Source organism: Tetrao urogallus, assembly GCF_951394365.1.
Source record: "Tetrao urogallus genome assembly, chromosome: 15".
Lineage (NCBI taxonomy): Eukaryota > Metazoa > Chordata > Aves > Galliformes > Phasianidae > Tetrao > Tetrao urogallus.
In genome coordinates, this window is record NC_136828.1 from 10,194,845 (window position 1) to 10,258,189 (window position 63,345).

Consider the following 63,345-nt stretch of genomic DNA (forward strand, 5'->3'; position numbering starts at 1 on the left):
TCTCCCAGCTGCTTTGGTGGGGGCAAGCAGCAGGAGGCGAGGCCATTTCTGTGTCCAAAGGAGCCCTAATGAGAGGGACCGATGCTGACATTCATCAGGCAGTCACCTCTTCAAGTGCAGATAACTCAGCAAAAACCATTTGCATGCATTGAGGTGGCAAGCTGCGTCCCACTGTGCAATGCTCTGATGTCCCTTCTGAATCGGGTCCTGTGAGCTGGGGGCATGGCCGTGACCCTCCTCCTCCTCCTCAGCAGGCGATGGGAGGAAGAAAAGAAGGGGAAGGAGGAGGCAGCAGCACCGAGGAGCAAAATATGCTGTGCTCCGTCCCCGCTGTGTGGCCGAGCAGCTGCCTGCAGGGCTGCAGGGGAAACCCGGAGGAGTGGAAGGGGACAGAGGCGTGGGGACAGCGGAGGCCCCTTGGGTTCCGGAGGCTGCGGTGCGTTGTGGGGATGAAAGCGGCCCCGGGGCCCCTCCCAGCGCTGCGAGCCGGCTGAAGGCATCGCGCTCGGAGCCTTGCCACTTCCTTCTTGCACCGAAAATGGTACGGAGATTGAAAAAGGAAAAGAAAAAAAAAAAAAAAAAAAGCAAGACCGACAACAACACAAAATACAGCCTTCCCCCTCCCCCGTCTCCACCACACAGCACCAACCAAGAAAGGCAAGATCTTGCCTAAGCCCGGAAGATGTCACCATAGAAACAGAAATCAGAGCCACTCTAAGGATGCTGCCGCCTGGGAAGGCGATAAAATGTTTTCTATCGATTGCTGTCGGGAAAGTCACTGCTGATAAGGCAGCCGGGGAGAAATGGAGCGGGGCTGCGGGGCCGTGGGAGCTCTCCGAACGAGCTTCCCGATGGTCCCTGGGCTCCTGCTGTGCAGCATTTGGAGCACACGGGGTCCCAGGGTGGTGAGCAGGAAGGCCGGGCAGCGTGGTGCCCCCAGCCCCATGTCCATGCAGGATTTGGCCCCCGGTCCCCATTTGGGCAGGGGGACCCTGTGAGCCCCCCCAGCATCACCAGCACAGCTCAAAGCATCCTCACAGCTGCAGAGCAGGATCGGCCCCGTAGCTCTTCCCAGGGCGCAGCTCAGCGCCAGGGCTGCCTTGCGTGCCCTTTGAAGAGATGGAAAATCCTATTATCTGCTCATTCTTCTCGCAGCGTGAAATCTCAGAGCATTCAGCAGCAGCTGAGTGTGGTCCGCCGCCCGCAGCCTCCACTCCCACCCACACGGGTAGGGCTCCAGGTCGCTGCAGACACATCCCCACTGCATCCCAACCCGTGCGTCCCCACTGCATCCCAACACATGCATCCCCCAATGTATCTTAACTCATGTGTCCCCAGTGTATCCAACCCATCTGTCCCCAGTGCGTCCCAACCCATGCCAGGAGGAGGCAGTTCTCCGTAAATTGCTTTTTGCAATGGGTTCCAGCAAACCTCCAGCATTGGGTGCAAAGGATGGGGGTGCAGGAAAGCAGAGTGAGGGCTGAGCCTCCCCTTACAGCCCTTAAGGAGCTGCGGCTGCACAAAACCTCACATCATTAGGGTCGGGAAGGTGCTCGCATCCTCCAGCCCTGCGGCAGCTTTCCTGCCAGTAATTGGCAGCAATAAAAGAGGCAGTTAATCCTGGGCAGCGTGGGATGCAGGCACACGGATGTCTGCGGTAAAAGGCACCCTGGCAAGGAGGAGCTGGGGAAGAATCTGCTCCCAGGCACAATTTGCAGCCCCGAAGAGCTGGTTGGGTGCCACGGGGAGCGTTTGCTGGGGATTTGGTTAATGATGCAGGCACAGCCCTACAACTTGGCCCTTGCTCAGCCCTGGCTGGCGCGAGCTGGGACTGTTTGGCTTGAATGTAGCCCAGCTGCTTTTCTCTGGCCGTGGGTTTCTGCTGTGCAATAGGAACAAAGGAGCCTTTAGTGGGGGATTTTACCTTGGGGTTGTTGGGTTTTTTTTTTGGAGGGGGGAAGCAAGGGTTAACTCAGGTCTTGTTACCCAGTTATTTTGGGATGGTAGTGCCGAATGGTCTGCAAGAGGATTTCTGTGCACATGGGAAGATGGAGTTTAATCGATATTGACAAGAGCCATTCACCAAAGCATGCTCTGTCGCTAATGAAAGCCAGAGCTGGTGGCTCCCTAGGGAAGGACGGTGTTGGGAAATGGGGGAAGGAGCACTGGGAAAGTCAGGGCTCCCTCCTTCATGCTGCTATGATGAAATCAGGCTGCATTTGGCTCCAGTTGTCTTGGTCTGGAAAGTCTTTGCTTTGGAGGTGCAGGATGCCCAGGGCTGGAAATGGGGTGGCTGTGATGCACAGACCCCCCATCTGCCCGGGGACACAGCATGTGGGGAAGAAGCTCCTGGGGGCCAGGAGCTGCTCCTGGAGCAGGGAGAGCTGAGCGGGACGTGGTTGGAAGGAAGGAAGGTTTGATCCCCTGCCAAAGCCCACACCATCCGTCCAAGTTCACGCCGGCAGATAATGAGCTTTAATGAGCAGGGCCACACTAATTGGTAAGCGAGCCCAGAGCTGTCTGTGGCAGAGGTGAAGGAGGAGCAGCAGCAGCAGCGGGTGAGGTGGTGGTTTGGGAGCAGAGGCTCTGCCTGCCTGCATGGGGTTGTGAGTGGGATGTGCAAGCAGGAATCACAAGCAGGGTTTGCAGGTGGGATCACAAGCGGGGTTTGCAAGAGTGCCTGCCCAGCTTTACAAGCATCCCCACTGTAAGAAGGGTAGGAAAAAGCAGCATTGGGAATAGCCCTGCCTCCTGCTCCTGAGGTCTTTAGCAAGCACAAACTATGACACAAGGAGTTTTGAGGCTTTTGCATGATGAGAGGATGTCAGTTTGTGCCCATGGTCTGTGAGCTGGAGCAGGGCAGGGTTGCAGACTATGGCACTGACAAGGCAGCCCTAATCAGAGATCATTGTAAATTCTCCTCTCAAATGGAGTGGAAAAATGCTATTAAGCTAATATAGCATCATGGGGGAAGGATGGACCGCCACCACAGTCTCTGGGAATCATGGCCATAACAAGGAGAAGGAGCAGGAGGTGAGGAGTGGGAGGGCAGAGCAGAGCCAGGCTGCCCCCTGCCTCAGTTTCCCCAAAGGGCTGTGGGATGGAGAGCTCTTCCCCAGCAGCTGGGAGCCCCCTGGGCAAGGGGTTGGCTAGAATGGGACAGGGTTCACTGTTGGGTGAAGGGGACTTTCCTTATGGCCTTGTGTCTTTTAATCCTCTGCCACCAGCATGGCAATGCCATTCCTAAACCTCAGCCTGCTGCTTCCTCCTGCTGACCTGCTCCATCTGCTCTCCTGCTTGCCTACAGCTATTCTGGCTATTTGATGTGCAGTGCATCTCTCTGTGTCTCCATCTCGCAGTGCAGCTGGGGCAGTCCCTTGTCTCCATGACCCCACCTGCTTGAGGCACTCAGAGACAGACAACAAGTGAAGCCAATGGGCTGAGATCTGCTCTGAACCCCAAAGACTACAGCTGGAGAACTGTGAGCTTCACGACTAGCAATTAGCAGGTCTGTTATTAATTGTGATGCTCAGGGCAGGCTGGGTGCTGCCTGTGGACATCACAGCCCCTGGGGTGATGCAGGTCCCCAGGCTGAAGTGCTGTGCCTGCAGCATAGGGTGCAGCAGCAGCCGTGCTCCCTTCCCAACACTAAGTGGCAGCCTCTGCCCGGCTTTGGGGCAGCCCCTGGCAGCACCCAGGGCAGAGATGCAGCGAGCTCTGGGGCTGCAGCACGGCACTGGGCCTAGGAATGCAATCTGGCTGTAAGTGCACGGGTACAGAGCACATCAGGGAGGATGCTGGATGTTATCCTCACTGGCATGGCCATGGGTGCCAGGGTGAACCCTGCTTGGGGTCGCTTCGGGGCAATACTGGAGCTCAGGCTGCAATAAGCAGCACACAGGGCTGGCAGCTCTCAGTACTGTGCTGAATTGGGGCTCACCTTTCACTGGGCAGTGCCTTGGGATGGGAGTATCCTGCTTGCAGCAGTTAGGTAACACTTGCTGAAAGTATTTTTATGACCTGGTGTCCCAGTGTGGTGACTGGCAGCACTATAAAGATGTGCAGGGATGCGGATGAGTGCTGGGAGCTGCATCTTGACCATGCTGTGTGCAACACAGATGGTGGGCTCGTGCTGACACTTGGAGGTAACACTGCTGCTGAATTTCTGCAGCACAGGATGGGGAAAAAACAATTCCATGTCCAATATGGGGGCTTGATGGAAGCCATCAGCTCAGCAGCATGACCCAGGGGCAGCCCCTGCTCCCTCCCAGCATCACCTTTGGTGCAATACCAAACCTTATCCTTGGGAACTGCACCATGCCTGCCAGGAAAGCCATGTGCAAGGTTCTCTGAGCCCATAGCATAGCACACCTCAACTCCAAGAGGAGGAAATGTCACCTGCAGCCTGCAGAAAGCTTTCCCCAGGCTTGGGCAAGCAGCACCCAAGGACATGGTTGCTCCCACAGTTTGGCCTTGCTGCTGGTTTGCAGATGTGAGCATTGATATTGGATAGCAGCAGCCAACCCTCCCAAATCCTGGAGAAAGCCAGTCTCCAGCAGAGCTTGGGAGCTGGAGGCCAGTGAAGTTTTAAACTCCCACCAACCCAGCCTTGTTTGGCTTCATCTCCCTTCATCTTCCCCTGCCAGAGCTGCTGGGTTATCCCCGCTGTCTCAAGACAAAATGCAGCCACTTGGCACTGCTCAGGGACCAGGGATGCTGTGACACCTGGATGCTGAGGGGACCCAGGGATGCTCCCACAGAGGACCCAGCATCTCTCTGGTGTAACTTAGCACAAGGCAGATGATTCCAGAGCAGGGCTGATTTACGCCCATGGGAGGACACTTCAAAGCACCTCCATGATTTAGCCCTCCCATTAGGGCTCTGCCACTTCTGCACAATAGGAGCAGCAAGTCAGTTTGTCTTCTCCTTGTGCAGAGAGAAGCACAGTGCCAAGTAGTGACAGCCGGCTGCAGCCCTCAGCCACACTCTGCATGGCTGTGGCAGGATCTGAGCTCCAGGAGCATGGGAATGTAAAACCTCCACTGTGCTTTACAGCAGGAGCCAGGACCATCTGCTGCCCCAGGCATGAAAGCTGATTGCAAGAAGTGACAGAACTGCTGGGGATGTGTCTTTCATGGACACGCTTCTCATGGAGGCTAAAAGCTGCGAGGCAGCGGGAGTGGGATATGCCTCTGTGGGAACACCGTGGAGAAAAGGAGGATCCAAGCATCACCTTACAGAAGGGAGAGTGATGCAGAAAGCCAAAACGTCACCCAGAGAAAGGAAGAAATCCTCATCTCCCTGGGTCCTTCCTCCAGTCCCACTCACACCAAGGGCACACTGCCCTGTGCTGCTCTGCAACCCGTTCCCCAGCTTCACATGCAGAGCACAGCCATGCAGACAGCAAAACCCACCCCTGCGCCGGGCTAACAAATGGCCAAACAACTGCACAGGCACTTTGCAGCATCATTTTTCCAACAGATTTAGCAGCAGACTGGCTTTTACAGTGCAGCTCTCCCTTCCATTGCTTTATTCATCCTCCGTAATGCACCACCCCCTTAAGAAAAGAGGAAAGCTGTTAAAACCAGCCCATTTCAGAGAAACAGCACTTAACAGCACCCCCAGCACAAAATGGCTCCTGGAGGGCTGCTGCAGCCCTTCATGCTCTGATTTAAAGGCCAAGCAATTAGCAGCACAAGCTGGGAATGCGCTCACAGCAGCAGTGCGCAGGTGGGAGGCTGGCTGCTATTTCAGGGCACTGTTATTTCAGGAGTGAGGTTGAGCAGCCCCAGTTCTGCTCCCCAAGGTTATGGGGGAGGTTTGCAGTGCTGATGGATAGCTGGATAGCACAGGTGGCGAGCGCCAGTGACAGCTCTTGGGCTGGGGGCTGTGTGGTTGAAGGAGCACCCGTGTGCAGGCTGGCTGTGCCTGACACAGATAGCACCAACCCAGCCAACAGGATGGTGTTAAGCTTCCTATGGGCAACGCCTGTCTCTCATCTGGCTCAGCAGGCTTTGCTCATCTCAGCGGCAGTCTCAACACTGTGGGCTGCTCCGTGTGGTTTTGGGGGAATATTCCTGCTGCATCACCCCAGCAAAGAACTGGGTCCCATTGAGCACAGTCTTTCCCGTCACATCCCTGCAGGCGAGGGCTGAATTATTTTCCAGTGGAACCACTGTCACAGGGAGCATCACACCTTATGCATCTTCCTTTGCTCACTGGCTTGGGCATCATGCAGGCTTCCTGTCCTTACCCGTGGGGCTGCCCCCCACCACTTCTCACCTTGCAGCTGAATGAGAGCTGTTTGGGTGCAGCTGATAGGGAAGATGAGGTTTTAACCTAAGATTGACCACAGGGAAAAGGGCTTTTAAGTCTGAGTGCTAACTGAGATCGATTACAGCCATGGGGAAATGACTCGCAGACCCCCACTGCTCGTTTCTCCAGATGCATTTTGTTTGAAATCATTGCTTGAGTTAGGGGCACGTGTTCAGCACCAGGCTTTCTTGGTTCTGTAGCCCAGCATGTGCTCTCATTTCCTTTTCTGAGAACTTTCACCCCTTCCCCCCACCATATAGACCCCACTTGGAAGGAGAGGAGCACAACAATCCTCTCTGCTAACACACAGTGGTTTGCTTCTGTCCTTTGTATCTCACAGCTTTGGATTCCCGTTTATTCTTGCTCTCCCATCCCTTCTGCCCTCAGGAATGGGGAATTAGATTCTAAAACACGGCCAGAGCATTGCACGGCCAGATGTCCCCATTCCTCACCTTACCTTTTCCTTCCCTTCCTCCTGCAGGAAAACAGGACCACTGGCAGCAGTGTGCACACAGAGCTGAGCTGCAATGCCATGCAACCATACAGTGCCACAGCCTTGGCTGCATCTCACACCCCAGAGACGGAGATGCTGTTGGGGATTTGGGTGAAATAACAGCCTGCTGAGGGCTGGGGCTGCATGCTTTGGCGGAGTGCTGCAGGCATGTAATGGTGCTTCTCCCTCACCATCTCTGGTATTAGCTTAATAGCACAGGGAAATAACAGGATGAAAAATTTGCTCCCCTCCAAGCACTAAAAGCCAAGTTTCAAGGTTAATTGTCTGCCCTGTAGGAACAGCTTTAGCGCGCTGTGAGGGGCTTAATTAGTGTCATTTTAGCCAAGCAGAGAGAGCACGCCCCAAACCCGTACTGCGTGCCCCCGAGCCCATTTTGCTCTCACTGTGCTGCTGGGAGAGGTGATAGATTGCAGGCTGCTCCCTGCACTGGCACCAAGTGGGTTGGATTTGGGGCTGATCAGGAAACCTCAGCCAGGCAGCTGCAGCGTCGTGTCCTGCACCCATGGGTGCTGCGCCCATGGGGTCAGTGCCTGTGTTTTCTGAGCCATTGTGCTGCAGCTCAATGCAGAGGAGGGAGAGCATCCCGATGTGAATGCATGGGGAACAGCCAGTATGGGGCTGTGGGGAATGCTGGTGTGGTCTTGCAGCAGATGCAGGCATGCAGCAGGTCAGGCAGCTGCCTTGTTTCCAATCCCTACTGCAACAATGCCGTTGGGGAAACAGCCCAGAAATGGGCTCTGTTGCTGCTCCCTTTGACCCTTGCTGTTTTTTTTTTCTGCCACCGGAGCAGCTGCTTTCAGCCCAAATTTGGAAACCAAGGCAGTGCCAGCAGTGGGGCACTGTCGGATGGTCCCCAGCTGTGACCCAGGGCTTTCCCATGGCAGCACCCCTGGCAGGTGGGCAGCAGGACTGCGGTGCCCTGAGCACAGCTTCCTGGCGCCCAGCATCATTCCTCGCCGGCTCCATCCCATGGAGATGGCCATGACCTGCTGCGCAATCCCAGCCAGGAGGCTGCCCTGGATGCCTGCCTGTCTGTGCTGGAAGAGACCTTGGGAAAGAACAGTGCAATGGGACTTAAAAGTTTTCTCTGTGCTGAGGAATTCCCTGCAGCCTCCGCTAAGCCCATCCACTGGCACATGCCATGTTTCACCGTGCCATGTCTGCCTGGCACGGGTTGCACCGGGTCTGTCCTGCTCTGCAGAAAGGCTCCAGCTCTCCTCCTTCCCCCTCTGCCCTTTGCACTTCAATGTCTCACCCATGTCCAAGTGGGACCCATGGGGCATGGCAGTTCCCCTCCAGCACTAACAAACCACAGCAGCAAACATTTACCCCGACGGCCAGGGCTGCCTCACACCAAGGCATCTGCCCTCTTTGCAGGGATCTGCCAAAAAATAAGTTCTAAACATTGTGCAGATGACGGGTACTGCATCCTCCAAAGGGGACCTTGGGATTGTGGTGCTGCCTGGCAATGTCTGGTTCTCTGGGTGCAGGAAGGAGGGACGTGCAGTGCAGCACAGGGAACAGGGACAGCCCAAGGTGCATCTTGGCTTTAGCAACAAGGGGATTAAACACCTTAAACCTCAAACAAGGTTTTGTTTCAGGCCCTGCTTTCTCCAAAACAGATCGCTTTGTGCTCGGCTATCCTTCACCTTGCCAAAAAGGTTGTGGAAGAGAATCACAAAGTTGGCTCCCACAGCTTCTTTGTGCTGGAGCCACCTGAGCTGGCACCTCGCAGGATCCCACCCCAGGATGCACACATCAGGTGGTGGCAGGGGGGGATCCTGGGGCAGGACTTGGGCAAGGAGGAGCACGATGGTGGTGCTCACTGCTCTCCCTGTGCCCCTGCTGCTGGCTCTCCAGGCTTTGGGCTCGTGGCAGTGAGGTGATGTATTTTTAATTCATTTAAAGGAATTAAGCTCATCTTCGTCCGTCTGCTGACAGTTTTTTCACTTTCATTAATTTCTGAACTGTTCACATGGTTTTCCTGGGGCCTGGCAGGACCTTGGCCTTACAGAGATACCTATTTCCTGCAGACTGAACAATGCAGGAGGCTGGGCAGTGGCAGGATACTCCTACAGCTGTGTCCCCATGAGCAGGAACAGTCCTAGTCGCTGCCACATTGTCTGGCAGGGATCAGCTAATTGGGGGATGTCCGAGGGAGCAATGCTCTGTACCAATCTGTGACCATGAGGGGGTTGATGTGTTCCAGTCAAGCAAAGCTTCAGGCCAAAGTTTGGAGGGAAGAGGAATAAAAAGCTCCTGGATGCACCAGGGAGAAGGCAGGAATGCTTTGCTGGGCTGGCATAAATCAAGGCAGGAGCAGGCAGCAACAGGGCAGCTGCAGAGACACCTACCTCAGCAAGGATAAATCCTTTTCCAAGTGTGCCCTTGCTCCTAATGGCCCCTGCAGCCCCTCTGCAATTCGAGTTGTGTAATTGCTGCTAGCCACTCTGTCCAGAGGGCTGCTCGCTCCTAATTGCATTTCCTGTGTCTGGCCACCACGAATCCTGCCAGCATTTCCTGAACGTGTTTGGATCAGTTTGGATGTGAGTGAGTGCTGAAACCAGGGATAGCATAAACCAGGGCTGGTGTGCAGAAGTGGGGTGAGATTGCTGGGATGTGAGACCACAGCAATTCCTGCAGGCTGAGCCCAACCAGCCATGGGTGCAGGGTTTCTGCTCTGACCTCAGCTCAGCCCCTGAGGGATGCTGCAGGGATCACATCCAGGGGCACTGCTCTCATCCTTGGCTGGGTGGTGGCAGGGATCTGGCTGGAGTCTGGCTGTCCCGTGCCCCCAAGCTTTTTCATGCCTCCCTTCTGAGTTGTTTCTGCAGTGCAGCCTGTAAACAACCATGAAACGGGGGAAGAAGAGAAGATAAAAATAACAACAGCAGTAGTGGATTTGAAGTAAATAACAGCACCACATCAAAGGGGAGGTGGAGCGATGCTCCAAGGAGGTATTTATAGGCAGCTTTGTAGTTCCTGGGGTTAAAGCTGCATGCTCCTGTGGAAGCCTCAGCCCTTCTTCTCTGTGTCCCAGAACTGCACATTGCCCTTCCCCTGGGGCCTGGGGTGTTCTGAGCCCCACCACATGGCTTTGAGAGATCATATGGAGGATGTGCTGTCCCCAGCAGGCTCTGTGGCACAGAGTGGTGCTGGGTGCTGCTGCGGGGGCCATCACACGTGGCACAAAGCCCCACCACTGATGTTGTCCTCCTGCTGAGCCCTGGAGGAATTTTTCCCCTCTGCAGCCCCCCTACATGCCGCATCTAAGAGCAAGGCTGAATGCCCAGGGTGAGGAATAGGAGGTGATGCAGGATGTGGTGACTCAGCCCCTCCATCCCTCCTGCTGTGGTGAGCATTAGGTGGCTCTTCTGCTAATGGAGACACCCTAATAATGTGCCATGTGGGTCTGGAGCAATGCAGTGCACTTACAGGATAGTGATGCACGGTGAAAAGGTGCTGGAGTGCATGGAGTAGCTTTGTAGTCACAGGGAAAGCTGCCTATTTGGGATGGAACTATAAGGCAATGGGGTGCCTGTGGTGTGGGGTGGGCTCATGACAGGGTGAGGTGGTAGCAGCGACCTTTGCAGCTGCCTCCTGCTTTGGGAAGCCAACTTCTCTTCAAGCGTTTGTCCCCACAGAGAGGACATCTGGAGGGATTCAAATGGTTTGGGGGATTTAGGGATTTAGGGCTTTAGGGGAGAGTGGAGCAGCAATAAACCCTGTAGCCGGCTCTGTAGGATCAGTGCACTGAGAACAAGAGAGAGCTCAGGGGACTTCCACCCTCCTAGAGCCCTGAAATATCCTCCTTGCTCCTGCTGCTGCTCCCTGGGCTGTGGCAGCACGGGCTCTGCATGCTGGTGCTGCTGCTCTCTAATCAGACACGGGATTTGCAATTAAGCGACATGGAGTGCCTTGGGGACACAGCCTGCTGTTTGAGCCGAGCTCAGACGAGTTCGGGGAGGGAGAGACCTGATTTCCCACTTAGCAGACAGGTCACGATCAGTGGATTCATTGATCCCAGAAAGCAAAGCCTCTGCTTCATTAGAGACATGCCGGTGATGAACGCAGCCTCAGGGAGCGGGGAAGCTGCTGTGAATCGTTCCCCAAATGCCGGCTCTGACCGCTGTGCAGAGGGAGCTGCTCCATCCTGCTTCACACATCACGCACTTGGTTCTAAGGGCACAGAAATATGCTGAGCCTGGAGGGATGCTATTCCCCTTTGCCTGCAGGAAGGACGGATCCTGCTCTGCCCTCTGCTGCCTTTCCAATTTGCTCTGCCCGGCTCAGCTATCCCCGCAGGGAGGTCTCCTCGCTGGCTCCTGCCAAAAGTTCCTGGCAATAACTTCCCGGTGCCCTTCAGTGCAGCTGCTCAAGACAGCAGATGGGGCCGTGGGTTGTAGCTGTGCCAGACTGGTTGCTCTGCAAACCTGGTTTGTGATAAGCTGTGCTTATGCAAGCAGCTCCAGCTACACCCGACGTTCCCAATTCCTCACGTAAAAACCTACCGAGATGCTCAGAGCACAGCAGGAACCAGCTCTGAAGGTGAGCACTGCCCAGGAGCCGTGCTGTCTCTCCTCCCTGCATCACGACATGCACCCACTGGGCACCGCAACGAGCCAGCATGATAAAAACACCCACGGGTAAAAACGGAAGACAGTAACTGGGAGAGGACTGTGAGCCCTCAACGTGGAGATTTTGTAGGTTTTCCTCCATTTTCTGTGTGAGGACAGCCACACAGGGGATGCTGTTTTTTAAGATTTCTGCTCCAGAGAATCGTGTTACGCTGTTGGCTTGGGGCAGGGATGTGTCATTCTGCTCCTAGAGGCTTTGGGACTTCTTGCTGCTAATTCCTTCTTTCAAGAAAGCATCTCCCGTGGGCAATCATCGCTCCGTGGCATCGCTGTGTTCCTTCCCAGCACGATTGCCCAGCGGTGACTGTGCTGGCTTCTGCCAAGGAGAAGATGCCTGGCAGGCAGCCCTGATGCCAGCACGAGCATCTTCAGCTTTCAGCATCAACAAGCCCCCGTACCACGACACATTCCCCTTCGCAGGAGCTCTCCTCCTGGGGCCATTGTTCAACAACTGCTCTAGGAGCAGATCTCGAGCTCCCAAGCCCTCGGCTCTGATTTCTGGCTCAAAGGAGCAGGAAGCACAGCACGCTCAGCCCAGCTCGACTTTCAGCCTGAGAGCATCTCAGGCTTTTGGAGAATTTGGGTATGTGTAGCTGAGCTGGGTCGCTGCATCCCTCGCAATCACGTGAAAGCATGCATGGAGGCAAAGGTGCAGCTACCTCTGCAGATGTACAGGGATCATCAGGATCCATGCGAGTCCCCAGCACTAACTGGGGTGTCAGTGGGAGCAGAGTCTGATTCGCACACCGTATGTTCCCAATCCACCACGTTCAATCAAGCCTAATAAAATTAATAGGGCAGCATTGAAAATCTCGTGATTAATTCTTTATGATCTGTAATAGGGGAGCTGTGTGCCAATTACTCGAGTAAATCATTCATCAGAATATAAATAGAGCTAACCTCCAGCACAAACACTAGAGGATTTCCACTAGGATTGCAGGTCTGGATTGCAGCATTGCACGGCTGGTGACAACACGTTATCAGATGGAGAACAGAAGAGTATCTGGAATTTCAGTGCTGTCTGAACAGCCCAAGGTTTCAGCCTTGTGTTTCAGTGTAATTTGCTTCTGTTTGCAATGCAGTCTTGTTTGTTTACGGTGTTTTGATGCTGTCTTTGATCTGTGCAGCTTGTCAGTCCAAACTGCTGAAGGTTTGCAGGGGGGTCAGCTTCATTTCGTGAAAGGTTTCAAACGACGAGCTGTGACACTGCCCTTGGGGAAGGGACATGAAGTGTTGGTGAAAAAGGCCCCAGACCTATGTGCTGAAATTAACCTGTGCTCTTGGCTGGAGCTTTCCAGCCATATTTGCAGTATCTCATTTCCAAGGGAAACCCCCAGCAGTACTCCTTGCCCTGCACTGTTGGGAGTCCCTCAGGTCTCCTTGCATTCAGGGACATTGAAATGTTTCTGAGCAAGCTGCAGCTTGCTGAGCCATGGCATCCTGCTAAATCTGACAGCCAGCATCCTCCACTGGGCTGCTGCATGCATGCATGCCTGACCCACATGCAATGAGCATGCAATGCTCAGAAACCCTCTACAGCAGATGCACCATTGGTCCTCCCTCTGTCAGGACTGTTCTTCGTCCCTCATACCAAGAATGACTTTGTTTAAGTGATCTCTGCCCACACAGGCATTTTGCAATTGCATACTCATCAGCGACCCCTCAGGATCACGATGGTATTTAGGAGGCTGTTGGGAGGCTTCAAGCTGAGAAGAGACTTGGGAACACTGAGGGAAATGTTGTTCCTTAGCTCAGTGCTTGGAAATTGAAAGCTGAGTAAAAGGCATGCCATGGGGAGAAGGAAAGGGATGGGAACACAGAGAGAGACCCACCCTGCAGAAAGTCCTCCTTGTCTCCTTCCCAGCTGCTGGGATGTTTCCCAGAGGCACAATAGAGGTGTATGGAGGGACTCCACCATTGTAAATCCCCCAACTCAGTGTCCCCTCAACTGGGGAATTGGCAGTGGAAGTGACATGGGAGCTCTGGGACTGTTTCCCATGCAGCTTGTGACATCCTCCTCCCCTGAAGCGCATGCCCTTGCAGGGTGATCCTCAGTGCGGGGGTGACAGGATGGACATGTCTGTGACATCCCAGCCCCGCTGGCCTTTATTCTCTCAGCCCACCATGACGTCCTTGTCCTCTCCCCACCAGCCACACTGACAGCACAGGGACATCTTCCTCTTGCAGCACAGAGGCTGATCTGGAGACAATTTCTCCCTGCTAATTCCCTCCCCTGGGGGACATTTCCTCCTCTCTGAACATTGCCATCATTGCTCTTCCCATTGCATTCCCTTCGCCCTCCCCTCTGCCCCAAGGACCCAGCTGGTGGGACTTGCAAAACAAACATCCTCCCATCTGCTCCTGCGCTCCAGCCTGGGAGATGGCAGAGGCGATAATTACACACTCAGCGCAGCAAAATTATCCAGCACAAGGGAGAAGAGGCCGGAAGCAGCTGGAGATAATTCGTTTGGGGAACGTTGTTCCCACCCACAGTGCTTTCATCTCACCCCAAACCAGCCAGCTTTGCAAATTCTACTATGAATGTGTTCAGAGAGCCCAGACAGGATGGGGTCCAGCCTTGTGCAAGCACCCACAGCACAGAGCTGGTTCTGCAGGTGAGGAGATGAGGATGCATGGGTGCAGCAGAGCAGCAGATCCAATGAAACCCAGTTTTTCACTGAGCGAAGAATCCTTGCTAAGTTTCAAAGTACCTTTCAAGTGCAACCTTAAAGGATGCTGTTTTGCTGGCGATGCATGCATGTGAGCTGCCACTCCTGCACCTTTTCACTGCCTGTTAGGGCATGTATGTACAGACATCCCTTTATCCCTTTCCTCACCACTGCTTCTGAGACATCTCTGGAAGGGACGCCTGCAGCTCACTCACGACACTTCCTTCCTATTAAACTCCCTTTTGAAAAAAATCTATTTCCCCTCAAATGAAGATCTTTAAAACTGAACGGTCCATGTAGAGGCCCTGTGGGGGCATGGAAGATACTACCAGACTGCCCACACAGTCAGGTTCAGAACTGCAGCCCTCCACATCCACCAATCATAAATACCCAGAAGAGGAGCGCAGAAAATAATGGTGTCATAGAATCACAGAACCACAGGATGGCTTAAGTTGCAAGGGACCTTAAAGACTATTGAGCTCCAACTCCCCTGCTATGGGCTGGATGTTCCCCATCAGACTAGGCCCCATCTAACCTAGACCCGGCCACCTCCAGGCATGGGACACCCACAGCTTCTCTGGGGAACTTGTTCCAGTGACACACTGCCCTGAGTAAACATTTCCTAATATAAATTTCCCCTCTTTTAGTTTAAAGCCATTCTCCCTCGTCCTATCGCTGTGGGACTGTTGGGCCCCCTCTCGTTTATCGGCTCCCTTTAGGCAGTGGAAGGCTGCAGCGAGGTCTCCCTGGAGGTTCTCTTCCCCAGGCTGCACACCCGCAGCTCTCAGCCTGCGCCCACTGCAGACGCTCTCCACTCTGACATCGCCGTGCCATCTGCAGACCCCGCTCCAGCAGCTCCATATCCCTGTGCTGGGGACCCTTGGACGCAGTGCTCCTGGTGGGACCTCACGAGGGCAGAGCAGAGGGGGACAATCCCTCCTGCCCTGTGCAACCCCTCAGCTGGTGCAGCCTGTTGGCTTTGGGGGCTGCAAACACACAGCGCTGGCTCGTGTCCCACTTCTCATCCACCGGGACCCCCAACTCCTTCCCCACAGAAAAAGAGATCCCGGGGACCTTTTGTCTCCCCAGTCCCGCTCTGCAGTGTCACTGACGCCCTGTTTGTGTTCACCTGGGCCCGCGTGGTGCAAACCCACCCTATGCAAACCCCCTGTCCGCCCCCCCAGCCCCAGGTGGCCGCAGGCGGCCCCAGTTCCCCCCACCACCTCGGTTGCTTCACTGGTCAAGGGGGCAAAGTCCGACCGCCGTCAGCACGGGCCGCCCTGCCCGGCTCTGCGGACACACACACGCTCAGAGCCCTCAGCGGAGGCGGCGGGGCCCGCAGCGAGGTCAGCCGGGAGCCAGGTGGGACGAGGCCCCGCGAGGTGCCGCGATCAGACCAGGCCTCTCCCAGCTCGGGCCGCGGCGTCCTCTGGGCCGTGTAGTTCCCGCGGCGCACGGAGGACTACACTTCCCAGCAACGCCGCCGCGCTTGCTGGCGGCCGGCCGGGGGAAGGCCGCGGGGTGCCCCGGCTTCGGCCCCGTGCTATGGCGGGGAGGCCCGGGCCGGGAGGCCGGCGGGTAGCGGGGCTGCGGTGGTGGCCGCGGGATTGCTGCGGCGGGCTGGGAGGCCTGGAGTACGGCGAGGTACCGGGAGCGGGACGAGGGGGGTGAGCGGGGGGTGCCGCGGGGTCTGCTGCTCTGCCTCTCCCCTCCCCGCCCCGCTGCCCGGCTCCGTGTGGCTCTGCGGGGTTCCCCCAAAGTAAGGCTGCCCGGTCTCCGTGCCGTGCTGCTGCAGCACGGCGTTCTCCGGCACGGCGCTGTGAATGGAGCTGTGCTGCGCTCTGCCAGCGGCAGGGAGATGTTGGCTCCTGTCGGCTCCTGCTGTCCTCGGTAGGACTGGGAACGCAGCAGGTGGCATGAGGTCACCACGGCCGGGTGCTCCGTGCCCTCCCCGTCGCGTTCCCGTTGCACCGCACTGGTTTGTGCAGTGCCCAGCGTGCTGTGAATGTGAGGCCGAGGATTGCAGGGCTGCCAAGCCACCTGGGGAACAAATCAGTGCCCTGTGCAACCTCTGAACGGGGCTTGTTCGTATGGGACACAGCAATAAACCCCTGGGCTATGTCTGCAGTTGGAGCAGATGCACAGGGATGCTCAGCATCAGTGCACACAGTGCTTGAGATGCTTTCCACAGCCCTTCCTGGCACTAATTTCTGCTTAGTCCATGATTGCATGCTCCATCTACGTGGCAACAGCTGTGTTTGCCCAGAATCCAGGGTGCCTCAACAAGACGTGGGTGCCTATGCAACTCTCATCCACCCTGATTTTGGGGCTGTGCAGCTTGAAAGCAAGCAGGATTTGCTACCAGGAGACTCTCAGAGATCGCAGGTGTGGTTATTTATCACCTGTCAGGGAGGAAAGGGGAAAGTTGAATGTTCTGTGCTCGTTATGTTGTCTCAGTGACTTGCAGAGACAGCTCATCCTAATGGGTTTGTTCCCATTTTATCCCAATGAGCACACGCTAGGCACAGGCCAATCTGCTTCCTGCTAGCAGCAGCAAATTTGGTTGTTGAGGAGCAGAAAAAAAAGGTGAGCGCAATGTTAATGATGTTGCCAGACAGGAGTTAGTAGGTCAAGAAGCTTTTGTTCAGCCTGTGCTGGTAGCGTGCACAGCACTGTATGAAACAAGAGGAAAGAAGCTGTCCTGGTCTTGTGGGTTTGCAACTGAAGTGGGACTGGACAGTTTGGTCCTGGCACCAGTGGTGTGCAGGTTATCTTGGCAGAGCTCATTTTGAAGGGATTTTGAAGTCTGATGGCAAAGGTCTGGCCAGGTGTGACAAGAGGGGCTGGAGAAGGTAGGAATGGGAGCAGAGGGTCAGGACCAGGCCATGGGGGCTCTCCCCTTTCTTCCTCACTGGGATGGAGGTGCCCCATAGAGCTGGGATAGTCAGCGGTGGCCTGTGGGCAGCAAGCAAACCTCTGTGAGGATTCCCCGTTCTGCCCATACTGAAGCAACCTTTGCTCTTGCACTTCGTAATGTGGGCGGTCTTCTCGTTGTGAGGGGGCACCAGGTCAAACAGCCCCTCTCCACAAATCCCACCACAGCTCCAGTCCCTTTGAAGAGCTCAGGAGGAGACAGCGGGAGTTTCTTTCTTGCACAGGCAAAGCAAAGGCAATGCCTTTTCCAGCCCTTCCTGTCCTCTGGCATTGAAGGACTTGCAAACACAGCTGTGTTTGGGAAGCAAAAACCTTCCACGTCTCAATGTTGTCTTGATTTCGATTCAAGTGAGGGAAGGGCTTGGGCTGGGCTAGTTTGTCATTTGTTTTCACAGTTTTGGGGAAAAGAAAAAAAGAAAGGTGCTGGTTGTTTTTCATTGAAATACCACTGCAGGGGAGGGGACAGGGATGGAGAAGCAGCATGGCTTACTCCATGTAAAAATGCTGACAATGTCAAGGAGCTGTCCTGGGAAAAATGTTTCTTTCTTAAAAGGAAAAAGAGAGAAAAGCAGCAAGCTTTAAGGTTTCCTTTTGTTGCTGTTAAATAAGACAGGAAAGTCTTTTGCAACCGCTAACAATGCCAGAGCATCCCTGTGCAATACTGTGGGCTTGCATCAGCCTTGGTTTATGGAAAGCAAGTTGGAAGCTGATGCCGTTCAATGCTCAGAGTTTCCACGCAGAGCAGCACTTCAGGGACAGTCCTCAGTCCCCAGGGTCATTGGGACACAGTGGAATGGTGCTGCCTTTCCTGCAGCTCAGAAACAATCTTGGCTTTCCTAGCTGACCTGGAGTCCTGATGCACATCCTCACTGCCGCAGGGTCTTTGCGGTGCCCATGTCCTTCACCAAGCTCCGTGAGAGCCCAGTGTCCCCAGAGCATGGGAGGAGTTGGTCTGAAGGTTCATCAGCTCTTGTAGAGCGTTTGATTTGGGATGAAGTAACCCATCTTTGGGTACAACACTCAGTGCCTCTGCAGGAACTCTCACCCCCATTAACTGCCTGTCTCCCCGCAGGTGGATGTGACAGCCATGGCGCGGGTCTTCAGCTATGTGGATGTGACTGATTCTGACTTCATTGCAGCCGTCCTGTCTATTGCCTTCAACCCATTCTTCTGGAACGTGGTAAGAGCTGCCTGAATGCTTTCTTTTGTCAGTTGATGTAGGAATACCCTTTGGGCTGTGCTGAATAACCCCTCACCCCCACCAAATACCCCAAGAGCATCCCTTCTGCAAGAGCTCTGTAGTTCTCATCCTGATGCAGGTGTTTATTGTTCTGGGAACTTCTCTAGGAGGGGAACTGCTTCTGGAGAAGTTTGGTGGAGAGAGCTGTGCTCGGTTCCTAGGCACTGGAAAAGAGTGAACAGGGAGTTTCTCTGCCAAGAGAGTCCTGGCACTGTGGCTCCTGGGGATGGCAGTGGCTATGACATATGTTGCAGAGGTCAGGAAAAAGGAAGCCAAAGCAGGATGCAGAAGGAATTAGGAACTAAGCTCAGATGAGGGGACAGAGTAATCAAACCCATCCTTCAACCATCTGCTGCACCTCCCACCCTGGCAGCCAGGCACTGCTCACTGTACGTGGTGAGACATCAGTGGCACAAGTGCCACTCATACCTAGGCATTAACTCCTGCAGGGTATGCACCAGGCCAGTTGTCCACTGCTTCCCATCCGAATATATTGACAGGAGGTTGCTTGGATGCAAGAAACATAAATAATCAGCCAAAAGTTAACCTGAGGAAATTTCCCCTCCATCCTTCTGCAAAGTCTGGCAAAGAGCTGCAGAGGTGTCCGTGAGCCAGCCCCAAGCGTGGGCAGGGGTATCTGTGCACAGTGATGCTTACTATTTCTGCAGGCACTGTGTTGCCACTGGGTATGGTAGTGCTTTGGGAATGGAGAACGGAAAAGGTTTTGCTGCCCTTTATTGATGTGCTTTGCAACCTCCCTGCAAGAGCAACAGGATTCATCTCTGGCCCTGTTGTGCAAGCATTGCAGAGCCAACACACCAGGCAAGGAGCCCAGGCCGGTGAAATCACAAGTTCCTGCAGCGTCCTCGGCAGCACAGCTGAGGTTTGGGGACGAAACCTTCTCCCTGCAAGCACTCATGGAAACGGGATGTCATCGCAGCCAAGATTCCTGAAGTCGCTGCCAAACCTCCCCGCAGTGATTCTCACCCTGGGGAAGTCTCCTTACAAAGGCCTTGTTTTTCCAGAGGGGGAGGGCTCGGCTCTCTCTGAGCGTGGGGGCTCTTGAGATTGTCTCACGCTGGGCTTTGGAAAAGCAAGGCTCTCCTAGCCGTGATTCACTATGGAAACCTCCGTCGGAGTTCTTTATTGCAGCCTCCCTAATTTTTCATGCAATTCGTTATTAAAAAGTCTCAGTGTCTGAAATGCGAACTAGAATAAGCCACATTATTTCTACTGTGGAGTCGTCACTTAGCATAAAGAATCAATGAACAAGAAGATTCAGAATGTGGTCTCTGGGGGAAGAGATCAGCTCCAGCAAGAAATTGCATAAAAGGGAAGGAAAAAAAAGTACTTTATTGGTGTCTGCTGCTATGCCTGTGACTGTGCTGGTTGCCTGCAGCTTGGGAAATAGTGTTGCTATTTGGATCAAGACTTCAACTGCTCTTAAAGTACAGGGAAATCTGATGTAACAGCAGGAAGTTCATTGCTCTGGGTTGTTGCTGTCCCCTTGCAGCATCTGAAGAGCATTGCCGCTGGCGGCAGGTGGCACTGCAAGCAAGTCGTGCGGAGCTCCACCTGGGAGCAGAAGGCATCTGTATGGGTTTGCAGCGAGCAGTGATCTGCTGCGCTGATGGGGAGCTCTGGGGAGGTGAGCGTGGCACGAGGTGCTCCTGAGCTGCCAAGGACCATATGCTTGTGCTGCCCTGTCCCCAGGGCTTCCCTCTGATGTGTTCAGGCTCTGGCTCACACCAGTCACAGCTTGAAGGCTGTTGCAGAGGTGCTATGGAATCTTCAGCCCTGAGCAAGCCTCCGCTGTTGATGTATTTTAGCAGCAGTGGCTCCAGCCATCCCTAGATTTTCTCTAACCTGCTTCCTTCACCTCCTCCCAGTCCTTTCCGTGTGATCAGTGTCTGCTGCCTGCACCAAGCCAGCAGCAATTCTTCTCCACACCCCCGCACAGGCTTGCTTTGTCTTCTGCTCTCTGAGTTTCTTCTCAGCTGTTGAGATCATCTCTGCATCTGAATTACTTTGTTTGAGCTTGCAAGAGCCTCAGTGTAAAGATGGTTTCTGTGTTGTGCCAGGAACCCTCTGCTTTCTCTCCTTAATTAAGTAAACCGGGACCCTGATCAAAACACCTCCTGTGCATGAAATTCCTGATTTGGACAGAAACTGGGTGGGGATGCATTGATTTAGTTCAGCATCTTAATTCCCATTTTCTGCTGAACTCCAGCCAGGTCTGCCTCTTGCAAACTTTGGCGCCGGGTTGTCCTCTCTGTGTAGAGCCTCTGAATAAAAATGTGCTGGGGAAACCCCGGCTCAGTGGGGGCTCAGGCTGTGCGTGTCTCAAGGCCACGGGGGGAGTGAGCTCCGGCTGCCCCACTCTCAGCAGTCACAGGGCATTGGTAAGCAGCCGGCATGTTTCTTCTGGACAAACACTGTTTGTGTTTGTGACTGTGTTTGGAGATGAAGCAAGGCTGATGGAGGCTATGCAGTAGCGTGGCTGCAGAGCAAACCGTGGTTCTTGCTGATGTAATTCTGTTAAGAGAGCAATTTAGAGAACCAGAGCCTATGAGGGACAGTTTGCAGGACTCCAACTGGGCTGGGCTGGGTTGATTCTCCTCGTATTCTTCCCAAGGGAGAAAAGCCCCCCCCCAAAAAAAAACTCAGGTTCCCCATTTTGCAACCTCTTCCATGCAGACATGTCCTGGGGGGGTACCATGAATGTCCCCCTGGGATCCCCAACTGAATTTCCCACCAAACCCAGGGGTCACATCCCCCTTTCTCTTTTCCCTTCTCTGTGCAAATCCAGCCCATCCCCAGGTGACCCTCAGGTTATGTTATCCATGGGACAGCTTGGATGTATTTCCGCGCTCCTCACTTTTTTTCCTCTCCTCCTCCTGCCTCTGCTTTCCCACCCACCATAGCTGTTACAGAAGGAGCTGTTGGTTCCACGCTCCCACGTGAGGTAGGTTGCAGGCCAGCCTGACTTTCTGAGAAAAAGCACTTAAACTGGATGTTCAAAGCATCCAGGAGACCTGAGCCACTGTTGTGCTGTTGGGGGGCACCCGATGAGAAGGAGGTGTGTCAATGAAGCCATGTCATAAAACTTCAATGAGTCGAGGAGGCAGAACCTTCAATAAATCCCATCTGTGTTTGGAAAGCTGCAGGACGATGGGAGAAATTTCCCTTCCGTTGGTAACTAAGGAAGATATTAAATAACAGCTCCTCAGGGACAAACATTTCAAAGCCAGGAGAGGCAGATAACCCGCGTATTGGAAGCTTCAGAGAGCTCTCTGAGCCTTGGCATATGGGGGAGTTTCTAGAAGGCTGGAAGGTTTCTGGCACTGTCTCAGTAGCAAAGAGGCACGTGGCGTAGCGGTGAGCCAGGTGTGTGACGTCTGTCACCACGCAAGCAGGTTGAAGTGGGCAGCGCATCCATCCACCAGCAATCCTTTTCATGGTTTGAGCCTCTTAAAAATATATGGCTGGCATCATGGCCTGATTCAGAGATGGCACATCTTTCAGTTGCTGTGTGAGAGCGTGCTCTTCCCATCACCTCTTGTGACCCTCCCGAAATACCCATGCATCCTGTAGGAATCTGCAGGGCAAAAGCTCAGGTGTCAAGGTTGGGAGTGGGATTAGCGTAACTTAGCATGATTTATCAAGAAAATAGACCCCATCAGGCAAATGTGAATTTATTCTTCAAGGTTGCAGCTTTTCCTGTTCAGGGTAACAAGATCTCTGTTCTCGGCTTCTGTCAAGTGTTTAAACTGCATGAGGTTTTGATTAAAGAAGTGGTTGCACAGGGACCTGAGCTGACAACGCCTGGCTCCTGATGGATGCGTATCTCTTGGTTCATTTATTTTTAATTTCCCTTCCTTTTCTCCTTCTTTGGAGACTAGAGAAGCCTGCCAAGTGGATAAGAAGTGCCTGAGTGGGGTGGAGGGGGAGTTTGCAGGCACTGGCAGCCCAATTTCACCTCCTTCTGACCACTTCTTGCTATATTTGGAGGAAGGTGCCTGCCTAAACCTCCCCACACTGCTGCGAGCTGTCAGGATTGAAACCTCCAAGAGCCAAACCCAGAAACCTTCTGGGGGCAGGAGAAAAATGCCTTATGCTGTGGGATTTCAGCAGCTCTGGCTGCTCGTCTCACAGAAGGGAAAGATTGAGAGGTGGCTTGATTGTGGCGTGTTAGTACCTGGCTGGGAAAGGAAATTGCAGGGTAAGAAATGGCTGTCAGCCGGCAGCAGGGCGAGGGCTGGGGCGGGCTGCTGGCAGAGGGGGGCCCTGCACAGCTTTGTGCATTCAGCACAGGGCGGGATTGGATAGATGAGCCAGCTGGAGTGGGTGATTTAATGGTCTCTTCTGGCCTTAAAATTCTGCAAATCTGCAAGAGTTTCGTGATCTCTCTGAAAAGCCTTTGCCTGCGTGTAGCTGTGGGTAAGAACACGAAAACAGCCCTCGACCATCTTCTGGAAAGTGCTTTGAGATCCTGTTGTAGCAGCCGTGGCACAGTGACAATGATTATCTGCTTATAACAGATGCTAGATCAATAGCGGAGCTTGAAGCTACGCTGCAAGGCAATTGACTGCAGAAAGCAATTCTTTATTGGGGTAAATCTGGCCTTGCAACAAGGCTCAGATTCATTCTTACAACTCCGGTCTTAAAATGTCAGCACCAGCTCTGATGCCTTTCATCCTTTGTGCTGGGAGAGAATGCGCATTATTCATAATTGGACTCTACCAGGCAGGAATAGCCGTTTTCATTTCCTACAGTGCCTGAGAAACAGTGAGGATTTGCTTTTTTTCTTTTTTTTTCCCCTTGCCCAAACAGCACTTAGTGGCAGTTTTATTCTGAGTGACTCGGTAACGCTTCCCACTCAGGCGGTGGTGGCTTCGGAGCGATGCTGTAATCATGTTGTGAGAGTGCAGCATCGATTCCCATGGCCGCCTCGTAACAAACGCCCCAGGACTGTTGTGAGTCCACCATCCCCAGGCCAAATCTGTAGTACTGCACCTGTTTGGCTGCTAAATTTAGTGTTTCCAGTGTGTCAACACCGCTGAGAGACACATAACAGGATCCAAAACCGGGTCACATCCTCCAGCCTGCTGGCTGGAGTGACACAATTAGGAGCACTGTCACCCTGGGGGAGAGAGACATCCTGCAGCCCAGCACCACTGTCCTTTTCCCTTCAGAATGTCAGACTGGTGCTTTAACCCTACAGGCTGCTGGCAGCCAGGCTGGACTAAGTCAGAACACATACAGAAAATGAAAATATACATTGAAGCTAAAAGTCTCCATTCGCTGCGCCTCGGAGGATTGTGTATAGGCTCTAGATGTTCCTCTCTGTCCCCCTCCATCCCTATCCAGCGTACCGCAGCAAAACACTCTCTTGCAGATGAGATGCTGCTCAACATTGTTAATCTGTGAAACTACAAGTCTATGTCAACCTACATCCAGTGGGACAAAGCAAAAAAATGCAGCAAGAAGCAAAAAAGAATGTGGTATTATTGACCCACACAGGGAGATGTGAAAGCCTGCTGGGCAGCCCAGGGCTTTAGTAGCATTTCTGCCCAGCCCCAAAGCTCGGCACTGGTGGCGATGGGCTCTGGGAATCCCAACACGTGCCCTGTGATGTTGGCTGTACTGGGGCTGTGCAAGGGCTTCGGGCAGTTTCCTGCCACGGTCACAAATTGAGCTCAGTGTTCTCCAGCTGTTTAGCAGAAACCTGCCCAATTCCCAGAGAGACAGGATCTCCCAAAATACGTTGCTCTGACGAAGAAAGGCAGAGACACGCAGTCTGCTGGGGCATGGGGGTCAGGCTGGATTTAGGCTGCTGGCGCTCAGGGATAGCACTGTGGTTGAAGCATGCCCTTGTTATTTCTGGTTTTCTCGCCTCTTGATGAACTCAGAGGGGACACATCTCCAGCTGCTCGCATGGCTGTAGGAAATGAGCAGTAAAGCAGATTAGTAAATGAGTGAGGCAAAGCCCTCCTTTTGTTTTCCACCCGAATTTTATTCCTCATGGCAGGAGTAGCTGGAAATACCACTTGGCAGAAGAATCCCACATCCCTGCTCTCGTGCATGAAACCAGGTGGCTCAACAGCCCGATCGCAGCAGCGTGAGCTGGGCACTGGTTGCTGGTAAATATCAGGAGCCTTTTTCAGTTAAACAAATACCAGCAACTCCCAGCCTGCCTGCCTGGGTTCTCTCCCTTACTTCCCTCTTTCTAAGGCATCCTCCCAAAGCTTTACACTGATGTACTCTAACCTGGAGACATACAGTACTGTCGTGATGTTGCTGGGGAGCACTGTGGCCATGAATCCTTCCAGCAGTGGTTTGGGTTGGCGCATTGCAGAGGGATGGGAACAGCATTGTGCCAGCCAGGCTACCCAGAGCAAGGGCTTTAATTTTGGAGGGTGGCCTTGGAATAGCCCTTCCCAGCAATGTGCTGGGTGATTTTTCTTTTCCCTATCAAGCCATCCTCCGTGCTTGCTCATATGCAGGAAAGGAGAACTCTCTTTGAAAATTAAGAGTTAGGTTGCTTGATAAGCTGGCAGCCCAAGGCTTCCACAGCAGCGTGCATCTTCATTAAACTTTCCTCATCGCTCAGCAAATTTTGGGTCAAGAGGGACTGACAGCAGCCTTTGATTTTCCCATGCAACATTGCAATCACAAACCTCTTCAGTGCATTACCTAGCTGTCCAAATTTGACAATATCTTGCTTTCCCCCCCCCCCCTCACCCCCGCAAACCCTTTTTTTTTCCCCTCTCTTCACTCCTCCAGACCGAGGATAATGCAGCCGTGGGTTCGTTCTGCAGGTCAGGACGTGCAAGCAGCATCCTTGTCTGGCTGAAGGGCTTTCACTCGCAGTCTGTGTGGGCACATTCATATTTTTGGTGTGATCCTTTTTGTGCATTTGGGAAGAAAAGTCTGAAGTGGGTGAAATGAAGATGGGTTTTAGCAATTTTCTCTGCACTCAGCTGTTGCAGGAAAGTCTGACCACCAGGGCTCATGGAACACCTTTGTCACCTTCTTTGTGTGGTGGGAGGTTTGCTCATTATCTGATTTGTGCTTCGCTTATAAAGGAAAATGTAATTGTAGCAGCTCCTTGCCATAAAAGAACAAAGACTTTTTCAGGGAAGGAAAGGTTCCATGCAGCTTATATGATCCTCTACAGTACTCTATCTACTTTTCTCACCTCCAGCATCAGCTCCGTACTGCGTGATGTTATCCGTGGCCACCTCTGGCTTGAGCCTCTCTCTTGCTATAGAAATGCCCCTTTCAGAAGGACCAAATTGAGTTTCCTCCTCCCTTTCTGGGTGCAGGGAAGAAGGACCCAAAATCACCCCACATTGCCATGATGTTTCTATTCCTGCCTCTTCCTCCAGAGCTGTGTTTTCTGTGGTGAATCCAACAGTAGATGCTTAATCTGTAAAATCCCACTGAGGATTTTGCACTGGGAGAAAAAAAACCCTTCAGTTCACGTGTGGATTGGGGTGGGAGGCTGATAGTTTTCCAAATCTTTCGTGTTCCAGATTGATCTTGGAGTTCAGATAGCCCAGAGGTGGAGAGCCGAAGTTTTCTACAAGGGTTCAAGTGAAATAATAAAAATCTATATGCTCACAGTGGTGAGAAGGAAGCTGCAATGTGTACCAAGCATCAGACGTGAAGAAATTATCTCCTCCACCTCCCATTGCCATGGTGAGCACAGCTGCATATACATGCGTAACAGCACTGGAGTGATCCCAAATCAGATCATCTTGGGGCACGCTTGGCTGTTCATACTAAAACAGAATGACCTCAGACGAGATACAGTATTTTTAACTATGAAGCATTCTTACTAAGTGCCCTTTCCTGTTTATTTTTACCAGGACATTGTTTTAATGACTGTAGAATTACTCATTTGATTCCCAAGGCTGGAAAGCAGAAATGAATTAGTTTCATTTCAGGACTTAGTCGTGCAGTCATTTTCCAGAGATTGATGTACTCGGAAGCCAAAGTGAATGCCTTGCCCATTTGAGGAACATTTCCCTCCTGCCTGCAGCCATCAGCAGAGACAGGCGTGAGCGTGGGTTCCTGGTATGGATGCTGCTGGCTTCTTGCAAGGATACATGGCACAGATGCACTCAGCCTCCCCATCCGCAGCCATGCACCGCTGTTGGTCCATCCTGTGCTTTGGTACAAATGCGTGAGTGAATGCAACAAGGTTTGGGCATTTTGCATGGCTTGCACACACATCTCAGCCTTGGGCTTGAGGCTTCAAAACAGAGATTGTTTGGAGTGCAGAGAAGAGGATCGTCAGCTATTCGCTCGGCTTTGGGGTTGTTTCCTGCATTGAGCAAAAGCCTAAAGGCATATGGTTGCATCTGGTGCCTCCCATAATCACCATAGGAACCACCAGCAAGCCCAAGGGGTTTGGTTATTGTATGTAACCCTTCAGATTGTTATTACAAGTGTTATTTCACTTCACACATTGGTCTAATAAGCAGCTCCATGTTCCCAGTATGACTTGCATCAATCTGACTCCTTTGGAACCCAGACGAAGGTGTAAACACTGGTTACAAAATTGAGATGAACCCATTCGTTGCTACATTACTTCCCAAAGCATCCAGAACAGGCTTTCCAGGCCTGGGGTCCTGCTTGTTGTGCTGGGCTGTGTGAACATCTCATCCCCAAGGACAGGGGAACGGAGCTCGGCTGCCCGCGTTACATAAAGATCACATTGTCCCTCTCTATTGTTGGCCATTGGGACAACAGCAGCATCACAAACATACGTGTCCTCGGCGCCGTGGGAAATGTTCCCAGGGGAGGCTTAGCACAGAGCATAGAACACGATACGCCGAGCACTGCGAGGACAGGGGCTGAGCCACCCCACAGAGCAGCGAGTACCGATCTGCCAGCGAACTCTCACTACTCTGTGAAGGGGTATTGGGTTTCCATTGCATTCTGTGCTCTACTGGGTATATTTATTCTCTCCCTCGCCCTCCCATTGCAGCGTCTGGGAGAGTGATGAGTGAGAACACGCTGTCCAGAAGGATGGGTGTGTTGGGAGTCCTTATTAGCAGGCTTATTCCAGAGAATTAAGCCCTAATTTCATAAAAGGGCAAAGAGAGTGGCTACAGCTGTGGGAGAAGCAGACCAGCTTTGTGTGTTGTTTGCAAACAGGACAAGTCCTGCTCCCAGACTGCTGGTCCTGCCCATTATTGCATTACGACCAATAATTGTAGTAACTCCTTACTTTTTAAAACAAAAATTATGAAGTAATTCACAAGCAGCCCCTCCTGCCTCCTTGCGCTATCACTTGTTCCTTGGCTTGTTTTGTTTTTGTGCTTGGGCAGGGCTTTACAATGTTCCTGATCTTCTTCTATGTCACCTTTTGGCAACCCCGCTGCACGGTTTGCCTCTGCAACGCCTGTCATTGTTTCTCTCTGAATTAATTGTTGTGTGTAATTGCGACCTGCCGCAGGACGCTGCCTTGCTCTATTAAAAAGAGCGATGCTAATGAAGAACATTGGGTACCACGTTACAGGAGAGCAAGGCTCGACTCACTGGGACGCGTACTCTGCGTTCTGTTATTGCCAGCCCAGGCAGAAATGGTGTTTCTGTCTCTTGTCAGTCACTGGCTAATGACTGTAATTTTTACTTGCTGAGAAACTCTGGGTATAATGGTCTTTATTAACAGATACAGGAGATGCTACCAGACCTGCATTATGGGCAGAGAGGAAGAAAACAACCTCTGCGTGGAGGCAATTTTATTATTTATTTGTAGCAATAGGAGCGATCCTGAATTAGTGTCAGATTCAACAGTGTGGCTAATGAGCAGGGTTGAGCTGGAATACAAGCAAACCTATTAACAACAGCAAACTGCAAAGATGATGCCTGGGCCTGCAAACCCCCACAGCAAACAGAAGATCTCGGTCAGCGCGTGGGGCTGTGTTTGTGTGCTGATGTGTTTGCATCTTGAGATGCTTCTGCTTGTGAATCACCTCCAGCCCTCCTCCAGTCCCCTTCTCCTTTGCCACCTCCCATTACTCTTGTATGCTGAATGAGCTGGAGCCTCTGATTTGATCTTTAAGACAACAGAGTCTAAGTATCTCCACTCCCATGGGCTATGACTGCTGAAAGAATCACTTCTCTTGAAATAGTGCGGCATCCAGCTTTGGTTTTCGGCTTTGAGTGGCACACCTGCAGGTTGGAGACGTGGTTGGGAATGTGGTGACAGAGCTGGGTGCTGCACTGCAACACAGGTCATGTGGGAGAGCAAGAAGCCATAGCGTTAGCTGACATCTCCAGGGCAGCTCTATAGCAGTGTCTTTGCAATTAATCAGAGGCCTCGAAAAATGTCAGAGCCGTTAGCTGACCTCAATCTTCTTTTACCTGGAACCAGAGAAGGCTTGTCTCAGCCTGCTAAGAGGATATTTCTTACACAGGATGCATTTGCTGAAGACTGTCCACTTTTATTCCATCTGGAATAACTGGGTTTAATCCGACTGGTCTTATTTGCAGCTGTTAGAGAGGTTTAAACTGCAGGTTTGCAGCAATGATTGGAAAGCTTTGGAAAGCAGAGTGGATGCTTTGTGACAAAGATAGAAAGCTTTGTGCCCCCATCTAAAACCAAACCCAAGGCACTGAAATCTGCAGCGACTTCAGAATGACTTGACCTCAGCACCGTGGGTCAGCTGTGATCCAGGGCCTGATTTGGAAACAAGACAGCAGAGTGGAGGTGTGAAAATAGAAGGGAAGTCTTAAAAAAGAGAGACACTGACTGCCTCGTAACGTGGCATTTGTACTGAGAGCAGTGTGGTGCAGCACAGAGCTTCTCTGTACATATCGATGCCAGATCAAACATCGTCAGTGCTATTGTTGGAGTGCTTTGTTTAAAAATGGGTCTTCTGGGCAGATGGCCGGGTTCAGAGCAGCGTCTGTGTGTATAGCACTTCAGGCACCTTCCTCTGCTTTGCTTACTTATTGCTGCGGGAGTATGAGCAACAGAAAAAAAAACAAGCAAGTACAGGATGTGAGATGGGCTGAACAGTCTCAATCATCGAGAGATCGACGTGCACCTTTGCTTCCAGTCAGCTTGGGAAGGTGCCTGCTTGACAGAGTGCCTGAGCAAAGTCAAACCTGTTTTTTTCTCAGGAAAAATGCTCCAAAAAATGTATGAAAATATGAGATGTGTGGTTTTCTGGCTCAGGTTGAGTGTGAGCCAAGACATCTGAGCACGGAAGATGTGAAAAATAAAATGTGCAAAATCCCATCAGGGAAAACGCTTCCTCATCCTGCGTGCAAGATGCTCATCTGGCACCTGAGCTGCTCACCCGAGATGGGTCCCTGTGGGCTCCAGCCCCGTGCACTGGTGCAGGTGCAGCCTTCGCCTGTCGCTCGGAAGCTTATTTTGTTAGGATGCATTTTCAGTGTTGGGCCATCCACACCCAATCCCGGGCTGGGAATGGAAGGGCCTCCCATAGCCCATGCTGAGCTCTGGAGAAGTCATTATTTCACAACTGCTTTTTCCATGGGCTGTGTTGGCTGGCAGAACCCGTTAGGGCCGTGCAGTGTGAGCCCTGCGTGGGCTCGAGGAGCTGCTGGTTAGGGCTCCAGATGCCCACTGCCAGAATTAATTAACTCAGCTCACCCTGGGTTATGCAGAATCACCTGCCTTCAGCTTCCAGCTCCTCGGACATAAATCATGAGCTCCTTGCCTTGAGGAGAAGCTGTTCAGATTTTGTGTTGGAAATTGCTAGCAAGTACAACCCATATTCCATGTCGGTTTTGTTTTTATTGAAGAGGAGAGGATATGGCTCATGGAACATTTGCAGACCCAGGCTGCCTCGGTGTTCGTTAAGTAGGGGCTTGTTTTTATTGCAGTCAGCTAATGAGATGGTACTTCGACAAATCACATAAACACTATTAGACAAATGAAATTTATTATCTAACTGTTTATCATGAGTGGATTCAAGGTAAAGACTTGTGTGGAGGTAATCTCAAGGGACAGCTTTGAGGTAAAGCGTACCCAGTCCTTATGAAACCCTTATCTGTTTACCTGCCGACTCGTTTTCTTTCCCCAACTCAAGGCCGTTAGCTGAGGTGACCTGTGCCATTTCAGTCCAATTACTTTCATTGGAGAAGGATGTGGGCTTTTTTTCTAAGCTAAACTCATCCATGCTTGAGACAATCTGGGTTTCCATAGAACTCATTTTTCCAATTCTAAATAAACAGTCACTCTGCTCTTCTCCCTATGTGTCAGAGTCCTCAGACTGGATCCCGTTGACCCCCCGTCTGCAGCACGCTGGCTTCTTCGGGGAAGAGCTGCTAGAAGAAGCACTTCAGCACTGATTTCTTCCTCTTAACTCCCCCGTTTCAGCAACGGCTTTGTCACAGTGGCACAGATGAGTCCCACAGCTCCGCAATGCCTATGCTGCCAGAGAGGAGGTGTCCTCAAAGCCACCGATCTCCCCACATCACCAAGGCTGGGTGGGCTTTGGAAGGAAGCCTGACCTTCTTTTAGCTTCTCAGTATTTATCTTCTTGAGCCCGTGGGTGCTCTCGTTTTATGCAGCCTTTCGTGCTTTCCACATGCATTTTTGTCCTCCGTGAAGCGATCTGTCACCTGTGCTCACAGCCATGCCGCTCCAGCTGGCTGTTCTCACACTGCAGTGTCTTTATGCAGCCAATCCACATACCACGTCATCTTTCCTAAACCCTGCTGTTGTTTCTTTTGGCAAGAACAAACAACAAATCCCCACACCCAAGGCCCATGAAAGGCAATGGAAAAGTCTTCTTGAGTCGAACCAATGTCTTCCTTTTGAAGCTCTGGCAGACACGGATCAGCTAAGCCTTTCCACTTGGCTGTGCCTTGCTGACAGCTGTTATTACCATCGTACAGATTGGGAAAGTGAGAAAACTGACTGCTGCAGCCTCCCAGGGTGGCCTTGGGACTTGTGTCAGGGCTCAGGGAGCCCAACACCCTCAGGCTCTGCCCCTGCCCATGCCCTCCTCTGACTCTGTGTGGCACAAGCTGTCACCCGCTTTCTCCATCGTCTGCTGCTCGTTACTCCAGGACTGCAGCAGCCCCTCTCTGGGAGCCAAAGGCACACTTCTGACCGTGCTGGCTTAACTCTTCACCGAAAACCCAGAGGCTGGTACAGCACTTCTGCCATTGTTCTCTGCCTCAGCTGCAGCATCCTTTGGGAACGGGATGTTGCAAACCCCACTCTGTCACCACCATGGGTCTGCACTGATCCTGGAGGTACTTTGACACTTGGATTGTGCCTATGTCTCATCTCCTCTTGGTGCGTTATCAAAAAAAGGCATTTACAAACCAAGGCTCTGGCTTGTGTTGCCATATAGCTTCCATGAAACTGTTAACACGGTGCCTGTCTCTTCTAATATCTCTGCAGCGTTTTAATTGCATGGACTGGAAGCTGCTGTTCCAGCACTAAGTGAGGGAACTTTGCAGGGCTTTAATCATTTGCTAAAAAGCTTTCGGGCTCCATTACCATCTCACAGCATTCTGTAATTGAGTGCCTGGGAGTAAAGAAGCCTTCAGAGCAACAGCTCAGATCCTGGATCAGACAGTTCGAAGCTCCGGTGGCTTCCCTCAATGCAGGAGGAAGCAACTAAATGACATTAAGCTCTGTGAGGTGATGGCAGGAGGCAGCGGGGCAGAAAGGGGCCTCACAGCTGCTCTCAAGCACCAGCTTCTCCTCCTGTTTCTGCAAAGCATCCATTCCGGGACAGCTCAGCAGGTACAAGCGGGCAGTGCAGCTTGGCACGTGGCATTCAGTCTGCTGAGCAGTGCCAGTGGTGGAGCACAGCTGAGAACTGGTGGCTAATAGCATACAAGAGGTGGATGCGGGATGCTTGAAGACCCAGCCTGCTAATGGCTATGGGAAGGAGGACATCCGTTGTTCATCAGTGGTGCAGGGACAGCAATCCTCGCTATCACCACCGCGGCTGCACGGGGAACATGACTGAGGGGAGGTGACTGCTAATTGCTGCAGCGAGTCAAGGGCTGTTTAAGCAGCTAATTAATTCCTCCTAATCAGCCCTTGATCTGTTGAAAACTGCATGGCATTATCTCTTCTGCTGCAACACCTTGATAATTCCTGTCTTGAATGGCCTTCACGGAGAACATATTTAAATAAACTCAATAGAGATTTCAGACAGATAGCAACTATAATTACCAGCTTGTACAAATTAAACCATGGTTTGTTCTGTTCTTTTTCTCCTGCTTTCGCTGCCCAGAGCTCCTGCTAATCATGTTCTTGCTGCCAGTGGCACGCGGGTCCCCGGGGCGTTGCTGCGCGTGCCTTTGGAAAGCCTGCACCGTGCCCAGCGCTGGGGTGGGCAGATGGGGCTGCACGTGGGCATCCAGCATCCCCACCGTGCTGCTCCTGGGCTGGGATGACAGGGATTTTGGGAAGGGATGCAGCAGCCTGATGATGGAAATACCACATGTGGAAGGCAGCATGGTGCTCCCCAGCATCAGCCCTGCCTGCTTTCTCCCTCCTACTTCTGCTGAGGTTTTAATCCGAGGTTTTCTCCCCTTGGAGCTGCGGGACCACTCAGATATGTGCCTCAAGGAGCCCACATCAGAGCTTACAGCTTGGACAAGCAGTGCTGCCTTCCCAGCACTCAGCAATAGACCATCTGCACCGAGCGCGCGGTTTGTTAGGAAGGATAAGGTCAGGCCACACTCATTTCCTCTGCGGTCACTTGGGACAGCCATAGATGCTGCCTGCTCTGGCATTTGGCAAAGGTCAGTCAGCCCCAGTGCTGCCAGGCATGCAGTGTGTGCATTTACATTGAGCCTGCTCAGTTATTCCTGCCCTGCCTCATTGCACCCTCCCTGTTCCATGTAACGCCTGTAAGTGCCTTAGTCAGAGTTTGGGTGCTCAGGCGTATCTATTTTCTCCCATTTTTTAGACAAATGCAATAACTGCAAGCAAGGTCATTTTCTGGCACCCAGGCTGTGACAGAGAGTGGAGAACGTCATGCTGGTTTAATGAGGGAAAATGGATTTTTCATAGCAGGGGAACAGTTCTGTTCCCATGATCTCTAAAGGTGAAATAGGAGTACCGTCACATTTCCTGCCCTCTCCTCGCTCTGTGAGCTGGCAAGGACACATCTACCACTGTAGGAGATGCTCACATGGCGCCAACGAATGGGCCAGGATTTCCCCTGCCCCAGCAGCAGCACAGTGCCCAGGGAGGACGTGCCTGGGGCTGCCCAGGGGAGCTCAGACAGAAGGGGAATGTTAAAAATTTGCTCAGGTCTCTCTTCTATTAAGGTTTTTTAGTTTGAGCTGAATTGTCCAGGCATCCAGGGCTATGCATGCATATCCTCTTGGGTCTGAGGTGCACAGTGCCAGTCAGATGATCTGATTATTCTTCCTCTTGGCTTTTCACAGAATGTTTGAGTCCTGTATTTCTTGGTGGGTTGTTTCCTGGGCCCTACATGATGGAAAATACTGTGAGACAAGGTACAAGGGAGGCACCTCCTGTTCATTGTCATAGAATCATAGGTTGGAAGGGACCGTGAAGATCATCTAGAAAGACCACGAGGTCATCTCAACCATCCGCTGACCCATCACCATCATGCCTTAAACCATGTCCCAGAGTGCTACATCAACCACAGAATAATAGAAGCATAGAGCATAGCATCATAGTCGTATTTTAGCCCAGAACAGTTCACTCACTCTGTGCCAACAGCTTGGTCAGGGCAGAAGCATCCCCAGAGGCAGGCAGAGCCCTCCGATGCCTCAGTTTCCCTTTGTGAAAGAGAGCTGCTAATCCTTCCCAGGCACTCCACATGCCTAAATTCACCAGAGCCCACGCGGTGTTCTGATGCTATGGCAATGGGGCAGCGTGAGGACAAGACCAGCTGATTAGCATTGAGATGCAGCAGTGAGCCTTTGGGGTATCTGGTTTCATTCCCTACCTCTGGGGCAAGCCGGATATAGAAAGGGAGTCATGCAAAACAGAGCAAAGTCTCTATTTCAAAGCTGGGGTTGAGCAAATTAAAATGTAACGTGTTCAAAAGCTCACTTCCTTGGATGGCAGACAAAAAAAAATCAATTTCCTTGAAACAAATACTAAATATTAATGAGAGGATATGGTCTGCCATGCACAGAAAGCTGTAAAGAGCAGTTCCCGTTGATCAACTGCAGAGGCGAGCTCCTGAGATGAAATTGTTTTTCGAGCAGATATTTGTGGCCCGTCTCAAGGCAGCTCAGGAAGGTTTACCCACCCAAAAAAAGAACAAGAAACTCAGAACATTGCCTTCTTGGTATCAGGGCAGCCACTGGGGATGTGTGCCTGTGCTTTCATTTTTGTTTTCATGTTAGCCCAAGTGGCTGGGGAGATGGCTGGGTTGGTGTGCACAGCAATCGACACGGCGTTACGTGGGCAGGGAATGATGCCCGGGGAGGTGGAAAATGCCAAAAGCAGAGCATGGGACCCAGCAGCACAGCCAGTTCTGCAGCCATGTCTGCTCACTGAATTATTTCTATAATGAGCATTGGGGAAACATTCAGCAGTCTCTTACAGCCATCAGCAAGATTCCTAAAGTAAAAGCACAGGCCTTTGAAGAAAGTCTTGGATTTTTCTACTGTTTTGACTCTTGGGTAAGGCAAGAAAGTTGGTATTACTCTGTATCCAAACAAGGAGGCTGGAAAACTGAAAACACTCGGACAGCTGGCACATGGGGCTTCCCATTCTGATGCCAAGATCACTCAGGTTGCCCAGGCACAGCGCTGGGAGCGTGGGCAGCCAGGCTGAGCCCAGGGAACAGGCACGGCACCGGGAATAGCTGCAGCCGTGGAGGATGCCAAAATCATCTCGTATCCGTCATGCAGTAAATAAAAACACGTTGGCTCATGATTCTGTAAAACCATAACGCCAGCTGCGTAACCGCAGGTTGAACAAGAGCTAATATTAGCCAGCAAACAACTAAAATTAGAAAATCAGAAATTGAGCCAGAACTAATTAGCTGCTCAAGAAACAGAACCAGAACCGGAACAAATTAATTGTTAGGAAGCTGAAATACCAATGTGGGACCCCTCAGGAGGTCTCCGGGCAGGCTCTTGCTCAGTGGTGAGTCGTGTGTGAGCTTCTGGGGTGCTTGGGGAAGAGTCCCAGCTATGCCCAAAGGCTGTGGCAGCCCAAGAGGAGGTGATGCGTTGGTGCACGGAGCAGCGCTGACACAGCTGGGACATCTCCTGAAGGGCTCAGAAATGTTCTTCATCCACCTTGTTTTGTAAACCAGCACTATGGCAAGGGGAATTAACAAGACCACCAGAAGAGCTCTACTCAGCCCCACAGCACTGCCAGCTCCACTCCTGCCGCTGGCTGAGATGCTCTGCAACTCTCCTAACAGCAGCCAGGAGCTGCAGCCATGCGAGCGCCGCTAGGATAATTTCCAGGGAATTAAGGAGCTCACATAGATAACGGGCACGTGGCTGCATTTCTCATCTGTGACTCAGTCACCTGTATGGTTACTTCTTTTCCTTTCCGAAGCCAGTAACTCACCCCATATTTCTTTTTCCCATCTCGCAGCGTTCAAACAGCAGCTCCCATTTTAGCAGCAGCATGACGCACGGTGTTTTAAATTCAATTTAGAATACAAACTATTTATACCAGCCAGAAAAAGGCAGCGAAGCAGCTCTCTCTGTCATGAGTGGATTTGTAATTTCGGAGCAATCATTGCATAACTAATTGAATCAGCTCTCAGCATGTGAAATCAGTGCCCTGCTTATTGGAGGTTTTCATCTCACTCCCCTCCTGAAGCCAGCAGTCCCCCTCTACTTTGTGCTTCTGCATCAGCCTGGGAAGAAGGAGCACCTGCAAAGCTGCCCTTCTCTGCTCGCTGCTTAAATGAAGCCAATAGATTACCAAATGCACTCAGAATAGCTGTATTATGGGTGCTCCCCAGAGCTGCCCATGCGAGGGGCTGAAGTGTGTCTGAAGCTAATGAAGAGCCAACCATGTCTGAGAAGCAAATTGATGTTCAGCCGTTCCCCCGACTCCTGCCTCTCACTTCATTGCCTGGGTGTGCTTGGATTGGCTTGAATTCAGGGTCTGATCTAAACCGTAGAATCACAGAATTATAGTGTGGCTGAGGTTGGAAGAGACGTGGGACATGGTTTAGTGGGAGCTATTGGTAATAGGTGAATGGTTGGACTGGATGATCTTTTAGGTCTTTTCCAACCTTGGTGATTCTATGATTCTATGACCTTAAAGACCACCTAGTTCCAGACTCCCACTCATGGACAGGGTTCCATCCACTAGATCAGACTGCCAGGGCCCCCATCCAACCAGGCCTTGAGCACATCCAGGGATGGGGCACATACAGGAATGGGGCACATACAGCTTCTCCGAGGGAAGGAGGGCCACAGTACAGGATCTGAAAATGAAACCTAGAAGAGGCAATAAATATACCCACAACATTCCGAGGGATACAGACAGGCAGAAAAGTTAGTCATGTAAAGACTTTGGTCTGCTTTGGGGTGAAGATCCCAATTGTGGTGACCTGGGTGGATGCAGACCTCCAGTTTTGGGGAGCAGTTCCAGCCACCTCCATGCAGCAGCATCTTGGGGCGTGAAGGGCACCTCACTTTGGGCAGGGGGCCATCAGCTGCTGCTTCTCTGTAAAACCTGGAGCTCTTTTGGAAGTAGGTTGGGAGGAATTACCCCTGTCAGGTGTGCTCCCACAGCTGGATGTAGATCACAGAGCCTGGAAAAACAAACCAGGGTGTCCATCACCTGCTCTGGGATCTGCTTTTCTTCTTCCTTGTAGGAGCCTGGGACTCATCCAGTGGCTCTGGGACATCCTCAGCAGTGCTCTCAGCCTGTTAAACAAGCCAGGGAACGCCTGAGGTTGATGTGAAGCAGGCTTTCTGAGAGCCAGTGCTCAGTGCTGCTGGCTTGCATGCTGGACAGGGAGATGTTGGCACGGTTAGAACCGGGCTTTCCTCCCAGGCTCCATTTAAGCCACATCAAATCAGTGATCCCTGCTTGCTTCTCACCCAAAGCCGTGGAGACAGTGCTCTCCGAGCAGCAGTGGGGCTGTGCACCTCCAACCACCTCTTCTGTTCTCTATTGTCTCTCCAGGTAGCAAGATGGGAACACAAAACACGGGCACTCAGCCGAGGCTTCGGCTCTCCACGCACCGCCTGCTACTGCCTGGGCACTGTTATCCTGCTGCTCAACTGCGTGCGCAGCCACTGGTAAGGAGCTCACTCTACTGCTATGCATAAATGCAAAGAAGTGCATCTGCAAGGCAGGGTGATGAGGGACATCTGCTCTGCAGTGTTGTATCCAGCCTGTCTATCAGCCTTATGTGCTGTTGGTTTATGCCTTCAGCCAGATTTATTCCAGGATTTGGAGTTCTGCTGGCAAGCAGAGGGATGAGATGGGGTGGCTGTGTTCAGGAGAGCAAACCATCAGCATCAGCAGCCATCAGACACCACAGGTTTTCTTGTCCCTCTCTCAGGGTTGTTTCCCCTGCCCTGTGTGCAGTCCAGGTGGCAGGAAGGCTGTTTGCTCAGCACGGATCATATGTAACAGCAAAATCTTTTAATTTTCTCGTGGAAACTAGAAACAAAATTAAACCTGTTTTTAAGAAGCTGCAGTTTCCTGAGCAGAAGAGTGGGATTATCTGTGCACTTAGCAAGCAGTCTCTTTAAACTCTTATCTGTGATCTGTTTAAATACTACCTGTGCTAGCTAATAGTGTTGTATGACTGATGCACTGTACACCATGGGAATACGCCTTTTGACGTTCTAAGTGCAGCAAAGAGGTTTACTGCAGAAGATTTCCTCAATGCCAGCAATTTATCTGTGATCTGATAGGCTTTATCTTCAACGCTGTTAGAAGAGACAGACTCTACTAAATTTCCAGATTCAATTATGCCAGGGTCAGAGCTAATGGGTTGTTTAGTACTTCAGGTAATTTCCCAGGCACCGAGATCTCAGGTTGGAATTTGCACATGTAGTTAAGAGCTTTGCCTTCCTGGAAGTGACACCAAGACCTGCTCTTGCCCTTCTGCGTTTGTCACAGCTACTGCTTATTGCAGAAGCCGTAAGAAAGCCTGGAATGAATGTGGCCATAATTGAGTTCAGGCATTGCAGAGGGCATGTGTGTGCTCTGCTCGTGTCTCAGTGACATTGTGTGCTAGGATTTGGTTGGAGTATGTCTCAGCGATCTCTTGCACAGATGACATAGCTGCTTGTTGTCTGGGAAGCAATGCAAAGCTTTGTGCCCAGCCTTTAATTAAAAACACAGCAGTAGAAGGGGCAGCCTCTGCTCCCAGTGGTCCTGCTGAGCTCCAGGGTCACCGTGTGGCACTGATAGGGCATGACTGGGAGGGACAAAGAGGCTGACCTGTCCCAACATTGTACCTACTATTCAAACAAGGCAAGTCCTTGCCAGTGGGAGCAATGGAATGATTTCAAGATGAGCATTGGATCTGCAGCTGCTGGAGATGGCCTGAGATACACCTGGACAACGCGCTGCCTCCATGCCCAGCTCAGCCTGCCCACTACATTGCATCCCAAAGCTCCAAATCAGCCTTTGAAACTCCTCTCTGTATGCTTTGAGGGTGTTTTTGTTGGGTAGGGGCTGCAGGTTGGCATCCTGGCTGGAAGCCCCTATTGCAGGGCCACATGGCTGCTTTGCCCCATGCTCCATGCAAGGGGTCCCTCCTCCGTCCTGTCCCCACTTCAGCGCCGTGACAGTCTCCAGTTTCCCTCCAGATGGATACCTCAGTTGGAAGAGGAGGGATATCCTATGCTTGTTAAGCAGGTGGGTGTTTCCCCGTTCTGAACTTTTTTATCAGCTTTGGTGAGTTTCTGAGAAATAATCCAGAACGACCTGTGACCAGCGAGGACAAGCTTAGTCAACGGCACAAGGCAGGCTTCTTTAATTGCTCTGGTGTGATGATGACTTTCACAACAATCGAGTTCTTTCTGCAAGAAGCCAGGAATTTCCACCAGCAAGTCCCTTATCAGCGAAAACACCTCCTGAACTTTTGAACCATTTATCTGCACCATTCATTACCCAAACAACAATTAACCTCAAACAGTTTATGACTGTTTGACATAGGTTGTGACAACCCTTAAGGTCCTCCAAATTTCCGTTCAGTGTCACTCTCTCCTGCACTAGCCACCTTGTTGACACCACACTGACTGCAAAAAGCGTCTGGTGCTGCCATGCTCCCCTTTGAATGCTTTTGCAAGCTCCCTGGCTCAGAGCAAACACCTGCAGGTGCTTCTGTACACAGGGAGCTCGTGGACTTCCCATTTTCAGGATGTTGGGGCATTTGTCTGAGCTATAAGGCAACACCCACACACATGTGGAGGACGTTGCAGATGCAGAGCAGAGCTCTCAGGGAAGCCAGTGGTGTGTTGCCTTCGGTCCAAGTGAGCTCCATGGAGGCTGAGCAAGGGCAGTGCCTTTGGCACCATGCTCTGTCTGCTCAAGAGAAAGAATCTACCCTAAGGTAGGTCTTTGCCCAGGGAAGGGATGTACGCCACTCCCCAGCATTGTTCCTCAGCTTTACCCTCAGTGCTGCATACTTCCTGGCTCTTGTGTCAAAACAGAGGTGGTGTAAATGGCACTGACAGAGTGCTTTGTGCAGAAATGACTCTGCTCTGATGAGAATTGAGCCTAAAGCAGCCAAAGTCACCTCCAGCATTGTCCAGGAAAAGCCCCAGGTGGCCCAAAGCACTCCCAGGTGCCACTGCCAGGCAGGGGAATAAGCTGCTGCTAAACAGTGTGACCTAAATAACTGACAGTGGTGCAAGCAAAAAAGCAAAGTCATTACTGGCAAAAGAAGCTGTGAAGATGATGACCAGGCTGAAAATTGCTGATGCTACTGGTAGGACTATTTCAGCATTTGTTTCTTTAATGAACAAGGTCTTTTGTTGCAGTGTGCATGCGGCACTGTTTGCTGCTGGGCTCCACTGGATGGGTTCACCCCCGTTGCCTGCTATTGCCACAAGGAACAAAGCCTTCAGCACAAGGACGTCCTGCACCTCTGCTGCTTCCCGCTGCCTCCTGCCCCTGGCCCAGTTCTGCCCCAATTGCACTTGCCCAGTTTCCAGGCTGATTTTTGGGATCATTGAAGGGAGCATCGCAGCAGCGACCCAGTTTGTTTGATGAGGTCTTTGCCCTCCTTTACGGGAAAGGGATTACAAAATATGGTCACTGTGGGCCACATTTTGATGGAGGCCTGGAGCTGCTCTCTCCATATGGCATCACTTCCAGGCTTGCTTCATGCTTCATGTGACTTTTTGGGACGTACTTAGGCTGCATGGCAAGCTCTCTGGTTTTGCAGTCACCTCTTAACTAAATGAACGCCTGCTTCTACAAACTTGGCTGGTGCCTCCAGTACCCACAGCACATTTTTCTCACCCTGGTGCCCAACACACCATGGGTTAAAACCACTTCCACCTGTGTGACGTCCCCATCCCCACACTGCAGGGCCATTTTGTGGGTGTTTTTCCAGTTCATGTACTTTATTCCCACGCAGCAGCACCTCCTGCGTAGCAACAGATGAGTGTCTGAGCGCGTGCCTCTCTGTTTCGGGAAGGGTGGGCCAAACAGTGCCTGTTGCCTTGGCTCCCTGGTGCAAAGCCAGCCAATGTACACAATTGTGGTGGCCACGGGCTGTTTGCAGCCCTCAGGAATTGGCCAAATCTGCTGCTTTGGTGGATTTGGGTTTTACACCTGTGCCACTCACACTGGAAAACTGGCAGATACTCATAGGGAGATGTTGGAGGAAGCATCATGCCCTCCTCAGAACTGGGGGCACACACCCCCCCAGACACAGGCACCTTTAAGCCAGCAGCCAGGGGTGTGATTAAAGTAGGTCACAGCCCATCTATCTGTGCCCTGTAAGAGAGGAGCTCCTCACCATGGCAATCGCTCCGCTCGGCGCACAAAGCATTTCCAGGTACTGGGACAAAGCATGGCTCTAATTGAGGTCCTCTTGGGCGCCGAGCCGGGACACAGCCGTGAGATGTAGCCAGAAATACAGGCTGCAATGAATGTGACTCAGAGGCACATGGCAAAGGGAAAGGCTGCATGACATGGAAGGAGACAGCCTCCGCCTCTTCCTCCTGTGCCAGGAGGGTGAGCCTCGGAGCCGCCGTGCTCCCCTGCCACCCAGGAGCAGTCACAGATGCCAGAGTAATTGCTGTCTCTGACAGCTCCATGCTGCTTGTCGTGGCCCGGCATCATAAATGCTTAAAAGGTTTATTTACCAATCCTGAAAACTCCAGTGTGCATCATGTTTAATGCAAATAGAATGTGTGTTTAGGAAGATATAAAGCATCACTCGAGGGAAAGGCAGTCCATTATCTGCATGCAAACACCTCCCTCTCTAGCTGTAAGCTGAACAGCAGGGGACTAAGTGGGACATGTTGATGAGGGCAGCTAGTGCAGCCATACCAAAAAAAGGGGGAATGGGATCATCTGGAGCGGGGAAGATGTCTTTGCCAAAGCAAACCCCCATCACAGATTGGTCGCAGAGCTGATTTGTGGTCATCTCATTCGTGTTACCTTTGTTCTTCTTGTACTCCAAAGCCAAGCAGGGTCACGAGCATAGGAAAGGGAAGGCTCAGAGATGCGTAATGGCATGATTCCTGATCACCCTGAGCCAAAAACAGCCTCTGAGCAATCACTTCGCACACAAAGCCAGGCTGTGCTGATAGCGGGGATGCAGGCTTGGGCTTCGTCATAGGGGACACTTGTGTCACTTAGTAATAAATACCAGGGATGTCATGAAAAGGGATGTGAGGCTGCTGCGGCTTCACGATAAGGCAGGATGGCACGTTTCCGTCAGCACTGATTTTAAGCTGAACCAAACTGAAGCTGGTGAGCAGAGGGAGATGTGCTGGGCACTGCAGCAACTCTCCCAGGCTCTTTCCTGCTCTCTCCCAAGCACATGATATTTATTCTATGTTTTGCTGCTTTGCTCCAGTCCAAAGTGAAGATGAAGCATCTTGCTGTGGGGCCTAAAAGCTTCCAGAGAGCAGTGAATCTTATAGGAAAGAGCTCCAAGGAGAACAAAAAATATCATCCAAGTTTCTAAAGCACAAGGGTGAGGAATCATCCCTGGCTTTGCTCGGTGTGTGCCTTCCATCTGCCTTCTGAGGCTTTGCAAGGTGTGCTTGCAGCCACATCTCTGGCAGGGCTCTCGGCTTCAATTGAGGCAGCAAAGAAAACTGAGGGATTTGCAAGACTCAGAGAGCTGGACATGAAAAAAAAAACACATCCCAAATGCTGCAGATAACGTCAGAGCAGTCAGAGCGTGGTGGAGCAGCCAGGGAAACCACTGGGCTCCTTCCACGTGAAGATCCAGGAGCACGAGGAGGAAAGGCTGTGCCCGGCAGGCAGCAATGGCCAGAGGCAGGAGTGCTGTTATTCCACTTGAATTTCAGTCTCCAGGGTGCCCATTTAAAAAAAAAAAAAAAAAAAAAAAGCTCCAAGTTTCCTACCTCGTGTGTCAGACATATGTGGAGAGATCCTGCATACAGCACTGTGGACCTGTTATCTCGCTGTTATTAATGAGCATTTCTTAATCACGGAGTTATCCTGTTTGTGGGCATACATGGGTACTGGAGCTGTGCGAGAGGCCAAGCCCTGCTCCTGGGCAAAGTTCAGATGGCCCAAGATGGGGGGGTCACAATTATTGCACTCACAAATGAGTATTGGGAAGGTCAGACCTGAAGTGCCTCGATGAGAAGCAGTGCTCACACTCCAAAATCTGTGTATCTCGTGTTTTCCTTTCGGTGTTCAAATCCTCCCCCTGCCTGTCAGCCTGCAGCCATGAATCACTCCTGGGCACGTGGTGAACACATGAAGGCTGCAAAATATTTTGGTGGAGGAGAGGAATGGGGGTGGGAGCACGAGATAACCTGGCAGACTGCTCCCAGCCCTCCCAGTGCCGAGGTTCTGCAGCCTCCAGCACTTACATTCAAGGGCATCTTTAGATACTGTAGTGCAGTAGGGCTGATATTTCCAGGAGTCATCAAGGGTTGCAAGTAAAAATAACTTCCCCGGGGCAAGTCCCGGCTGCTCACCAGACTTTGTGGCTTCTGCTGTCGGGAGCTGGAATAGGTTCAGATGGAAAAAGAGACCCTGAGAAGCGCCCTCCCCAGCCAGCATCCTCTCCCAAAGCTCTGCATCTCCCAGAGGGGTGATGTTAGCAATGAGTCGCTGTTGTAACAGCCCTTGTTGTCTCTCCGACAGCTTCACAGAAGCCATGAAGAGCCAGCCGAAGCTGGACGGCTTGGACAGCCACTGGGCCTATTACTCAGGCTTGGCCATCATGGCTGTAGGGACCTTGTTTGTCATCTCCAGCTTCTTAGCACTGGGATTCACCGGGACCTTCCTAGGTAAGCACTAAAAATTCAACAGCTGAACCAGAAAGGTCATTTAATCCTCCCAGAGTTGGACTTAATCATCCCTGTGGGTCCCTCCCAACTCGAGATATTCTATGTCTATGATTTTGGTAGGGCAGAATCTCCTGTGAATTTCCTCTTCCTTGTCTTCAGGGTAAGCTTAGGTTTGGTCTTGGCTTTGTGATACCAAAGCACGACACAGCCGTGCTGTTACTTTGCACGAGATGGTCGTGCAGTGATTTTCTACAGCGAGTCTAATCACCTTCTGCATCAAGCCTGAAACGTTAGAAACCAGCTAATGATCTCAGAGATCAAACGTCCGACAGAGAAGGCAGCCCAAGGGCAGATCTTGTGAGCAGGTCAGCACCAGCACCAACACTGCACGGTGGGAAGAGGAGGAAGAAGAGGAGGATGAAGAATTAGGAGCCATCCAGCAGCCTCGTGCTGAGCCCACAGCCGTCCGGCACTTGCTCAGGCACAATCTCACTTGCTCTTCCCCTCTGCAATAAACACAACATTCTCTGACAGACTCTTTTATCTGCCGCTTCATGGCAAAAGGCATTTTCCACTGTGCCTGCTTTCACATTTAGAGCGTAATTCTATTAGCATTGTTGACTTTAGAAACATGCCAGTATGTGTGGAATTCATAAAAATAAAATAGAGACAGGAACAATAAATACCAGAGGAAAGGGGCAGCTCCCGCTGGCTGGAATAATGACAGCTCTAGCTTTGACACTGCATTTAGGCTGTGCTTTTTGCAAGTGCTTTACAAACCAAATTCAATTAGCTCCTGCCGCGTCTCCAGGAAAAAGAGAGGGCGGGAATAAGCCTTCTTGCTTTCAAGTTGAGTTGCAAAGAAATGTGTTGAGTTGGCCAAGCTCCTGCTGCCAGAAACAGATCCCGGTGCTCCTGGATGTGTGCTCTGAACATCGATGCTCCTGGCCCCGTGTTGCATCCCTATCCCCAAGCCACGGGGCAGAACGTACCCACAGTGATGCTGCGTGCATGGAGACGTGTCCGGGAGGCCAGGCAGGGCAGCACCCATCAGCTCGAGCTGGTTGAGCGCTCCTGAAGCACAGCCAGCTCTGGGCTTGCTTACGCAAAGCCTGATTCACTGCCCACGAGGACCCACTGGCCTTGAACCACAGGGGGAAAGCAAACGGGTGAGTCAGGCTCAGCGTAAGCAGGGGCACAGCCCCGTGCTCTGAGCAGGGAGGAGTTGGGTGCTGGTGGCCTGTAGTGGCACTTGTGCTCATCCCACTGAGTCAGCAGCAAGGAGGGGTCTGCAGGTCTCGGGGGGCTCACGTGGGTGCCGTCTGGCTCAGGACTGTGCTCTCACCACTCTTTTGCATGCAGAGCACTGGCGCGGGCAGCGCTGGCACTTCTTGCTGGGGGTGGCAAAGAACTGAGCTTCTTCGGCAAGAAGAGGGCAATGACATCATCCTGATCTTCTCAGTCGACTGAGCTCAAGAGACGTTTTGAGAGAGCAAGAGATTCCCAGGCATTTAATAAACTGACTGAGACAGCGTCGGACCTTTCCCTTTTGGGTTTTCTTAAAGCAGTGAGTGCTGGAGAAGGCAGGACAAGGAAATTGCATCAGAGATGCCCATTAGATCCCAGTGGTGCCACTCCCGTTCTCTGCTGTGGCTGGATGCAGCCCATTGCCCTGGCAGCTCTTCTCTCTCCCCTTCTCCCAGCCATGCACTGGCTGGAATTTATTTTGGAGCCGTTTGCCTTATATTCTGACACAGGCAATAATGAGTACTTGACTTCCCAAGGGCCGAGGGCTGCACTGCATGCCCGAACCCATCCGTCTGCACCCAAGCGCAGTTCTTTTCACTGACCGAGATTTCAATCAGATTGCACCTGACCAGACTCCATCAGTGGGTCACAGTGGACCCAGCAGCTCCGGGTCAGCCTCAGGGGGCTGTGGGAAGCACTGCTGCAGGATGAAAGGTCTGCAGGCCCTCGCTGCTGCTTGCATTCACTCTGTGCAAACCTCCCCTGCGCCAGCACCCTTTGGGGAGCAAAGTGTTCCACCCGAAGGCGAGGGCGGGCAGGGGATAATGAACGTTTTGACACAGAAGAAAGCACAGCAATGGGCTGTGGCTTCGGGGGGGCTTTCGAGCAGAACAATCTCCGAGTCGCATTGCCAAGCGACTGTGAGAACATGTCGTGTGAATACCAGGCAATTATCTCACTTAGTGGCCTGTAGTTAAAGCCCAAAAGCATTGTATAATTGGGCAGGCGCTATTTATCCTTGGAAATAAATGTTTTTGCACCACGTGAGGTCAAAGAAATTACACCACGATCCAGGTAATAATAATAACCTTGAATACTTTGCACTCCCATCATGCCTTTTATCTGAATTTCCGAGCACTTTCTCACCATCCATTAATCCTCACCCCCACTGCACGACGAGAAAGACTGGTATTGTGATCTGTGCACAATGGCACTGGGAGGGATGGAGGAGATTTGCCCAAGGGCAGGGAATGGGCTGGGGACACAACCCATGGCCATGGGCTGCTCGCTGTGTTACATCGTGTCTTGTGCTGAGGACACAGCAAAATCCTTGCTGGCCTTCGTGGTCTCATTATAAGCCCAAGAAAAGCCAAAGCTCTGCATCCCAGCCCTGTCACTCCCCCAAAATGCCTCTGCACGCATCTCCTCACTTGTCATGGAAAGATTGCTCTGAGGTTGATAGGAAGCTGGTTGGAAGCTGACAGTTCTGAAAGCTTTCCTCGTTACAGATGAAAATCACCTATTATCATCATCATCACCGTGCCGATAATTGAGCGTTTTGTAGGCAGAGGTGCTATTTTCTGAAATTCTGAGAAATCCTCTGAACTATGAGATAAGAGTGGCACTGAATGGGGGCATTTGGTGGCGGCGGTCTCAGCTGTACCGTCACGAAACACCATTAGTGTGCACCGGGCTTATTTCCCCATTAGATGTATTTGATCCTGTGCACTCATTTCCTCATCAAGTGGCTTCAGAGGGGCGATTTTCAAATGAAAAAGCAGAACCAAGCAGTTGGGACCTCGAGAGCTGTGTCCTGATGAGGAATGTAGCTGCCATCGCCTCACCGCAATGCACAAACACACAGCCCTTCCTGGTGGGCAGAGAGCCATTCCTGGAAAAGCTGATGGAGATGGAGTAAATGCAGCCTATTTGCTGCTGTTTTCTCAGCCTGAAAGTCAGCAGCAAAACCCTTTGTTTGCCGTTGCTCTGCCTCCATGGCAGGGATGCCCCATGGCGTTGCATGCTGATCCACCCCACTTCATGGAGCCTAATGAGAAACCCTTTGTTCACCCTACAGGGGATTACTTTGGCATCCTGATGGAGGCAAAAGTGACCTGCTTCCCCTTCAGCATCCTGGATAACCCCATGTACTGGGGCAGCACGGCTGTCTACCTGGGCTGGTCCATCATGTGAGTATGTGCTCCTCTCATGGTACTTGGGGGGGTAAGGTGCTGCCTTGGATCAGCAGCCAAAGAAGCATTTGGTGACGGCAGTGACACAGCTGGGGAGTAAAGCAGCAGGGGAAATGCAGCACGCCCCTGGCTTCTCGCTTCCCAACTATTTTTGCACACGCAAAACCTTTCTCTGTCATAAAAAGACGTGTGGAATTAATTGTCGAAAAATAAATAACGGCCGAGTGCTGGGGAGAGGAAACATCAGCAAACGCTCTGCAGCCAAATGGGGTCCTTGGCAAGCTCTGCACGTGGAAAAATCAACAGCCAGGGCCGAATTCATGCCGGGTGTCGCTCAGCGGGGGCCAGGCACTGATACCAGGGATTGGTGTGACCCTGTAATTACCTCTGGAAGAAACAAAACAAGCCAGCACACCTCCCCCCCACTGCATGGCGATAGCACTTCCGAAAAACTCCTCGTGATACAACACAGCTTAATAGCCTGCTTCGGAGGAAATGAATAGGCTGTAATTTAGCAGTAAATGAGCAATATACTCGATCCTGTGTAATAAGTTTTATGTGGTTTTCATTTGATATCACATTTTATTTATTTGCCTGGGAGTAAAAACCACAGCAGGGTTGTGTCGGGAGCCCGTAGAGTGCTGCTGGACTTTATCACCTGGTGTTTTGCACAGGCCCTGCCACGTGGGTCTCCTCTCTTAGACATCAGTGGGAAAACAAAGCACTTTGCCACTTCTCGCCTTCCCAGCCACATGCACAGCATTGCAGTGCTTTCTGGCCCCTGTTAATGAGTAAAGCCTGTGTCACTGAGCCTTGTGTTCATTCTGCACTTTGACATCCCCCCTGCAGCCGTCAGGGCTCACTGCACGGCACCCTTTGCCTTCCTTGCAGCCCCATGGCAACTGGGTTGGGCCCAAGCCCTGGGAAACAGTGCCCAAGAACTGGGGGACAGGAGCTGCAGGGGACAGGGGCACAGAACCGCACATGCCACCCCACAAGGAGGTATTTGGATGGAGAGCTCGTAAGGAGGTCCGTATTATTTCACAATCGAGCCATTTCCTAGCATTCCTGCCCAACCAGGTGAGCCCTATCAAGCTGTTTATATTGCAGAAATTCCTCCCTCACCCCCACGACGGAGCAACCTCATACTGGGTGCACTTCACTTTGGTCTTTAGCCACAGACCTGGGCAAAAGAAGCTTGAAGCGGCTCGAGACAACGACACTATTGCCTCTTTTTCTCATTAAAAGGCTGCCACCATAAAGGGCAGCGAGGCGTGAGCAACAATTGCTGTTGACAAATTGCTGGAGCTGTGCAGAGTGGCACCAGGGCACGGCGTGCCTGGTCTTGTGGGAGCTCCACACAGCCCTGCACACTGTGATGGTGATTGTCTCTCTTCTCTGGAATCTCAGCTTGCGTTTCTGAGTTGTAATGGGGATCCTAGGGCTCTTCTGAGCTCTCCACTGGGGCCACAGGGCTTTGAGATGTGGGTCAGAGCCAGCGTTCTGGCAGCAGGGATGTGCAGCTGAGCTGTTGGCACACGAGGAGCACAACTTCTGGCTGGTTTTGGACAGGCCTGAAATGTAGAGCATATTTCTCCTCCCTCAGTGATATATTACACCCCATATTGTGGCATCAGAGCCCAAGGATTTGATTCATTTACATCCACAAGGGTACATACTGCGTAATGTAAGCGAGTCTGGCAGCACCCCAGACAGCCTGTGATTAGAACTCCGGCATTAAGAGCATCACTTGAGGCCAGAGCTGCTATTTTCTCCTTTCCAGGATGTTGCACATATTCCAGACTCAACTAATGGCAGCTCCTTGGACAAAACAAATGTGTTTGCTGAGCACACAGCGGGCAGCACTTTGGCCCCTTCTACACGCAGCGAGCAACGGGCGCAGGGCAGCCAGGGCTCCTTGCTGTGCCTACAGGATGCACAGGGAGAGGTTTCCTCCACACTTGTCATGAAAATGGGAACAGCAAGCCTACAACAGGAGCAAATACCCCATGTTCAGTGCTCAGGACGAGCAGTGCTGGAAGGGAAGGATATGAGCACACAAGCATTGTGAAATGTCCGCAGCAGTGTGGAGATGCAGCAAGGGCTGCGGACAGACAAACTCTCAAAAAAGCCCCTGGCTGCTACCAGGACCACAAAACCGACCCGGCTGACTCGTCATTGACCCTGCTACAAAATGAGCTGCTGCCCAAGAAGTAGGTCGAGCTCATAAGAGGAGTGAAACACCAACGTGCTTCTTATTGCTCCAATCGAGCAGCCTCGTTTTTCCCGAAAGACAAATGGAGCATTAGTTGTCTAGAGATGGCCTTGTGTACTTGTGTGTCTGTGGCAGGGGAAGTGCTTTAACTCATGGCAACAGGCTGTGTAAATCAGAGCAGGCACTGCAGCCAAATGATGCAATTAGAGGTCTTGCTGTCAACAAACAATCATGCAAATTTGTTCTCTCTGATACAAATCAAGGAGGAGACATGACTAAGCATGTAATAGCAGGAGGCTGGGAATGAAGAAGTTGTCCCTTGTTTCCTAATGAGAAAAAAACCTTGTTGTAAAATGGAAGCAGTGGAAAAGTGAAGATTTGTGTGCATCTCTCCAGGAACTGATGTGGCCAGGTACTACCTGATGGCTGCTTTGGGTGGTGTGGGGCTCAGGTTGTTTGGTCTCTCCTTTGAAGGCACTTTTTCCCAGAGGGCTGGTCCCCTGGCATGAGGGTTGCAAGACAATTATCCTCACCAGGGACCAGCTAAGTACATTTTTCTGCTGACAGCCAATTCCTGTCCCCATCAAAGAGCTGAGCTCCAACCAGCAATTAAAAACAAGCAGCAGTGTCCTAATTAAGGGCACGTGCAGCCAGTAGCTGGAGGCATAGGATGCAGAAAGAAGGTTTGGGAGTCTAATGCTAAGCAGTGTACTGGACACAGCCATGCTCCTGGCTGGGGAGACGAGACTGGGACTCTGTGGGGAGTTTGCACATCATGGAGTGCTCTTGGTACCCGGTTTGGAGGCTGCTGGGATCCTGGGGCCTTAGCAATGACCCCACTGCCTTCACCAGCCATTCTTTGCCATCCCTTCCACCCCTTACCATCCCTTCTATTCTACCCACCCCTTCCATCTCTGCCCATCCTTGCCATCCCTTCCATCCCTTCCATCTCAGCCTGTGATGGCTCAGCTCACTGTCTACACGACCATCCGCTGCTCTGTCTGCCAGGTGCCTCCTGCACCCCGGGTGGCCGTATTTCTGTGCACATCAGGCATTTCCCTTATAGCACTGGCTTGGAGCCGCAGCCGTATGTAAGCAGCTGCTCAGCTATTAAGCAGCCTTATAATCTCAGGACTTAGCATCAAAGCAGAAACTCTCTGAACAGAGACATGAGGGGATCAGACTTGAAAGAAGTTGCCGAAGTAGGCTGGGGAAGAGTCTTTGCCAAGTAACATCTGTCTAAGACAGTTAACATTAAGCACAGAAAAAAAATCCACCTTTTGTTCTCTTCTGTTTAATGAGCGAGAGTGCTCTTGTGGAGCCTAACATCTCATTTCACTTTCTAAAGCAGGTCTTGCATAAGCCCATGTACTCACCTGATCTTTTCCTTCTCTTTCAAAACAGGCATGCAAGCCCAGCTGGCCTTTTGCTGACAGCTGTAGTGGCAATTTCCTACACAATTGCAGTGCTGTACGAGGGGTGAGTAGCTCTGCAGAACTGGAGAGCTTCTCATTATTTCTACCAGCTTTAACTCCCGAGGTTTCGGGGAACTGCAGAAGCAGAGATGTTTTTTCCGATTCATTCAGCGGGGAATAAGGAAAACAGAGAATTGTTTTCCAATTGTTTTGATAATGGGCAGATTCCTTTCTGAAACTATGTGCTGAGTTCTAGGAACATTGGTGCATTTGCTTATTTTTACCAAAATATGTTTCTTTTTTTCTCTTTCGGATGCCTAATTCTGTCTATATGAAAACAATGAGGAAGGCAGGAAGAGGGCTCGTAGTGGCGTCTGATGGGGTGCAAGGAGAACATTTTGCATTTGTTAATTTCTTGGAAGGGCTTCTCTGATGTTTCACCCCACAGCTGTCCAACAGCCCTGGGTGAAAACAGCCCAGAATGGTCCCAGAAGCGCTGGGAAAGGTCTGTGTGGGAGGTGGGAGGTGGGAGGTGGGCTTTCCCAGAGTGTGCAGCACTCATGGTTTCATCTTCCCCCCTTCTTTTGCCCTTCTCCTTTGCCTGCACCCACAGGCCTTTCACGGAGGAAATCTACTGTCAGAAACAGAAGGGAGCAAAGAGCAATTAGCCACAGGTACGTTTCCAAAATGGCCGTGCCACGTGCTCTGGGTTCTGCACGAGCTCCTTACCAGACTCTGCTCTTTGCCTCTCACAATGCAGTGCCTCGGACACCTCAGTGCAGCGCGCCCTGCTGCGCCTCGTGCTGCCCGATTTGCCCATTTTCCTACTGAGATGTTTCCTAGTAATTAGCCCAGACCCCTAATGAGCCAACTGAGCGCCCTGCAGTCTCGGAAGCCATCAGAGGAACAGTGTGAGCACAGGAGCTGGAGAGCCCCATTCAGCCCCCCAACCTGTCCTCCCACACTGACAGCTGAAGATCTGCAGGGACGAAGCAACCCAGCTCCAGCACCAGCCTGGAGGGCAGAACGAGCAGTGGAGGCACTGGGGGCCTTTCGGAAGCAAGGTGTGAGCATGCAGCAGCATGGCAGAGGGTGATCCTCCATCCTACAGCTGCTAAGGACAGGGTGCATTGGACGGCCGTTCCTCAGCGTTGGGCACTTTGTGCTTTTTGGACAGCACATGGGACCTCGTTGCTCGCCCTACAGGCTGGATGTGGAAAGGAGGACACAGCTCACTGATCCTCTGTAGCAAACAGGTACTGCCAAAGAGGCATGGCTTGATCAAAGTGGTTCCCATGCAGCTCTCAAACTGCAGGGGGAGGAAGAAGGGCAACCGCTGCAAATCTGACCATAAACCCATCTGGAGCAGAGAGACCTCCTCATCCACCCCACGCTTTCCCACCGCTGCAGAGCTCTGTAGCATCTTTGTGCTATTTGCAAAGGCTCCCAGACAGGCGACAGCAGGGCACATAGATGAGAATGCCTGAGAGGACAGAGACATGGCAGCTGACCCATAGCAAAGCCCCAGCATGGAGAAACCAGTCTGGGAGTGGACAAGACCAATAGAAAGATTCAGTCCCCATCAGCAGAGTGAGCAGTCCCCTGGTGCCGGTGCCCCACTGCTCTCTGGGCCCCAGGAACCAACCCCATCCAGCCCCTCCAACCCCATGCAACTCCTCCTTTCCCCATGGCCACACGAGGCTCCTGCCCACCATCCCACCACACAGTGCCTTGCCCCCACCAGCCAGGATGAAATGCAGCCTGGGCTCATCCCTGCTGCTGGATCCGGCTCCAGAAAGAAGATCCCAGGGCTGACGCCACAGCCCCACACTCAATGTTTACAGATTCCCAGAACGGTTTGAGAAATAAGCTATGTATGACCAAAAAAAGCCACCAAAAACTAAAGGGAAGGGATCAGCGATGCTCCCGGCTCCCACAGGGACACGGGCTGAGTCTGGTCCTGCAGTTACGCCGTGCTTCGTCCCAGCATCACAACGTCCCCTCTGGAGAAGGTCTTCTCCCAGCACATCAGTCCCATTCCCTCCTGCTCGTGCCCGGCTGTAACTCACCCTTCCAGCATTGCTCAATGGGAATTAAAAGTGTAGGTTTCTTTCTCTTTTTTTCTTTCCTTTCCTGTTTCCTCCAGCAGGGCTCAGGGACGCTGTGCTTCTGTTTCTGAGCCATTGCACAATGATTATTTTTTTATTGGTATCTCGACGACCTTCCTCCTAAAGACTTGGGCATAGTATTTTATTTTTAGATAAGTTTCCACATCCCCTCCACGTCGAATGTTTATAGACAGAGGCTAAAGCAGCCCAGTGCCATAGCAACCAGCAAGGAGAGGCTCCATTGCACTGTGCAGACATTCGTGTCAGAGTTGCCAATCTAGACTCGAAGTCACTGGTGCAAATAAATTCAGATTTGTTGAGAGGTGAAATCGGTGTTTGCAGAAGAGCCGTGTGCTTGTTAGGAAGGATTGCTCCACTGGGAACACAGCGAGAGCCCTGTTGGTGCTGCCTCACTGCCAGTGCAGGGACCACCACAAGGATGGGGCACTCTGGCTGCACACCTCCCATCCCCAACCAGGATAACCCCCAGGATGGTGTGTAAACCAGGATAACCCCCAGGATGGTGGGTACTGCCACAAACCCACTGATGGGGCCATGCTCCCTTGCAAACTCACGGCATCCCAAAGGCTCAGGGGCTCGGTGCTGCAGTGGGTGCTTCATACCCAGCCCTTCCCTCTCTCCACCCGCTCATCCATGGGGCTGTGCCCAATTTCACACTGCTGGCGCCATGCTGTGATGTTCAGGCTTGGCACAGCAGTTTGTTTGCAGCCTTGGGGGAAAGTGGCACGAGGCCGTGTGCAGATGCAGCCGATAACTCCCTGCGCTCAGTGCATTTCTCCAATGCAAACACCAGGAAAGGAGGAGCTGGTTAAATGACAACTGCTGGCGGGCAGGGACAGCCAGGTCAGTGCGGCCACTGCTCTGCCCCCGCTCACCCCACACCACACAGCACAGCCCCCAGCACTGCCCTCAGTCACATGTCAGCGGGGTTCTGCCCCACATTCCCCTTCTGTGCCAACCTCGCCCGAGCTCCATGCGCACGTGGTACCGTATGCATGTGGCACTGAACACGTCAAACTCCATGGGATGTTTTTCTAGGGAAAACTACCCATGCAAACCCAAGTCGCCGCAGTGCATGGGACTGCTGGATCCCCTCCGCAGGGGCACACTGGGCTGCATCCTGATTGCTGTTCCTTGGAGGCATCAGAGCCAGACGAGCAGTCCTGGAGCCCCACACTCCACAGCGACCACCCATCACCTCTGTGCTGTGTTTGCTTGCATCCAGCACTACACTGCCCTCCTCACCTTAGGGAGAAAAGGCTGTCGGCCTGGTGTGACCACATAGGGGGTGTGGGTTGGTCTGATACCAGTGGTTGGGTTGGGGGTTGGTGCAGAAGGAAGAGAGGACTGAGCACAGCGCTGCCCAGCAGTACGTGGGCTTTCAGGAGCAGGTTGGGCACTGACTGCTTCATCAGAGCCCCAGAGGAAGGGATGTGATGGGACTCATCCTCTGGGGGGCTGCCTGCAGCTGGATGCCGGTGCTGAGCAGCCCCGCAGCCTGGAGAGCCCATCTCTGATTGCTGCCTCTTGGGCTCTGCTTTCATCTGAAGGCCTTTTATTTTTGTCCCATTGCCCTGGCAGCTGCTGCCATTTCCATGGGAACCCTCCTGAAATCTGCAGCAACGCATCTGCTGGGGTCACCGAGACTCTCTCTCCCCCATGCCCTACATTTCAGGCCTGGAGCCACCCAGGTCTGATTACAGGTGACATTTCTCTCTAATCCCAGGGTGGCTGATGCTCCTCAGAGGTGAGCAGGTGCTGCTGGAGTTGGGTACAGATCCAGATGCTTCCAGTGTCCCTGGGCTGTGAAGCTGAGCCCTGTTCAGTGCTTGGCTGCTCCGTGCACATGGCACAGCTGTGAGCTGGGTCCCATCCCAATCATGATAATTAGAAGCCCATCAAAAGAAGTGATGGGAGAAGAGGAGAGGATGCAGAACGCCAGGAGAGCAGGGCACAGAGCTGCCTCATGCACATGTGATGCCACAGCAGGAGTCGTGCTGGTTGGACTGGATGATTTTTGGTTGGTTTTCCAACCTTGGTGGTGAATCTTTGATTCTATGCACATAATAGTTGGGGATTTGAGGCATCTCTGGCTTTCCTGCTCTTTATTGATCAAACCGCAAGGGTGAAACAGGAGACATGAAAAGTGTTGCAAAAAGAAACAAAGTAGGAGGGTGAAGGAAGGAGATAAAAGCAGCCCCTGATGCTCAGAGACACAGCAGCCCACTGCTGCCCTGCATCTCATCTGGGAAAAATTATACGTTGTGAATTACATGCTTCTTTTGAAAAGCCGTAAAGGGGATTTAATAAAATGAGACAAGCTAATAATATAGGGAATGAAGAGCAACGCCGGGTCCTGCATCTTGATTTCATCGGATATTTTTCTCCATGGGACACACGGGAGCTACAGCAGAGCCCTCCCTGCCTGTCCTGCCCAGTGCTCCTCCCTGCTGGCTCCATTCTGGGGAGCAGTGGGGCAGCAGTTGGGGCCTGGGGGGAAACAGCAGGAATTTGGGAGCCAGGAGTGCAGGGCTGGGGGTGTGCACACAAACAGAGTCCCTGGTGCTGTGTAGAACAGGGCAGGTGATTGGTAGGACAGGACAACAGGGCATGGTAAATGTGAGTGGAAATACGGAGCTCACGTGGCATCCACTCCTCTCCATGGCCCAGGAGGGGTCTGGGGGCTGTGAGCTGTGGGGCACAATCCCTTCTCATCTTTTAACCCCTTGGACCCATGGGAAGCAGCACAGCCCTGGGATGCAGACACCTCTTGTCTCCAGCAGCAAGCAGAGCCGTGTGCTGATGCAATTGTTCCTTTCCGAGCGTCCCTCCAGGTCTCCTCTTCCAGGCTCAGCTGTGCCATGCACGCTCACAGCTTTCTGGTACATTTTGCTTCCTACACCCCCACCGGCACAGCTTGTCCGGGTGGGACCCCGGGGAGCTGCACGTTCTGCCCATGTGTGCCACTTTCGTGGAATTTCATTTGAGGTAGAAACAGGTAGAAAAGAAACAGCGAGACAGCAGGGAGCGATTGGTGCTGAGGATGGTGGGTTGCAGAAGAAGTTCCCCCAAGCTGCCGGCTTCATGCAGAGCGGCTGTGTGAGCAGGCACAGGACCCGCATCCTGCAAAGGCAGCAAAGCCGGCACCCACCGGGGCGGGTCGGACTGCAGTTGGGGGAAATGCTGCCATAGCTGCCCCTGCTTCGGGCTCAGGCAATCTGCAGCCGGCTCAGAAATAGGCGGTGAGTTTTTGACAGCCGTATCCGTGGGAAGGCGCTGCCTCACGGCGAGGTGGGGCTGTGCTCATCCATCACAGGATACAAGCGAGCGTGCTCTGCGTGCACCAGCAGTGCTGAGGTGCTCCTGGGGGACTGAGGCTTAATGCCTCCTAATGCTGCTCTGTTCTGGCTCTGCGTGATTCTGAGAGAGCCTCGGGTACTGCGCCCTGGGCTGATGGATGGTGGATGTGGGCTCTGCCAGCTCCGGTCCCACTCCTCACACCCGGGGATCACAGCTCCTGTCACCCCCCCCCCCCAGCCCACACCTCTGCTGTCACCAAAGAGCCCTTTGCAGAAATGGATTTTCCATTTGCTAAAGCCTGCTAGCCCAAGAGGAGGCTTCAAGCAGGCTATTTTTACCCATTCCTGGCACTATTAATAGGGGTACGGTTACCAGCAAGATCTAATCAAGGTATTTGATGTGTCTGTCCCCCAGAGGTAGGCACTTCTGATTCCTCCTGCTGCTTTCCGTCAGCTGCTACAATTAAATGATCTTTTCGTTACTTTGGGTTGATACATTTGTGTTTTATAACGGGCCCTTGGCGCTGCTCTCTATCTATCTCGCACTCGGATCAATACGGGCTCAGCCCCATACACCGTGTCCCACAGCCTCTGCCAGAGCTGCGGCTCTTCGGCTGCTGCCTCTCGGCTGCAGCTCCTCCTTAAACCATTGGAGAGTGCTTAAATTAACTTCCAAGTGTGTAAACACCCCCAGAGGAGACGGTCAGCTCAGCAGCATCCATTTCCTCAGCAGCGCTACTGAAATGCCCCGTGTTCCGCAAATTCCAGCTTCCACCCTGAGACCCGTGCAATGTTGCAGGTGGGGCTTCTGCTTTTCGGAACCACGTTTAAGCATCGACTTTTGCAAAGTCGCTGTGTTTGTTTGTTTGAACATCCTCAGAGGTGCCGTTCATCCAAAGTTTCCCAATCGCAGCTATGTCCGGTGAGAGCCAGCCGCCGGCAGGAGCATCCCTGCGTTCCCGCGAGCATCATCCTTCGCTGCCCCGGGGGCTGCGGGTCCGGGGTGCTGCCGTGTCCTCTCGGAGGGGTGGGGGGGTTCAGCCCGAGCCGCGGTGGGGCCCTCGGCCGCGCTCTAGCGGGGGCGGGAGGGGCTGCAGGCGGCGGGGTGCGGGCAGGGGCTGGGATGGAGTCGGGATGGGGAGAGGGTCAGGTTGGAGCGGGGATGGGAATAGGCTCGGGATAAGACCGGGATGGGCTGAGAGTGGGATAGGGTCGAGCCGAGACCGGGCTCGGGATAGGGCTGGGGAAGGAGCCGAGGACGAGCTTGTATCAACCTGGGGTAGCAGAGCTCGGGCCGGGATCTCAGCAAAAAGCACAAAGTCCCCCTTTCAGGGCCGCAGCACCTGGCGGCGCCCCGACTCTCGGCTCCCACTCCTGCGCCGTGCCCCGAACTCCCCAAAAAGCGCCTTTTCTGCCGCTTATCCCACCCACGGGACCGTAAGCGCGAAACGAAGCCGGGCTGCGGCTCCCCGAGGTCTCTGCTCCGCGTCCCGGATCCTCCGCTCCCCGTTTGGGACGGGCGGATCGCCGAGACCCGCACCCACAGCCGCACCGCCCGCGGGACGGAACCGCGCCGTGTGCGGGGCGGAGCGGGGCGGCACTGACTCAGCCCCGGGCCGTGACGCGCCGAGGGGCGGGCGCTGCATCCTGCATATAACGCGAGACCGCGGGCGTGCGGAGCTCAGAGCGGCCTTCCAGCCTGGGAGAGAGAGGGGCCGAGCAGCCGGGCACACCTCGCCTTCCTCCTCCTCGTCCTCTCGGCGCAAGCTGCACTTCGGCCGGCTTCAATGAAACTGGCAGCGATGATCAAGAAGATGTGTCCCAGCGAGGCCGAGCTGAGCATCCCCGCCAAGAACTGCTACCGAATGGTCATCCTGGGCTCTTCCAAGGTGGGCAAGACGGCCATCGTGTCGCGCTTCCTCACCGGGCGCTTTGAGGAGCAGTACACTCCCACCATCGAGGACTTCCACCGCAAGTTCTACAGCATCCGCGGTGAGGTCTACCAGCTCGACATCCTGGACACGTCGGGCAACCACCCCTTCCCGGCCATGCGGCGCCTGTCCATCCTCACAGGTACGCGGATGGGGAGCTCCAGGAGGAAATGGGGGTTCTCCTGTTGGAGTTTGGGTTTTCTTGGTCACTTTAGAGATGGTCTTCTGCCTGTCTCTGGGTGGGATTTTGTGCATGCGTTGGGTGGGTGACTTTGTTGCCTGGTTCTCCCCTCCCCTGTTTATCTATGGGTCGGCGTGTGCATCCCCATCTCACGTCCCCGCTTTGTCCCCAGGTGATGTTTTCATCCTCGTGTTCAGCCTGGACAACCGGGACTCCTTCGAGGAGGTGCAGCGCCTGAAGCAGCAGATCCTGGAGACCAAGTCGTGCCTGAAGAACAAAACCAAGGAGAACATCGAGGTGCCCCTGGTCATCTGCGGCAACAAAGGCGACCGGGACTTTTACCGGGAGGTGCAGCCCCGAGAGATCGAGCAGCTGGTGGGCGCAGACCCCAAGAAATGTGCCTACTTCGAGATCTCGGCCAAGAAGAACAGCAGCCTGGATCAGATGTTCCAGGCGCTCTTCGCCATGGCCAAACTGCCCAGCGAGATGAGCCCCGACCTGCACCGCAAGGTCTCGGTGCAATACTGCGACATCCTGCACAAGAAAGCTCTGAAAGGCAAAAAGCTGCTGAAAGAGGGCGGCCGGGGCAGCACGGAGGAGGCGTACGGCATCGTGGCTCCCTTCGCCCGCCGGCCCAGCGTCCACAGCGACCTCATGTACATCCGTGAGAAAGCCATCGGTGGAGGGCACGGCAAGGAGAAGGACCGCTGTGTGATCAGCTAGGAGCCCCAGCGTGAGGAGGGAAGAAGGAAGGAAGAAAGGAAGGAAGGAAGGAAGGAAGGAAGGGAAGGGGGCAGGATGCTTGTTTCCAACGGGACTTTGGGCAGGCAGGAGGGCGGGCACGCACCCAGCTGGGCACAGATTTGCCTCTTCCCCGGCCTCCCTCCTCCCATCAGTTCCCCCCCCCCCCGGGGCACGTGTTGGGAGAGGGGGAGGACTTGGAGGCAGGAGGGAATCAGGGAGATGATAATGGCGAAGTGTGGTGAGCTGGGGGTATGAACACTCCCAAACTGCCCAGCCTTGGGCCAGGGCATTGCTGTCAGGAGGGCAGAGACCTGTGAGAATCCACCTGGGGCTTATGGGTTTCTTTTTGTTTCCTTCTGTTTGTTTTTACTTGAGAAGCTGTGCACGGACTCTGGCTCTGTGTCGTGTGTTTGTCTGTGTTCGCCAAACACGTGCAGAAGACACTTCTAAGCTGTTGCAAAGACTGCAGAGTTACAGCCCCAATGGACCAAAAACTGACTCTTGTTTACATTTGTCTTGTCTGATTTGCAAGATTTGGGGGGCGGGGGGAGCGGGAAGGGTTTTTTAAATGAGAAAACAATAGGCACTTTATGTAGGTATTGGTTGTCACTGACATGAACAAAAACCTTCAAGTGTTTCTACCGTGGCTGAAACTTGATGTTTTATTTTTTCTACAAAACAATAAAAACCTTTTTTCAAATGACGCCTTGCGGCTTTTCGCCTTCGCTTCTTCCCCGATCCCTGCAGCGAAACCAAATCCCGTCAAACCCAGGCCGGATCCCAGCTGTAAGGTTGGATCAGCACTCAACTCAGTGCCTTTATTACCCCACTTTCTCTGACTCCCAGCGCAAAGGGAAGCGGCCGCAGGGGGCGGCGGGGCCGTGCGTGCTGTTACTCAAGCAGGCCGCTGAGCCAAAGCTCTTTCCTCACTCCGCTGGGCAGCGCTGACCTGCGCCAGGCATTGCCATGTCGTTCACAGCAGAAACCAAGTGAAATGACATCATTTAATGACAAAGAGCTCATTGTGCTCCATGCCTTCCCCCGATTGAATAAACACTCTTTAATGATGTCAACAGAGAGTGATTCATTTGCGCCCCGTCCAGGATATTGTTTTTATTTTGCAACATGAGTAAAGGAAATGCTTTGCTCGAAAGGTCACCTTTGCGTTTGATGGGTTTTGATCTCTGGCTGCCAGTAATCACTGCTGGAAGTGAAAGGAAAAAGTGAAAGCTCTGCAAACAGCAGCTCTCACTGGCTCCGGATTCTCCAAAGCAGCCTGCTGGTTCCGATCACACTCAGCAGCCCCCTTCTACCCTGAAGTTGCACAACAGACCTACATTTAATATGTATTAATGGGGAAAAGTTCTACTGAAGCCATAAGGTGTGGGCGAGTGAGACTGCAAACAAAACCACTTCAGTTTGGTCTGAAACTTGGATTCGAGTTCACTTGTTGCTGCGCTAAGTGCCAGGCATTTCTTTGGAAACACTTTGCTCCTTCCAGCTCTTCACACGGCCTGGTTTGACTGGAAGAGCAGCTGGCCAAAAGGAGAAACCTCCGTCCAGGCATGAAACACAAGAATTTATTGAGCTGGAACAGGGAAGGCCTGGCAGAAAGGTAATTTCAGTAATAAAAAATTGTACATTGTGCCTTGTTTACCTTGGTGTTCTGCTTTGCTCAGAGTTTACACGCGGGCACCCTCCCAAAGAAATCAGTAGCCAAGCACTCCGTGATCTCTGAGCTACAGGTGAACTGAACCACCCCAGCTCCCAGAGAGCATAATTACCTGCCTCTTGACTTCAGGAAGCCAAACCCTACCCAAACAGACCCCCTTCTCATTGCTTGAATGCTCCCTGCTCTCGGATGCAGGCTCTCAACCGACGCTGTATTTCACCACTCCGTTTTTCACCTCTTCCACTCCTGAGCTGCTCCACCTTTCAGCGTTACCTCAGAGAACTGCGAGATCCTTGTCACATACCTGCTAGTGGGTGAGATGCTCACCAGGTTGTCATCTGACACCCGGGCAGCTCCCAGCAGGAGGACAGAGGACAAGGAGTTCTGAGACCCATCCGAATGCAATACGACATTCGAGAGCTTTCCATCAGCGTCTGACGAACGTTCAATACTCAGTGCTTGTGTTTGTGGGAAGCCCCTGGAGCATTTCAGACACAGAACTGATCCACCCTGACTTGTGTCACTTAGGGAATAACGAAAGCTGCTGTCATTCATGCCTTTTGTTTTAATCCTGCTTCTCCTTTTCCTGTTGTAAGAGCAGGATGCCCCGTGTGTCGCTCACCAATTTGATGTGGAAGCCCCACGCATCCAAAGCCCACTGAAACCCGCTCCCCTGGCAGGCTCTGCTTTGCTCTGCCATCACCAAAAAGCAATGCTAAGAGACAGGAGCAGCGCCCAGGCTGTGCACCACCCCTGCGCTGCCACACCTCAGCCCTGCTCATCCCACGTGCACTCATGAATACAAAGAGGGACAGTTTGGAGTTTCTAACCTTTACTCGACTCATTTCAAGCACAACTACCAGCTGTTTAAAAAAACACAAAACCAACAGAAAGCAACCATTCCTCTTCCGACACACTGACTGCAAAGCACCCCAGAGACCCTTCCCAGCAAACAGGCTTTCCAGGCCAGACAGCTCGTGCTTCCCCTGCACGTTCCCTTTCAGTGTTTGTCGTTTCAGAAGCAAAAAAGAAAAAATGTGGAAAATATCTCCTTTTTTTTTTTCTGTTGAACTTAACCAGCAGGTACTTCGATCTTTTCTTTAGAGAAAACATAATGTGCTCTGCTTGCTCGAATGAAAAAATTACAGCCAACCTCAAGGGAAAAAAGCTGCATATACAAATGCACACAGTCCTACAGCAGATCAAAGCGAAGGCACTGCTGTGACCATCGCATGCGAAGGACACACGAAGGGTTCTGGTTCAGTGTCACATGCCTGTGACCCACACAGCCACAACTTCACAGTAACGTGACAAAAAAAAACAAAGTAAGCCTCTGCCAGCTTTTTCTCTCCTTTCCAGCCAGGACTCAGACAACAGAGCTGCTCCCTTCCTATTCCTTAGGGATTTCGAACATGCAAAGGCTCTTGTACTTCTGCAGCAGTTCATTCTTGGTCCTGACCTGCTCCCGCAGGTTCTGCAGCTGCTGCTGCTGCTGCTCTGGGCTCACACCAATGCCAGGCATGGCACTGATCAGCTTCCTCATCTCCTGGAACTTGTTCTTGAGCTCATTCAGCACCTGGTGAACATCCTGGCTATCCTTGTCCATGCTGCAAAGGGAAGAAAACAGAGACATGATTCACATCTCCTGTTGGACAGGCCTTCAGCCTGCTGGGGGACCGCATAGTCAGGGCTTATGCTGGAATTCACTGGGAAGCTTTTGCTCCTGGTATCTAATTCACACCCAATTCACCTATCACAACAAAACAACCAGAGACAGACACACAGAGCGGGCAGCCACTGGGACAAACTGGTTTCCAGGTCTTTTTCAGCACACAATCCAATAACCTTAATTGCAATCCTACAGGTTAAGACCTGGTCTGCAGCTTTAAAACACCACCACAAACCCTCACTCTGTTTAAATTCCCGTACGGGGAAGGTAAGATTACACACATACGCTGTGTGTAGGCACCTGGGAAAAAAGACCTCAGCCCCGCCTGTGACCTGTTGCCAAAGCAATACAAAAGAATCAATGCAGTCAAACTGCTTGACAGCAGAAAATAGAAATTGTTCCCCAAAGTACCAGAGAGTGTCCAATGGCAGAGAAAACGGCATTTCGGAGCTTCAGAACGACTCTCTGGGGATGTCTACCTAATAAAGGAAGCGACAGCTTATTCTTTAAGAGCAGCACAATTGCTTCTGCAGCTCTGTGCTTCTCAAGGATCAGTGTCGTCTGAGGCAGCGTCTGCCCTCAAACCCTCATTAGTATCTGCTTCAGCTTTGTTAGCAAAGGCGAGAAGTGTTACGATTCCAGGTAAAGGCGAGACTGCTTCCAAGGCAGCGCTCATAACGAGAGAGAGATGCTGACGGCCTCTGAAAGCTGGGAGCCTGTTCAATAGCCAGACCCAAAAATAAAGCTGCTTGGCATGACCAGGGCAGAGAGGTGCCTGATTACAACTTTGGGGAGTCGTGACACGACTGAGAGCAGAACTTTTAACCAGATGGTCCCGTTCATTTCAACAGCCTGTTGGAACAAAATATTCATTACTCCTCTCTAAATAAAACTGCAGCTGGTACTACAATGTATCCCCATTATGCAGGCATTTACG

General features: G+C 52.4%; 3 protein-coding genes across 3 annotated transcripts in view; 2 read left to right on the plus strand and 1 right to left on the minus strand.

Moving 5' to 3' along the window:
• Positions 1 to 15,680: 15,680 nt before the first annotated feature.
• Positions 15,681 to 51,451, plus strand: PEMT (phosphatidylethanolamine N-methyltransferase; the record flags this gene model as incomplete). Its single annotated transcript, XM_079542818.1, has 7 exons — positions 15,681 to 15,779; positions 18,142 to 18,249; positions 37,424 to 37,539; positions 43,568 to 43,713; positions 47,039 to 47,150; positions 50,773 to 50,847; positions 51,397 to 51,451. 7 exons carry the CDS (start codon positions 15,681 to 15,683, stop codon positions 51,449 to 51,451), a joined length of 711 nt encoding a protein of 236 aa, XP_079398944.1.
• Positions 51,452 to 57,998: 6,547 nt separating this feature from the next.
• On the plus strand, positions 57,999 to 59,046 carry RASD1 (ras related dexamethasone induced 1; the record flags this gene model as incomplete). Its single annotated transcript, XM_079542739.1, has 2 exons — positions 57,999 to 58,284; positions 58,496 to 59,046. 2 exons carry the CDS (start codon positions 57,999 to 58,001, stop codon positions 59,044 to 59,046), a joined length of 837 nt encoding a protein of 278 aa, XP_079398865.1.
• Positions 59,047 to 62,129: 3,083 nt separating this feature from the next.
• The window catches only part of MED9 (mediator complex subunit 9), a gene marked incomplete at both ends in the record, with an annotated part of 3,130 nt that continues 1,914 nt past the window's right edge, over positions 62,130 to 63,345 (minus strand). The window contains one exon of the mRNA XM_079542957.1: positions 62,130 to 62,346. Within this exon, the coding sequence (XP_079399083.1) occupies positions 62,130 to 62,346 (217 nt within the window). The remainder of the gene's footprint in view (positions 62,347 to 63,345) is intronic.